At 36.5% G+C, this 72,089-nt stretch overlaps 2 protein-coding genes across 10 annotated transcripts; one reads left to right on the top strand and one right to left on the bottom strand.

The window, feature by feature from the left end:
- Window positions 1-18,853: 18,853 nt before the first annotated feature.
- On the top strand, window positions 18,854-61,590 carry LOC131152626 (protein SPA1-RELATED 3-like). Of its 5 annotated transcripts, none has more exons than XM_058104652.1 (8): window positions 18,854-19,256; window positions 19,415-20,467; window positions 20,648-20,805; window positions 24,063-25,038; window positions 25,122-25,314; window positions 25,620-25,711; window positions 28,179-28,238; window positions 60,988-61,590. In XM_058104652.1, exons 2-8 carry the CDS (start codon window positions 19,580-19,582, stop codon window positions 61,174-61,176), a joined length of 2,556 nt encoding a protein of 851 aa, XP_057960635.1. In that variant the 5' UTR covers window positions 18,854-19,256; window positions 19,415-19,579; the 3' UTR covers window positions 61,177-61,590. The 5 variants fall into 5 exon arrangements, with proteins under 5 accessions (XP_057960635.1, XP_057960563.1, XP_057960479.1 ...); XM_058104496.1 differs by having other exon boundaries at window positions 18,859-19,256; window positions 25,122-25,268; window positions 25,400-25,711; XM_058104580.1 differs by having other exon boundaries at window positions 18,854-20,467.
- A 5,885-nt stretch (window positions 61,591-67,475) lies between these two features.
- On the bottom strand, window positions 67,476-71,943 carry LOC131152308 (beta-glucuronosyltransferase GlcAT14B-like). 5 transcript variants are annotated; one of them, XR_009136060.1, is made up of 6 exons: window positions 71,641-71,910; window positions 69,954-70,704; window positions 69,777-69,852; window positions 69,551-69,666; window positions 67,871-68,602; window positions 67,476-67,691 (listed from the first exon to the last, which is right to left on the bottom strand). XR_009136060.1 is itself a non-coding variant. In XM_058104248.1 (5 exons), the coding sequence occupies exons 2-5, from the start codon at window positions 70,513-70,515 to the stop codon at window positions 68,103-68,105; spliced, it is 1,254 nt and encodes a 417-aa protein (XP_057960231.1). In that variant the 5' UTR covers window positions 70,516-70,704; window positions 71,761-71,943; the 3' UTR covers window positions 67,476-68,102. The 5 variants fall into 5 exon arrangements, 3 of the variants coding, with proteins under 3 accessions (XP_057960231.1, XP_057960153.1, XP_057960314.1); XR_009136034.1 differs by having other exon boundaries at window positions 71,761-71,901; XM_058104248.1 differs by having other exon boundaries at window positions 67,476-68,602; window positions 71,761-71,943.
- Between the last annotated feature and the right edge of the window lie 146 nt (window positions 71,944-72,089).

The raw sequence follows: 72,089 nt of genomic DNA, 5'->3' as shown, positions 1-72,089 counted from the left end.
AGCTGCTACCGGGGAATCTTATGGTATATGACATGTCGGGGTTTGATATCATTCTGGGGATGGATTGGTTGTTCTCTAGTTATGCTGTGATCGATTGTCGTAGAAAGGTGGTAGTTTTCAGACCTCCTGGGGAGCAGGAGTATGAGTTCTTGGGATCGTGTGTGCGTTCAGTGCCACAGATTCTGTCGGCACTACAGGCGAGGAGGCTACTCTTGGACGGATGTCAGGGGTACCAAGCTTGTTTGAAGGAACCGCCGCGGGATGAGTTAAGACTCGAGGACATTCGGGTAGTCAGCGAATTCCCGAATGAATTTTTAGATGATTTACCCGGTTTACCTCCAGATCGTGAGGTGGAGTTTGCGATAGAGTTGCTACCTGGTAAGGCGCTGATCTCTAAAGCCTTGCACTGGATGGCTCCAGCAGAACTTCGGGAGTTGAAGGAGCAGTTGCAGGAATTACTAGATAGGAGATTCATTCGACCTAGTGTTTCGCCCTGGGGAGCTCCAGTACTATTTGTGAAGAAGAAGGACGGGTCATTGTGGATGTGCATTGATTACCGTGAGATTAATAAGGTGACTGTGAAAAATCGCTATCCGTTACCTCGTATAGATGATCTTTTTGACCAGTTGCAGGGGACGCGGGTCTTTTCGAAGATCGACTTGTGGTCAGGATATCATCAGGTGAGGGTTAGAGTGGAGGATGTAGCGAAGACGGCTTTCCGAACTAGATATGGCCACTACAAGTTTTTAGTCATGCCTTTTGGGTTGACGAATGCTCCAGCGGTGTTCATGGATCTGATGAACAGGGTTTTCCATGAGTACCTAAATCGATTCGTAGTGGTATTCATTGATGATATTCTGGTGTACTCGAGGAGTACGGAAGAGCACGTGAAAGATTTGAGGTTAGTGCTACAGATTCTGTGGGAGAAGAAGTTGTATGCTAAGCTGAAGAAGTGTGGATTCTGGTTGAGTCAGATTGCATTTTTAGGCCATGTGGTTACTGGGGATGGTATATCAGCTGACCCTAGTAAGATTGAAGTTGTGGTTGACTGGGTAGGGCTGAAGAATGTGCAAGAGGTTCGGAGTTTTCTAGGACTGGCGAGTTATTATCATCGGTTCGTACAGGGTTTCTCTAAATTATCTGGACCTCTAACACGATTGACCAGGAAGGGAGAGCAATTTGAGTGGACCAGTGATTGCGAGCAGTGCTTTCAGGAGTTGAAGCATCGGCTGGTTACTGCTCCAGTATTGACCATTCCTTCAAGGGATGGTGGATTTGTGATTTATAGCGACGCGTCTCTAAAGGGCTTGGGATGTGTGCTTATACAGCAGGGTAAGGTTATGGCGTATGCTTCTCGGCAATTGAAAGAGTATGAGAAGAATTAACCTACGCATGATCTGGAGTTGGCTGCTGTTGTGTATGCACTGAAGATCTGGCGACACTATTTGTACGGGGTGCAGTGTGAGATCTTCACTGACCATAAGAGCCTCGGGTATTTCTTTATGCAGAAAGAGTTGAATATGAGGTAGAGGTGGTGGCTTGAATTGATTAAAGACTACGATTGCACGATTAGTTATCACCCGGGGAAGACTAATATGATAGCTAATGCGTTGAGTTGGAAGTTAGGGCCTACGGCTGTATCTACGGTTGTAACTCAGTGTCACATCAGATGGGATTTGGAGAGCTCAGGTATAGAGTTGGTGGTGGGTGATCATCAGACTTATCTTGCTGGTTTGGTGGTCCAACCGACTTTGTTTGAGTGTATAAAAGCCGCGTAGGCTAGTGATGCAGAGTTGGCATAGGTTTTGGAAAAGGTACAACAGGGACTAACTATAGAGTTTAACATCTTTAAGGGAGGTGTGCTGAGGTTTGAGACCAGACTGTGTGTTCAAAATGATGATGAGATCAGAAGAATGATTCTAGAGGAGGCGCATCGTTCTATGTTTACGGTACATCCTGGTAGTACGAAGATGTATCAGGACTTGCGCGAGACCTTCTGGTGGTCTGGTATGAAGAGGCAGATTGCTCAGTTCGTGGAGTAGTGTTTGACGTGTCAGTAGGTGAAAGCTGAACATCAGAGGCCGGCAAGGCCGTTGCAGCCTTTGTCTATTTCGGTGTGGAAATGGGAGCATATTTCCATGGATTTTGTGACCGGTTTGCCACCAGTGCTTCACGGGCAGAATGCTATTTGGGTGATCGTGGATAGATTGATGAAATCTGCTCATTTCATACCGATGAAAGTTAGTTATCCTTTGAGTAGGCTAGTAGATTTGTACGTGCATGAGATTGTGAGAATGCACGGGATACCGGTGTCCATAGTATCAAATTGGGACTTAAGGTTTACTTCCCGATTCTGGATGAGCTTGCAAGAGGCATTGGGGACGAAACTTACTTTCAATACAGCGTTCCACCCCCAGACTGATGGACAGTCGGAGAGGACGATACAGATATTGGAAGATATGTTGCGAGCTTGTGTGTTAGACTTCGGTGGTAGCTGGATACAGTTTATGCCACTTGTGGAGTTTGCTTATAACAACAACTTCCAATCTAGTATCGGGATGGCACCGTTCGAGGCTTTGTATGGTCGAAGGTGTCGATCTCCTTTGTGTTGGGATGAAGTTGGTGAACGTCAGCTATTAGGACCTGAACTTGTGCAGCAGGTGTCTAAGAAGGTGGGTTTGATCCGGGAGAGGATTAAATCGGCTCAGAGTCGGCAGAAGAGTTATACAGATGTTCGCCATCGTGAGTTAGAGTTTGAAGTGGGAGGTAAGGTATTTCTGCGTATTACTTCGATGAAAGGAGTGATGAGATTCGGCAGGAAGGGCAAGCTGAGCTAGAGGTATATTGGACCATTCGAGGTACTTGAACGAGTGGGTCCAGTAGCCTACAGAGTTGCATTACCTCCAGCACTTTCGAGAGTCCATGATATGTTTCACGTCTCCATGTTGAGGAGGTACATGTTGGATCCTTCACATGTGATTAGTTATGATGAGTTGGAAATTGGGGATACTTTAGCGTATGAGGAGATACCTGTTCAGGTTTTGGACCATAAAGTTCAGAAGCTTCATACCAGAGAGATACCATTAGTGAAGGTATTGTGGCGAAACCACGAGGTTTAGGAAGCTTCTTAGGAACTGGAAACGGAAATACGCCGAAAGTATCCACAGTTATTTTGAGCACTTTTACATGATCCTACTATGAGTTGGGATAGGTGGTTAGTCGTCAGGAGTGTGAGTATTGTGAACTCCTGAGACTGTTGTATATGTAACCATGGTATTCCTCCGCCATAAGTGAGGGTATGTATGTGTATGTGTATGATGGGAATGTGCTGTGATGATCGCCAGTTTGCTCTTGAGTTGTGTCTATGTGTATGTGTATGTGTATGATGGGACTGTGCTGTGATGATCGTCAGTTCACTCTTGAGTTGTGTCTATGTATTTGATTGTATGTATGAATCTGGGAATAAGAGATGGCAAATTTCGAAGACGAAATTTTTGTAAGGAGGGGAGATTGTAAGAACCCAAAATATAAAAATGGATTTAAATATTAAGAGAGGGGCAAAATTGGAAATTTTTGGGTTAAAGGGCTATAAAAGGAAATTTCCTTTGCTTCCTCATTAAGAAATCTTAAATATCTCTCTCTCTCTCTCTCTCTCTCTCTCTCTCTAAACCTCTCCCTACTCCTTCTCTCTAGAATTCTTCGCCGATCGTTGACGGAATTGGAAAACGGAAGCTACCACGAGGATCGCAGAAGGATTCTCTACAACTTCTATGGATTGGAATCTCGTTTCGGAGATTTTCGGGTTTCAGCGTAAAATTGAGGTAAGGCTCGATTTTCAATTCTGATCTGGTAGATTTGTAGGTAACTATCTTGTGAACATATTCTGTACTGTGATTTGTAGGTTTTGAAATTCGGTTCGCTGTTTAGGGATCTTGGAGTTCGGGATTTGCTTACGGGGTTAAGGTAAGGGGAAACTGTGTTATATTGATTATTTTTGAAATCGGACTCGGTGGAACTGTGGTCCACGGTCTTGTGTGTGTTTTGGCTACTCATTTGGGGGGATTTAACAGGGAAAACTATGAGTTTTTTATTATTACAATTTTTGGGAAAAAAGGGGCAACGGGCTGAATCCTGGGTTTTGTTGAACACCGAGTATATGTGTGATTTATATTGTGATATTGGGATGGTCGTGCCTTGGCTTTGTTTAAACTGTATTTTTTTGGAAAACCATGATTTAGATTATCAAATGAGTATGGTTTGTTTGGTTATATGAGCATGCATGTGTGTGTGATATGCGAAATTGCTGATAGGAACGCGGTTCCGGAATTGCTGATAGGATCGCGATTCCAAAATGATTCCAGGTACTGAAAGTGTCCGGCTCAATATCCGAGGGCGTGTGTTTATCGCCTGCCACGTAGGCAAGAGTGACCGGCTCTATATCTGAGGGCGTGAGCCTATTCCGGCAGATCAGGCCGAAGGGTGTGGATCCACCAGTTAGCGCCAATACGATGCCATGGGAGTCGAGGACTAGCCATGTGCCGGTGGCGCCATGCTTTGCGGGTTGGCTACTGGCCAACGCCAAAATGCCGGACCGGCTTTGGGCCGAGGGGTATAACAGCACTGGGTTACTGATCGTGTGTGTGTATTGTTACGGGGCTGTGTATAAATGGCAGCCCTGTGCCTGCGTGTGTGCACTGTGTAAATTAGTACTAGATTGCATTCAACTACTTGTATATTGTGTCATGATAACACTCAAATGTCACACACCGATATAACTTGTGTTCTTCCTTACTGAGAGGTGTCTCACCCATACTATACGTACATTTTTACAGGTCCTTCGAGTAACTGGAACTAGTGTCCTGGTGTAGGGAGCATAGTGGTCGGTGTACTGCGTTAGCGCTTAGGTAAGTGTTAGGACTGTAGTTTTGTTGGGTTGTCATTTTGAGTTGTATTTGGGTACCCAGTTTGTACATTTTTGTTAGAGCCATGTTCTGGTCTTGTATAGACTCTGGTATGGTACTGCATATGTTGATATAGAATGACTTTTTCCGCTGCGTATATGATTATGATTGGATGTGTTTAGGGTGCCTGGGAACCCCAAGGGGTCGAACCCTCATCCAGTGTGCTGTATCTGTGATGATTTGTATGATACATGGACAGGTTAGGTTACAATTTTCACCCCCGGGTCCCATTTTCGGGTTCGGGGCGTGACAAAGATAATGATTATGAATTTCACCATGTTGAAAACGTCGAATATGTTCTTTCATTATTGGATCAAATTCTGCTATCATTTCAATTGAACTTAAAAAAATCTCATTATTCTCTTGATAAATTTGTTCATTTTGCCCTCGAAATGCCAAATTATTTTTAGCAAGAGTTTTCACAACAAAAATAATTCTCAATAATACTTTTTTCCAATGTTCTTTTTCTTTGTTAATTTGTTCTTCCATATTTTTATCAATTGTTATATTTTTTAACAATTTTAACTCTAAATCAGCCCATTTACTTATATTGAAAATATGTTCTTCACTAATTTTGTGACTTTTAAGCTTAGTACTAAGATTTTTCCAATCTTTACACCATTTATTAGCTAGTTGTTGGTTATTTAATTTTTGGTTAAATAACTTACAACAAAAAAAAAAAATACTCTATCTAAATCTTTAGAATATATAAGCCAGTTTTTATCATGTTTCTCTCCATTTGATAATTTTTGAATATAATATATATTTGAAAAATGTCTTGAATTTTCATCTTTTGGAAAAATTAAATCATTACCCTAATAGGACCTTTTTCAACTAATAAATTTCGTAATTTGAAATCTATATTTTCCCAATATTTTGGATCATAAATATTATCATCATTATTTATTTTTTCTTCTTCTATATTTTTAAAATGTCTTTCAAAAGAAATATCACTAGTTAGCATTTCTTATATATCAATGTTATCTTTATCACTATTATTATTATTATCTATCATCATATTAGATTCTAATTCCATTTCTAGAATTGATTGCTCGTTTTTGGAGGATTTTCATCTTGTTCATTTATATTTTGTTTAGAACTAAAAATAAATTTATCAAGAACTCCATTTTGAGATGACACTAATTCTTCTATTTTCTTTTTCTTTCTTCGTTTTTCATATCCGGATTCATATTTTCTCGTTGACATAATCAAATTTCAAAATTAACACTAACTATAAATTGACAAATTATGTAAACAAATAAAAATAAATTTAATAAATCTTTAGAAATAATAGATTGAAACAATATAACCTGATTATTATTATTATTGCAAGTTAATCGGCGAGCAAGACTTTAGAGATATCAGATTCTTGCCGGATACAATGCTCTAGCCTCAAAGCTTCCAAAATCTAAGAAAAAATAGAAAAAAGAATTCAGAATGAAAATAATACACAAACACTGAAATCAAAATTAGGGTTGATGAAAATTACAGAGAATTAGAAGCCCGAAGATGATGAACACAAAATCCGGAGCAAAAATCATAGAGAGGCCGAGAGATGAGAGTGAGAGTGTGTGAGAGATGGAAAGTTTTTTTAGAGAGGCTGAGAAAAAGAGATAAGAGTAATAGAGTGTTAGAAACATAATAAAATTGTTAGTTGGGAAGTCAATAAAACTTGAAAAAAAAAGGAGTAAATTGTATTTATTTTACATTTTAAAATATAATTTCATTTACTTGTTAGTTGGGAAGTCAATGTATGGGAAGAGAGCATAATAAATAATGTTAACATTATTACATTAAAAAAAAAAAATTTGGGGCCCCAAAAATACATTATTACATTAAAAAAAAATTTTAGGGCCCTAAAATGTCAATGTATGGGAAGAGAGCATAATAAATAATGCTAACATTATTACATTAAAAAAAAAATTGGGGGCCCAAAAATACATTATTACATTAAAAAAAAATTTGGAGGCGAACACCTCAGCCGCCTTATGGCTAGGTCGGCCTTGCCTGTGTCTCTTTCTGTTGTGTCACTCTCTGGCATACCCTCTTCGTTGTTCTTCTTCCTATATTTTCCTTCACCATTTGTTTATCCCTCTTCTGTTCTTTGAATCTAACTCTAAAATCTTTGTGTATTTTCTCAATCTATGAGATTGTAGCCGAGATGGAGAAGTACATGAGGAAGGCGAAGGCTACAAGGGAAGTAGCGGTCATGGAGGTTTTGCAATCCTCCTTGGGTGTCCACACAAGAGCTAAAACCCTAGCCTTGCAGAGGCTCCAGAAGTATGGTTTGGCGGCTGCGGCGGTAACTACAGCTACGACTACAGCTTCGGCTTCGGTGGCCCTTACCCAAATATTGACTCGCCAAACCACCAAAATATCCTAGCAGATTCTAGAGACTCTCAAGCTCCGATTCGCCTGAGATACGACCACCCGATGGCAACCGCAGCTCAGGCGATCTTCAGCGAGTTGAGGGTGTAGAAACTAGAAACTCTCAGTAAGGGATATAAACTAATATCAGTGTGGCAACGAGATTATCATTGTCACATAAATATATATTGAACATGGTATATTATATCTGTTAAATAAGGAAAACTAGTACATAATTCAACTGCATTTGTTAAATTTGATAAAACTATTCTGTATAAATTTGTATAAATCATATTTCATATAACATCTGTATACATAAAAATCATTTGTTATATCTGCATAATACTGAAATCACACCCTAGATAGATAACTAACTGATGTCATGTGTTACCCCCACATGAATGGGTTGTGTAGCCCGTAAGTGGGACCTAGCAATGGCTAGCCTACCATGCTAAGTAAAACTGATAATTCTGTAAGTACGATTGGCTTACCCAACCTGGTCCGAACTGTCAGGGGGAAACTATTCCCACTCTGATGCACAATTGACTATCCAAACTCCCACACTTTATTTGAGATATGTGGTAGCACTACCTGAACTGATAACTACGGTATCGTGCTCTGATTTTAAACTAAGTCATCCAAGTTCTGATATCATATGATACATTTCTCATAATATAATTCTGTTCTTAAATAACATCTTCATATTTCTGAAATAAAATCTAGTTTTCACATATTTGTAAATAAAAGTTGTCATATCATAATTTTTGTATAAACTATCATATTAAACTGATCACGGCATCTGTGCCAGCTGAATATCTCGGCATCTATGCCAACTGAATAATACGGCATCTGTGCCGACTAAAAGTTACGGCATCTAGGCAAACTGAAAGTTACGGAATCTGCACCGACTGAAAGTTTCGGCATCTACATTGACTGAATTTCATAATATACGTGAAAATATAATTTCTGTACTGTTTATAACTTTTCTAAAAATTATCGTTAAAACGTGCTTGTACTATGTTTTTATGAAATATTCTAACATGCTATTAATTGCAGTAAAAATCTATACTCATGCCACATATAAAAAAGTACTATTCTATAACATATTATCTGGCTTGAAAACATATATTTTCTAACAAAATAATATTAAATATGTTTTTCAAAATTTCCTCAGTTTCAACTCAGTATTCCCAATGCTATACATAATTTCAGAATTAAATACAAAATATTGAATAATACATTTTTCTGAAAATACCTGACTTAATTTATCCCCTTACCTGTTTCTTGGGAAACCTACTAAAATCCTAAACTACATGTGCGGCATCTCAAAACTCCAAATCCTGAAATCAGATTAACTCCAGTTCAATCAACTCAAACCCTAATATAAATATATCTAATACATTTCCTGGGTCCAGAAATACCTAATAATCAGGTAAAACCTAAAAAAACTCACTTACCTTGATTTTGAAATGGTGCCCAAGAACTCCAAACCAACAATCTGCTCCAACTAAGTTGTAGAGAATATTTTCACGATCAATGTGGTAACTTCTGATCGTCGAAACGGGGAAAAACGGAGCTGAATCTGAAGAGAGAAGGAGATGGGGCCGAAGTAGAGAGAGAAAATGATAGAGAAATTGATTTCCTCGCTGAAAATTTGATCTGATCGTATTTATAGATGGCTTGTAAGAACCTGACCCGAGAAATGTAGATTAAATAAATAAGAAAGAAGAAGGGATTTCAAAAGGAAAAATCAGTAGGGCTTGTCGACGAGGCTTATTCTGTCGTCAACAAAGTCTCTTTAGTGGACCAGCGATGAAATTCAGAGCTCATTGACGAAGAGATACCAAGGAATTTTGGGAAATTCTCAAATCTTAGGCTCGTCGACGAGGCAACTCCGTCGTCGACGAGCACCCTTCTTTTGCTCATCGACGAAGGCGCCATCTCATCGATGAGGTTGGCTGGGTCAACCAAGTTATAAATATCCTATTCATTGCTTAGTTGCTAAGAAATCAAAGATTCTCTCTCTCTCTCTCTCTCTCTCTCTAGAATTCTGAGGAGGCTTTCTCTCTCTCTCTCTCTCTAAGGTTTTGGGTTGTTTGTTACTCGAATCAATGATCCGACGTTACCATGTGGATCAGGAGAAGAATCTCTACGTTTATAGCGGATCGAATCATCGTTTCAAGGATTTTCGAGTTTTGTTCCAAAATCGAGGTAAAGGTCTGATTTTATTTTCAATTTGGTAGATCTGTAGTGGTTGAGATTATATTGAAGTATTGTTCTTCAGTTTTTAGGTTTTGGGGATCTGTGTCATTGTTTTAAACCGATTAAGTTCGTGTTTTGGTTTTTGGGATAAGGCAAGGGGCTTCTATTTATATTAGCTATTTTGTGAAATATGAATTGGTAAAACTATGGTTTACGATTCTATGAATGTTTTGGTTACTTATTTGGAAAAATCTATTAGGTGAAATTACGAGATTTTCAGGCTATAGTTTTTTTGGGAAAAATTGGGTGTTTCGGGTATCGTCTCCATTTTTGTTGAAAAATCGTATATTTGGTTAAATGGTAATATAGAAATGACCATACCTTTGATTATGTTAAACTTTATTTTTGAATTATCTGTTATAAGATTATTTGTATACCCAAATAAGTGTGGAATGAGCTGATATATGGAATGATGTGTTTTGTGAAAAACGTGCAGGTTAACTACCGTAGGCTTTGAGTAATTGAAATGAGATACAGGAACGGGAGTTCCAAAATGTTCCAGGTTTTGTGAAAATGTCGAGTTAGGATAAAACCGAAGGCCTAGGACAATCGAAGCGTGCCAGGTAACTACCGAAGGCTAAAATATGAGGTGTGCCGGAATAATACCGTAGGCAGCCGAGTTGGTTAACTACCATAGGCTCAGATATCTGGCTTGAGGCCAAGGGTGTGAAATACCACCTATGATTCCGGTTGGTCACCGAAGGGTGTGAGATTGCACCATGTTTGCACTGGTTGAACGTTGTGGGGCTTATGCTACGCCAGGTTACTGAGGGCACCGTGTCGTGCGGCCGGCTTAGGCCGAAGAGTGTGATGACACTAGACCGAGGTGTTTTGGTTAAATGTATACTAGAACTGTATTGTGAAAACATTGGAATTGTGAAATGTTTATGTTTTACTATTGAAATAACACTCATGTATCCACACATTGATATAACCTATTTCTCCATTACTGAGAGGTGTCTCACCCCTATCATACAAATGTTATTCAGGTCCTTCGAGTAGCCGACACTAGCGTCCTAGCGTTTCAGGAGTGTGGTTGTTGGTTAGCTTTGTAGAAGTACTTTTGTAAGTACTGATCTTTGGCCGGGTTGTCATTTTGGGTAATATAGACACCCGAGGTATGTTATGTATTTTGGGAATTAGATCCTATTTTGTATAAACTCTGGTACGGTATTATGATGTAATAGGTTGAATTATTCCACTGTATATTGTGTATGTGATTGTGGATAGGGTATATGTGAACCCTACGGGGTCAGACCCTTATATCGTGTAGTATCATGGATGGTTGTATGATTCATCAGGGATAGGTTAGGTTACTAAATCACACCCTAGGGCCCATTTTTGGGTTTGGGGCGTAACACTATTGGCCATGTGGCTTCGTCGACGAGACATGTGTACTCGTCAACGAACCACAGAAGGGTGTTCGTTAACGAAGATGGAGGGTTCATCGACAAACCTTTACTAAACTGAACTACTTGCTCTCGGTATCTTTTCGTCGATGAACACGTGTCCTTCGTCAACGAGATCTAGAAAGACCTTCGTCATCGAAAACCCTGGGTTCGTCTACGAACTCCTACTGATGCTCCTTAATAAAATTCCTTTTCCTTCTTTTCTTTTCCTTTATTATTTTATTGCTATTATTTTTCCGAGTCTCTACACCAATGCAGCCACACTTCTTAGATAGAGTGTTGGTGGGATACAGTCGATTGTGCCATTGAAGTGTAGAGTTACCCCCTGGAGTCTAGACTTGTTGGGTAGGTAAATCGTACTCATAGTTACAGATACAGATATAGATACAGATACAGATACAATTGACCTAATCTAGTTAAGCCAACCATGGCTAGGTCCAACCTACAGGCTCCACAACCCGGATCATGCGGGGTTAATTCATGACGTTGTTGTTTATCCATCCAGGGCAGTTCTTCTATGCATATATGTGTATTTACTTATATAGAGTTTTGTCTCATACAAAGTATAATGAGAAAGGAAAGTATGCATTTTGAAATATATATGTATATACGTGTTTACAGTTTTATGTGATTTCTCAGTGAAAGAAAAGGTCAATAATGGTTGTATATTTGGAACACTAAAACTTATATTGCCACACACTGATAATAATATATTCCTTCTTACAAAAAGGTGTCTCACTTCTAGAATTTAAACATTTCAGGAAATACGATGAATCAAGGTTAGAGTGCTTCTATAACACCCCGACCCTGAGGGGCCTGAGATATTAACTTTTTACTACTCATTTACAGCGGAAGTAAAATAAACTCAATTTGATTTAAACTAGAGCGCTAATATTCCATATTACAATCATTTATTTCAAAAGAAGAAAAATTACACAAACATAAATATCTGAAACCATACTAATATTTCTAATCAATCTTTATTTTTCTAATCCCCACCCGCATGCTTGCTAAGCCTGATTTCTGACATGTCCTTCAGAGTTATCTGAAATAAAATATGATTGAGGTGAGACGACGCTCAGTAAGTAAATAAGATTATTATTAGTGTGTGGCTAAAATGAGCTTCTAAAGAATTTCGTAAAACAATATTTAATACTATAACTTCAAGACTGCTTTTAGAATAAATATAAATTTAAAAATTTCTGCATAAAACTTTTGTCATCAATTTCAACAGTAAATTTTTATAATCATATATTATAACTGCTAAATTAAACTTTTAACTTTAAAACTGTAAAAAATATTTAATGATAAACATACATATACTTTTCCTTATACGTTTTCCTTAAATCGTCATTTAAGCACCAGAATGATCCTTTTTACGTAAACTTATACTTTTCCTTCAAATCATCAGTAACTTGTACACGTAATTAAATATGTATAAACATATATTATAAAAACCACCCTTAGGCCTGTTTGCCGTAAGTCATGTTTACCCCCATGACTGGGTTGTGCGGTCCGAAGACTGGACTTAGCTGGTTGGCCGACCAAACTAAATCAACGTACATAAACTTTAAGTGAGATTTTCCTTATTAAGTCTTGATTCGGAACCAGGTGTGTACTCAGGAGAAATCCACTAACATAAATAACTACTCTGTAAACAGTGTGGGTGCACTCTGATCCGTATAAACTTTAAGCTGCGGTACCGAGCATCTGTAACTTTGAACTTTCGTTGCCATAAGGGGTTTTAAAATCATCTTATTATAATTTATGCAATTAAAAATAATATCATAAAAATCTCATATTTACTCATATTTTTATAAAAAAATGCAATGTAGAAATAAACTCATGCCACACAATTTTTGTGTTAAAAATATATATAATTTTATTTTTGAATAGAAAGAAATGCTGAAAATTTACCCGAGGGGATTAGAACATTTCTTAACCCAAAAATAGATGCAAGTATATTAAAGATAGAACTGGTGTAATTAAATATGCGTAAAAATAAACTTATGGAAATTTTGTGAAACTAATTAACATAATTGAAATTTACTTATAAAATAAACTCGGGTATGAATTTTAAATAAAAAAAAAACTAATATAATCAAAATTTACTTACCTTCTTCTTTTACCGTGTGCTGCGAACACAATAACTATCTTTAAGAAATGAGATCGGAAAGAGTGGGTGATTGAGAATTTACTCAAAAATTCTCTCTTCACCACAATTTCTTTCACTCACTAATCCTTCTCTTCCTTGAAAAATTGTTGTGAAAAATGAAGGTTGAGAGCTCCCTATTTATAGAAAAATTTTGGGGAAGAAATGAAATTTATAAAAGTGTGGGGAGATGGGTGAAATTATAATTTTTAAAAATTAAAGAATGGCCAAGGGATGGGCAAGGTATGGGTTGAGTATGAGATGGGGATGGAGGCCATGTGGGAGTGCTTGCCACCATTTCCATTAAATAAATTTTTAATTAATCACTTACCTAATTAATTAATCAATTAGTTAATTAATTATTTTACTATTTTATTATTTTTCTTAATCATTATTATTATTATCATTGTTATTAATTTTGAGCCATTTTTAGTATTTATTTATTTTTATTATTTATTTTTGAATAAGAATTAAATTTGAATTTTGAAAACTCATGTGGGCCCCACACGGTCTGGTGGGCCCCACACAACTTCGAGACCCGAATGGATCCTACGTAACTCGAATAACTCCTATACGATTTTATGCATCCTACATAGCTTTAAGACTTGTGTAAACCTCCATACGGCTTCGTGACTCATGTGGGCCCCACACAGTCTTGTGGGACCCGCATAGGATACCTATATTATTATTATTTTATCATATATTTTTACAAATTATATCAGTCAAAACATTATTTTATGTACTTATTTACGTATATAAACAGTGTTTTGTGGCTCCGGAACTCATGTGGACCACACATAGTCTTGTGGGCCCTACATATGATACCTATATTATTATCATCTTATTATGTATTTCTACAAATTATGTTTGTCAAAACACTATTTTGTGTATATATGCTTATTTACGTGTACAAACAGTGTCTATCCTGTTTATCCTATGAAATTCCATTTTGACCAGGCCGACCTCTAGGGAGCGACTGAACCGCAATGGTCTCTGAGCACTCGCTTAGACAAGGTCTTTCTTAGGCATCAAACATGAAATCAAGATCCTACAGAAAAACACTTCTGTATTGATATTAACTAAATGACCATTTTTATTATTTTATTATTATTGTACTTTAATCATATATATATTTTTGGGTTATCACAGCTTTGGGGTAGGTTTTAAATAATATTGTTGAAAGTAAGTGTCTGTGAGTTCTGATATTTATACAGTGATGTTTTGTACGCTATGGGTTGTAAATATGTGTATGGGAAGATACTTATATGTTGATGGATGGTTGTATAACTTTGGTATTACATATGAGTTTTTTTATGTATGTTTCCGCTATTTAGTTCATGGACTGGTTTATAATCAGGTTTACCCATTACCCCACTTCGGGATCGGGACAATATAGTTTGGTGTCAAAGCAGACTTATTTTATATGAAAAGAAAAATATATATATGTATATAGCAGAATTTTCGGGCCGTGATAATTATCCTTGTATTAAGGGAATTTAGATGATATTGGTTGCATTCTTCTTTCTTAGCAATATTATTTCAAATTTAGATCTAATTCCTAACCTAAACAGTTTCTTAATTAATCAAATCATGATGCAAATGATGCCCCAAGCATGTTCCTCAAGGATACAGGTTGGTCATTTTATAAAAAATATAGGCCAAGTCAAAGAGTCTAATTATCCTTTAATAGTTTTTTTCGACAAAGATATTCACATCCAAATTGTGTCAATAATACATAATCAACATAGGCAGTCCCAATTTTCTTGATAATTATATAAGTATAATATCTCAAATTTGACTTAGTACTATTTTAAATTATATATATTTCATATATCAAATATGAGCGATTATTAATTTGTATAGATATAAAACGAGCACCATGTCCGTACCGTGTACTAATTTACAAACTTGTCAAGGCTAATTAACATCACTAAATTAACAATATTGTTGTACAAGGGACTAATTTTAGTGACCAATATGGGTTTTTTTTTTTGAATATTTATCAATCATGTAATAGCATTATTCAATTAATCATTAATTAATTAATTATTTTTTTTAAAAATGTGGGCAGATAGACAAGACAGTCTTTCTTCTGTTCCAATAGTAGGCAACCATTAAATTTGACCTACACAATGTACATGCATGCATCCTGATCTTCTTTTATTTTGTACATTCCTATTTAACAAAATCAACCTTCAAAGAATCAAAAAGTTAGGGATCCAATGCCAATGTGGTAAATATATAAAATATAAGGTTAGGGTGACAATAAGCACATGGCTATGATATCATTACATATAAATTAATATAAATATAATAATATATTTTAATGTAAAAAATCATAGTCCTTATTATTAACATTTATTATTATGGAATAACATAATATTATTATAAAACATAAAAATAATAGAATAATTTCTAATAAAACACTAGATATAATCGTGATATGGTTATTGATTTATTATATTATCATTTAATCTTAGAAAAAATAAATAAAACTATTAAAATCATTGGCTATAAACATATAATATAAAATTTAATAATGATTTTATGTACAAAAGAATACTTAATACTATAACAAAAAATATAATAAAATATAGTATGCGAAAAATATAATCAAATAATCATATGCATGATGATCATGATATTGTTATAAAGAATAAATTATTATTATTCATTATTGATTAATTTTATGAGTTTGTTGCACTATATAGAAGCATAATCGATAAACTAGACTTATTTTGATTCTTATGACTATATATACCTAATACTATAGTGCAATATGATTTCAATTCTCTACCGAACTAAGTTTGAGAGGAAATCAGTCCGATCTGTTTTTGATTCATATGAATTTCAATTATGATTTCAATTTCGAATCCATTTTTAGCGGAACTAAGTTGGAAATATGGAGGTTCTAAAGATTAATTTATTGAGATTATCTTTGATTTGCTTCCCCAACATAATTACATACATTTGAGTTTTACCTCAATATTTCTCTCTCTTTATATTAAAGTGTGAAGAAAAGGATGAATGGCTATAAAAAAAATTAAATGCTTAACAAGTTAATAAAAAAAATTTTAACTTATTCCTGATTAACATTTGGTTTTCTGTTATTTCTTAATCGCATTAACAAAAAAATTTTTTTTTAATAATATTTGATATAGAGTAGCATAGAACAAAACATCAATTTCTTTGTTTTTTTTTTTTATTAAATAATTTTTTTAATCCAAATAGAACTTAGCCTTTTTTAAAACTAAAATTATTATTTTGGTGTAAATATAATTAAATTGATTTTCTTTGAATGTGACATAAATTTTTTTACTGTCTTTGATTATGTAATAATTTTTTTTTTATAAGGACCCCAGCCACCGTCGTGTCATTTTGGACACTATGGTGCGATTCCAAACTCAGGGCACAAGCAAGCCACCCATAATTGTTTCTTTTTATTATTAAATTTATTATTTTAAAACAAATTGAAAATTTGGGTATGGAAGCAATATTGGAGTGGGCGTCACCCTTCCCAAGGAATTGGACTAGGCACAGGGTGTCCTTGCAAAATAGGAGAAAGAGAAAGGGAACCTTTGAAAAGCAGGAATTGTAGAAGGAAAGAGCAAGGTGGGGGAGGTGATTGGACTCATATTAGAATTGGTAGGGAGAGAGAGAGAGAGAGAGAGAGAGAGAGATAATTTTTTTATCAACCATTACCATTGGATTAAAGGAATTTAGATGATCTCATTCTTCTTTTCTTACCACTTCAAATTCAAAACCTACTACATTTTTTTCTTAATAGTTGAATCTTGAAGATCTTCATATTATTCCAGTTTTAGATTTTATATGTGACAAATTGATTCTTTAATAAGTTTTATTTTTGTTTGCATCAATCATAAGATGAGTGAGACTTTTTGTCACATGTTTCATATTAAAACATTATCACATAAACAATATACAAAGAGGTGAGTACCCTATATAATTGAGGGGCAGAGGAGAGAAAAGAAGATAAGATGAGACGCAAACATGAAACTATGTATTGGTTATATTATGAATACATGTTGTGATGCCTTTATGATCATTTATAAATAATTTGGTCAATCATTACCTTTGTATTGGAAAACATATTCACATCCAAATCAAGTATTTTTTTAACCTTTTTTTTCGGTCATCCAAGTCTCAACGTAAGGATTCAAGCACGTGGAATAGACCGGGTAAGTTCACTTCCAAGATTAATGTTACTTTTATAGTCGATAGGTGGGTTTTGAATCCTTATAAATTTGTACATAGTCTACAATTGACAAAGAGTTATTCATGCTCAGTGGGGTTGAAATAATCCTCGATGTAATTGACCATTGAGGATCCATATAAGATAATCTTGAAGTACTATTATCTTATAAATACTACTTTAAAATAATCTTTAATTAACTTTGGAGTGTTAATTAAAAAAATAGATATAATGGAAAAAAATAAATAAATGCACTTAACATACACTGATTCATCTTTTATCGAGATTGCATGGTATTGACTTGTATCTAAGATATTAGAGCATAAAAGAATAATAACGTTTTTTCCAATTAAACTAACCCTATATTTGAAGAGACCTTTAATTTAAAATTATATATATTAAATTTGTATAAGATGCAATATAAACGTGTATTGAAATTTGTTTAAATCTATTGAAATCTCAATTCATAATTCAAAATTCATGCTTTCAAATACTTATAAGGTAGTATTGGATTTAAATAGGATATTATATAAAATTATATTTAAATTTATTCAAATTCACTCGATGGAAATCAAATGTCCAAAATTGTTCTTCCCTGCACCCACATAATATTATTTTTGCATTAACTGGTTTTAGGAAAAAGAAGAGTGTCTAAAAAAAACAAAATAAAATAAAAATAGGAATAGAGATGAAAATAAAATTGGGGAGAAAAAGGAAGAAGTAGAAAGAGACAGAGAAGGCCCCGGGGCACAGTGCTAACTGTCAGCATATCCTGCCGTAACTCAACTGTTTCTCTCCTTGTAAATCTCCAACTAACCATGCTCGAGTTCTCAATGTTCAAGTTTAATCTCTCATATGCTTGGTTTCACCGATCATCTTTACGAATATCCGATTTGTTAAACCCTAACTTCTACTTTCGTACTCTCCTCAACCTACTTCCAAGTTTCATACTATCACTTCTCTTCACGCGCACTATGTTGGGTCTGTTCGTTCATTCCCTAAAACTCCAAATTCATACAGAAACCAGAAGTTTTAATCGTTTTACTCGTCTATTGTTGTCGTCGTGTGGATTGCTCAGACTAGACTAATAGTCCGCGAAGGGATAATAGTTGCATTGTTGACGGATATCTCCTATTTATATATTGCTTACTAGATAACATTCTGATTGTGACCTAATCATGATACTTTTTTTCCAAAATGGGAAATGCCCAAACGCAACTGAATATTTTAAGTTATTTCTGGGTTTTTGGGTTGCAATCAAATCGTTGAAATTAATATTCTATTACGTTACTGGATTTTTCCATTCTGAAAAATCGCTATATCCTATATAATATTCGGTATTATCGGCAAAGATCGCTCTCGGCTTTAATTGGAAATTAATCGCCCGTTTTTGCCTTAATCCGGGATTCTCTCTCTTTGGGAAGCTGAGGAACAGTGCCATAGTTATTGATTTTCATAGATGGCCCACAAGAAATTGAATTTACTCTGGTGGGGGCTCTGGCACCGGTCGGAGCTAGAGGATATGGAGGCGCCACGTAGTTCACCTGGAATAAAGTGGGAGAGATAATGGGGAAGAGGAAAGGACTCCAAAGAAGCAAATAAAGTAATGGGTGAGAACCAACGAGGATTCAAAAGAAAAGAGCGTAGGAATTACAGGCAAATGGTTTTTGTATTTTTCACACGGTTGGTTTTTCGGTGGGGAGATTAGGAGATATTTGTTTGTATTTTTGTGGAGAAAAAAATGTTGGGAATTTATGAGGCTGTGGAGGCTTTGTCGTGGGAAGTGCAGTGTAATGAATGAAATATAGTTTTGATATGTAGTTTGTGGTCTGCGTCTCAAGTCTGGTCTGGTGCAGTGCAGTAACGAGACAGCGGCATCAGTTCCTCTAGTGGTGGTTCTGATACTCTCTTTCTGATAGATATATTTTTAATCATTATTTAGTGGGTTTCTTTCCAGAGAGAGTTGAACCTTAACTTGCATGCTCAAGAGTTGATTTATGTTTCTCGATTGGAAGAAAAGTTTGATATAAATCATCTTTGTGTTGGGCAGGGATTTGTTTTCGTGTTGAGGGGCCTGAGGTGTTTGGCTTAATCCAGTTGCTTATTTACGTCGCCTGCTTTTGGCCGCCGAAATGCATTTTTGATTCACAATGGTGATGGTAGGAGTGAGAGAATACTGTAGAAGTGAGAGAATTGCCCCTTTTCTTGGTTCTGTATGTGCTGGGCTTCATGCAGCACCCATAGGTGGATGACAATGGAGGGTTCGTCCGAGTCTGGTTGGCACAAGTCGGAAAGTTCTAGGGGCTTAAGTAGGTTGATTCGTGCCAACAGAATCAGCTTTTCAGGAGACGAATCACGTGAATCTGGGCTTATACCGGAGGGAGAGGAGAGCAATCGAATTGTTCTGGCTCACACTGATCACTTCAAAACCCAGGTTGACTTTTCTGGGGTTTGTGAGGATGAGGTCGCGGCCGACCCTTTTGTTCGAGCTATAGAATGGGGTGATGTGAGCTTGAGGCAGTGGCTGGATAAACCAGAAAGATCGGTTGATGCATTTGAATGCTTGCACATATTCAGGCAGATAGTGGAGATAGTTAACATGGCACACTCCCAAGGAATTGTTGTTCATAATGTGCGGCCGTCGTGCTTCGTCATGTCCTCTTTCAATCATGTTTCCTTCATTGAATCTGCGTCTTGTTCCGACTCGGGTTCTGATTCTCTCGAGGATGGGATGAACAACCAGACTCTGGAGGTGAAAGGGTCATCCTCGCTCTTGCCAAAAGACTCGCATCGGCAAGGAATCGCGTTAAGAAGTGAAGACACAAGACCCGAGGTAACTCCAGCAAATGCTTCCCAGATGGAATCTGAAACCAGTTGCGCTTTGCAGTCGAATCCAGTCTATGCAACGTGTGTATCATTTGTCGAGCGGAGAGAAATCAAAGATAGCAGGAGTGGAGAAGAAAATGAAGAAAAGAAGCAAGCATTTCCATTGAAACAGATATTGCTTATGGAGTGCAGTTGGTACACTAGTCCCGAAGAAGTTGCTGGCGCTCCAAGCTGCTGTGCTTCTGACATTTATAGATTGGGGGTCCTCCTTTTTGAGGTTTGTAACATAAATGATGCCACCTTATAAATATTTTGAGATGCATTGAGTTTTCACAACTGTTTTCTTGTGTTATTTTCTTCTAATTCCCAGTATTTTAGGCTTCATTTTGACGTTTGTAGCTGTTATTGTGCTAATCGTTTTTATCCATTAACTGATGTGAATATTATTTGTGATCAGTTATTCTGCGCAGTTACGTCAAGAGAAGAAAAGAGTAGAACAATGTCTAGTATGAGACATAGAGTTCTTCCTCCTCAGTTACTGCTGAAGTGGCCCAAAGAAGCTTCATTTTGCTTGTGGCTGCTGCATCCTGACCCAAATAGTCGACCAACAATGGGGTGATTCTCCTTAAATTATCTTTCTTAGTTTTTCACCATATATGTTTTGTACTTTAGTATATTCTTTTATCAATGATGCTTAGAAGGGTGGTAAATTAGCAATTCTTGTGTGCTGTGAGGACTGGATGTTTATATGATAGTTTATTACCATATTTTCCTTTTATAGTACATTTTAATATCTACTGAAATTGATCTTGTGTGACTTATATTGGCTTTGTTTCATGTACACTTTAGCCAGGTAATAAGGTATGCGGGATTTGTTCATGGTCATGATAACATGACAACATTTTATTGTTGTGTATAAGAATTCTATATTTATTAATGTGCAAAATCTGACTTTCTACATTGGTTTTTTGATTCCAATGCCTGTAGCCATGTGCATGCAGCATAGATGTCCTAAAAAGCGGGTGGGATAAATTAGGTTATTCTTCTGCTCTTATGTACAACTTAGTAGCCCTTGTAGTTGGTGCTCACAGGGTGTCTTCCTTTGTTTTGTTTTTTTTTTTTTTTTGGCGAAGGCTACAGCCTATTAGTATCCATCACAGTGAATGCATGACCATTTCACCTACTGGAACAAGTGAAAGCGCTTACTGGTATTAAGGGGGCTTTTGTGGGCCTGTGGAGGCACAAATTGCTTTGATTGTGTATATATATACTCAGTAAGAGGCTTATTTTTACCTCTTTAGGCTGTACTTTATGGGCCACAAAGGTGTGGATTGTGTCTTTGAAGCATTCTTGTTTATTTATGACTTTTCGTCATTGTATTGGGAGTATTAAGGGGAGAATAAAATCATTAAGATGGAATAACATCTTATTTGATATGCAAGTTGAGTCGAAGTCCACAAAGCAAGGTGGTTGTTATTTGTGCTGTCAAACTGATGCATGATTTTTTATCTGATACTTCTGGAATTTATATGAGGAATGCTTTAACTAAACCTGGTAGGACAACATTAATGCATTGAGACGTTTCTGGTTAGGAGTGCAACTGTGCATTCTATGTCAGATTCGCGAGTTTTTGCAAGATATGTTTTCCTAAACTACTAAATTTTTAGGCTTCCTTACACGTACTTTATGTGTTTGTCTTCTTGTTATATATATATTTCTTAATTTTTTTTAATCTGCGTGTTTGTCTGTGTGTGTGAACAATTAATGCTAGTGACTCTTTCAATGGGAAAATGTGCTGACTTACTGATTTTAAGAAGTGGTAACTCAAAGCCTGGCTTGTGAACCTTAGGTGGTAATTTTGTATCATTTTTGGTCCTGTCCTTTACATTGGATTTTTTCTTCTTCTTAAGAACTAGAAGCATGGTGCGATTAGGAAACTTACGATATTCAAGATTGATCATTGAGGGTTCTCATTGAAGTAGTCGTCACGGGTCTGTTTCTTCATACAGGGTCGTAGGAAACACAAAGACAGCTGTAATTTTAGGGGTTTGTTTCTCTGTCAAACTTGACCCAACCTCTTGGCCTGTCCTGGAGTCTACTGTATTTGATGCACCAGGTTTGATTTCATTTGGATTGTGCTTATTTGGTGCATCGGACATTGTTTGGTTGAGGCTGATTGCAAGGTCTTAAATTTTTTTATTTTGACTAAAATTTCATAACTTCAGAAATACAGAAATTTCCAATGGAAATCTTGAGTTCAATGGTGGTTTTGATTTCGATTTAAAAAAATGATGGAAATTAGTTGTAAGGCACAAAATTGTTTTATGAAACTTTAGAAACTATTAATAGACATAATGATGCATGATTTAGATCATAAATATTATAAATAAAGTACATCAAGGACAGGTATATGTGGTTTATAAGGTGCAATAATTGCAATATAATAATCAAATTAACATATTCTAATTCAATTAACATAAATGAAATTTATAAATCAGGTAAATATTATTTCTTATACAAATAGAGATAATTTTGACACAAATGGTCAAATAAATGTTGTTGCTAGTAAACAAGTTCATTTTTTCATATAATTTACAAAATCTGAAATCTATTTTTGTGCTTCTTGTAATAATCTTTAGTTTCAATAAAAAGAAGGATAAATTAATAGTGAAATTTCATTTTGGGTATGAATCTCAAATTTGAATTTCTAGGAAATCTAATTCTATAGCTAAAAGCTCAACAAATTTCACTGAAATTTTGAGATTTCGATAAATTTCAGGTGACTTGCTGAAATTTTGACAGAGACTGTAATAAAGAGGCTGAGTGCCAATTTGCTTTTGAGGGTGGTGGAAAGAAGAAATTTCAAAAATTTCATGGAAATTTAAGATTACGATTGATTGATTTATTTCTTTTTTCATAAGTCAAAAAAATTGTTGTTACCAATCATTATATTGAAGGTTTCTGTGGATTTATTATGGATCAAATAATGAATTTGGTTTAAATTCAGAAGAAGGATTGGAAGTAGAATGGGAACAAGTGAGCCTAGGAATAATCAATGAGAAGGAGATGGCAGACTACTTTGTAGACATTCCATTTAATGAAAGAAATACATGGGTAATGTTGAATTGCGAGTTTGTATTTAGGCTTTTGAGGCATTTATTGATCACTTTATCTCTCTCCACCTGCTGGATGTTAAGAAACTGTCAAATGGCCAATGTAAATTATCTTTTGATTTTCTGTATAGATAAAATAGTAATCTACTTGAAATTCCATCTTCATGCCACCTTCAATTATATTGTTGTTACAAGTTGTATTAACCTTGTCCTCTCTTTCCTAATATTTTTCAGCATTTGATTTATTTTGCGCTGATTTATGTCAGGGAATTCTTAAAGAGTAAGAGGTTTTATACTTTTATCTTTTCAAAGAAGATCTTTTCTGAGTTAGAGGTTTGTACTTAGTATTGAAGTGTGATGTTAGATTTCCACTTTACCTAAAAACTTAAGCTTTTAGGTTGTGGACCAACAATATATATTAAGCTTTAACACTCTCCCCCGTACGCACAGCCTGGTTGCAAGTGGAAAGATAAACAAATGATAAATAACACCCATTATAGGAGATAAGATAATTTTTAACCACCACCCAATAAGCATAGGCAACCAAACTAGAACACAGGATCTCGTGGTAGCCATAGTTTTGCTACCATGTTAGATTGCCACTTTACCTCAGAGCTTTAGCTGTTAGGTTGTGGGCTAGCAATGTGTATCAAATTATAAAATGTGATTAGAATTTTTTAGCCATTTGAAATTTTAATTCCTCCAGTTGATTTTTTTTTTTTGGGTTTAACACTCATGTTTTTATTCCTTGTATAACAGTGATTTGCTACAAAGTGAGTTTCTTAATGAACCAAGAGATAATCTGGAAGAGCGTGAAGCTGCAATAGAGCTTCAAGAGAAAATCGAGGAGCAAGAGTTATTGCTGGAATTCCTTTTGCTGATACAGCAAAGAAAGCAGGAAGCTGCTGACAAATTGCAGGATACCATTTCCCTTCTGTCTTCTGATATTGAAGAAGTTACAAAGCAGCAAACAGTTGTCAAGAAAAAGGGAGGTTCATTTTTGGAATCTGGCAATGACAATCATTCAGCAACAGATCTTTCTTCTATAAATATTGTCGAAAATGATGATTCTGCTACCTTGATGGGGTCCAGGAAGCGATTTAGGCCAGGAGTTCCAAGTCAGAATGCAGAGGAACTTGATTGTAATTTAGATGAGGGTAAGAAGTCAGATACTCACACTGAAAATCAAGAAAGTATTATTTCTAAAAGTTCACGATTGATGAAGAACTTTAAGAAGCTAGAGTCAGCTTATCTTTTGACAAGACGCAGGCCCATCAGGCCCTCTGCCAAACCAGTGGCTAGATATTCGCCAATAAGTAGTAGTGGCAAAGGGTCAGTTGTCATAACCGAAAGAAGTTCTGTGAATAATGCACCATCAAATGAGCCATTCTGTGAGGGTAGAGAAAGTGGGTGGATAAACCCATTCCTTGAGGGTTTGTGCAAATATCTATCTTTCAGTAAGTTGAAGGTTAAGGCAGACTTAAAGCAGGGGGATGTCTTAAATTCTTCCAATCTAGTGTGCTCTATCAGTTTTGATCGCGATGGAGAATTTTTTGCTACAGCTGGTGTAAATAAGAAGATTAAAGTGTTTGAATTTAATTCAATCCTAAACGAAGAACATGATATTCACTATCCCATGGTTGAAATGGCTAGTAAATCAAAGCTAAGCAGTATATGCTGGAATAGTTATATCAAGAGCCAGATTGCTTCAAGCAACTTTGAAGGTGTAGTGCAGGTAGGTCATGTCTTAGATCTCTTTCACCATTAAAGTTTTTGATTGTTTTATGGCCATTCAATAGTTTTATTAAAAATGTTCAGGTGTGGGATATTACAAGAAGTCAAGCACTTGCAGAAATGAGAGAGCATGAGAGCCGTGTATGGTCCATCGACTTCTCATTAGCTGATCCAACATTGTTGGCTAGCGGGAGTGATGATGGTTCTGTTAAGCTATGGAATATCAATCAGGCAATTCTATTTTTGCACTTGGTGGATGTCAGCTTTGAAACTAAACGTACAGTCATCTAGTTACAAGTACCGTGTATATTTAATTCTGGATGTATAATAAGTTGTTTCTCTTACCTGGGTTGCTACTGCAGGGAGTAAGTGTTGGTACCATCAAAACAAAGGCCAATGTCTGCTGTGTTCAGTTTCCCTTGGATTCTGGCCGTTCACTTGCATTTGGTTCTGCAGATCATAGAATTTATTACTATGATCTCCGCAACTCAAAAATACCTCTGTGCACACTAATTGGGCACAGCAAGACTGTGAGTTATGTCAAGTTTGTAGATTCAACAAACCTTGTTTCTGCATCCACAGATAACACCCTGAAGCTTTGGGATTTGTCAATGTGCACTTCTCGGGTTCTGGACAGCCCTCTTCAATCATTTACAGGTCACATGAATCTAAAGGTACACTCATCCAATATGTTATATATATATATATATATTGATAAATACAGAATACTATCTCAAGAAGTATTTTGCATATATTTTAACAAATTAACATTTATATATGTTGTGTGTGTGTCTATATATATATATATATATATATATATATATCACCTGTTTTATACATTTTAGAAAGATGCTGAGATCTATGTTCGATAATTTCATGGCCCTTATGGTAATTATAGTTTCATCTTTAAGTCAAAACCTTACATAGATCATGTGCATATGCACACAGATGCATGTTAGTTGACTTTTATAAATTAACAAGTACTGAGCTCATAATGGGAAAGTTGGTGATATGGCACATACGCATGTGCTACATTGGCAATTGACAAATAACTTATTTGTAACCTATGTCATACTTCAACGATAAGTAAAGGACATCATTTTCATAACATCTTTCCCAATTTTGTTTCCATTACACCCCAATCACAACAGAGGGCTTCTTATTCTAAAACTTAGATTTCTATTATACCCTGTTGTATAAGGCAACATGTGTTGATGAGATTGCTAGATTTCCTGTAGGGTGCCGTTTTACATGCTTGCCAATGACACTTAATGAATCAATCTCTATGGGAAGTATGCATAAAATTTTCTTAATTGATTTTTGTTTAGGAATAATTAACAAGCTATATAATTTTTTAAATTGCATGGGAATTTTACAAAGATAAGTGTGAGCCATCTCCATTATTTTCCTGCTGTAATAGTTCCAGTTATTATGAAATTTTACTATGAATTGATTTCCAAGTGAGGATAATCTTAAATTATACAGTATTGAGCTGATGAATTGGTTGTATTAGGTACTGCAACTACCTTTCTTGTCTACATAGGTTGTATCTGGATCTTGTATAACTTAACTAAGGGCATAATCTGACGGAATGTCTTCTATATGCTTCATGGCATATTGCACAAACATTCAACATACTTGCCTCAGCTGTATTGTTTCATTTTGTCAAATAAAAGCATTACCATCTTTATTGTCCCAAGCTCCTCACGCCCCCCCCCCCCACCACTCTGAAACAGCTTCTCCAATTGTGGGGTTAACACTGCATATGCCCTGCCAAGATACCCTGACATGGCATGGGAGCTTTGTGCACTGGTTGTTGTGTTCTGATTCAGTTTTTGGAGTTTTAATCTGATTGATTGGATTCAATTCTACCAAGAGCCCTTCTAGTTCAGAATTCAGAGATAATTGTTGCTTAAGTTTCTCATGTTTACAAACCAACTTTTGCTGTTTCGAAATAAAAAGCAAAACAAAAACTTAAATGAAATTGAAATTGAAATTTCCATAAAAATTTGGATATGTTGTTTTTCCTGTGAATTTCCTTCCAAATTGATATTTTGTACCTTGGTCATGGTTAAATTTATTAAGCACTTAAAGAGTTGCCAAAACATGCAAACAACACATTGAAAATACAATTATCATGGCAATACTAAAAATTTTGCCGTAGTTGGCAAAGGTTTCTATGTGTAATTAAAATTTGAGTAAACAGTATTCTTTTGATGATATTTCTAAAACCCTCTTGAAATATTATAGATTCTTTTCAGTTGTGCTGCTACAGTCAATTGGGCCTATATAGTGTTGTAATGAATTATAGATACCCATTTCGAAAAAAGGGAGCTACAAAAATTTAGGTAATTGTTATTCTTAACAATATTTAACTTTGAGACGCCATTACTTTTGACGTAAAATATCAGGGAAAGTTTTCAACTTAAATATTTTTAAATGAATTTAGTTGTTTTCCTATATTTTTTTTCTTGGTTGAAAATTTGAAAATTGTAGATGTTGGATAAAGGTAAACATTAAGGTTATAGCTATGATGTGGAGATAGTAGAGATGTTGAATGGTGTCGTAAGTGACAATGTTGTTGGCAACAGCATGAGAATGTTGTAGTGGCCAGGCTGTTGCAGTGGTGTGGTAGGGGTCCTTGTGGTCATGGTGGCTGTAGTGGGAACTGGTAAGGTGGTAGTGTTATGTTATGCGAACAACGAGGCCATTAATTGACTAGTGGTATTTTCATGTACGCTTTAGGATCAAAGTGGAGTTTAAAAATGAAAGTCCCTAATCTTGATGTATGCTTTAGGATCACAATGGACTTCTGAAATGTATAAGTCTCTGACTAGCTTCACATTGGATCATGATTTTTTCCTACAAAGTTAAAAATCAGAAACCTAAATAAAAGGAAATGGCTGCTTAAGAACCAGAAAAGGGAAGAAGGTTTCTGTTTATGATAATTCTCTTTTCTTACATTATTTGCATAATGCTAATAGTATACTAGTTCATGATATTTTCTTCAGTTTTTTGAGTATGTTTTTATATGAATGTGTGTATGTGTATTAGATGCATAATTTGCACTTGTTGACTCATAGAAAATCTGCCCTTGGTTGACATGTGTTATGATGCTGATCTATTTTCTCCTTATTCCAGAACTTTGTCGGTTTATCTGTATCTGAAGGTTACATTGCTACAGGCTCAGAAACGAATGAGGTACTACATATATCTGCCTAAATAGTTCTTAATTTGCAAAATAGTCACTGATATCTACTGTTTACTCATATCCTCTAGTGCTCAGATGCAGTTGATGTTGTCTATTTCTTTGACCAAAGTCAAAAAAGAAAACACGTTAACAAATGCCTGTAAGTTGTATTCACTTAGTACGCACCATATTACTTGGTACAAAATCTTAAGGCCTGTTTAATTGTGAAACAGTTTTCGTTTTTCATTTTAGTTTTCTAAAGAATTATGAAAAAAAAAAGAAGAAGCCAATTTTTCAGTTTAATAACATTTGTGTAAAGTAAAGAGCAATAATACAAATTTTGACACTATTTGCTTGTGAAGATAGTTTTATTTTCCATTTGTTATTTTCAAATAATTACAAAATGCCACCTTGGTTTCCAATTTTATAAATTTATATAGTAAAGTTGGAAAACATTTGTTTTGATATTTTCTAGATTTTTGAATTCTTACTTTGCATATGGATGCATAGAATTCGGATCTTAGACCTTGTGTAAATTATATATTGACTTTCTCCAAATCCACAAAAACCTAAATCCAAGCCCCAAAATTGTGATCCTAAATACTACCTTATATAATTTTTGGAAAGTTTAAAAATAAGTTTTTTGTAATTATTTTGAAATCTAGAAATAAAAAATGAAAAAAATGTTTTTTGCACAACTAAAATAACTCTTTATTTTCTACATTTTCAGCAAAAAAATTGAAAAAAAATAAAAATAAGTTGAATTTTTATGTATTTTTGGAAAATGGAAAATGTTTTTCACAAATAAACATGCACTTATGCTTGCACTTGGAACGAAGTTTTAGGAAGAATGGCTTCACATGGCTGGTAGAGTTCTATATTTAAGCTTGGGAAAAGGTAAGGGGGTCAAACCGAGAGGGTGCTAAATAATTAGTTTAGAAGTTGCACATCCACCAACCACAGGTTCACACTTTCACCTGCTCTTTGGGGAAGAAGATTTCTGAAAATGGGGGTATGTGTTTTTACAGTCGCTTTTTTCATGAGTAGTTCATGCAATTACCAATTATAAGTGCATTCAACTGTTAGTGCAGAAGCCTGGCTCTCAATTTGCATTTTCTCCTGTTATTTGTTGTTGTGGCGATTAACACTAGTAATTGCAAGAAGAGTCAGATATAAAAATGATGTTAATGGCTATCAGAAGCCTTCCTCATTCCTTTCGTACACACCTCAGTTAAATTATAGTTTAGTTTTCAATATCATTTAAGTGATGAAATTTGTCAAATTGTCCATCTTCTTCCCCTGCTTCCATTTCAAGTGGGTGCACACAGTCTTCTTCCTCCCTGCCCTGATTTCTTCCTGCAACTTGCGAATAGACAAGATCCGTTGAAATGCGGGTTAGCTTTTCTTTTTCTTTTTCTTTTTCTTTTCCTTTTTTCCATTTTTGAAGTTTCAGAAAAAAATATATATAAAAATAAAAATCTGGCTGTCAAGTGCTAGCAGGTTAGAGTGTTGAAAGCAGCCACGTGAGACAAAATAAGGTAGGACCTTATTCCCGTTGGAGTGATCAACATATGGGCCATTGGACTATAGGTGGTGAGTGTTAGGATATTTCTGTTCATAATAGGGTTACATCAAGGCTTTACTTTGAGTACTTATTTTTTTTTTATTTACTTATGGATTAACTTGCTTGGAGTATCTAAAATTAGGGTTCATGGTGTATGTTGTTTGCAGATATATTGTCTTGATTGATGAAGTTAGAAGTGAAGCAGAATCTAAGTTGGAATTACAAAGAGAAGATTTATAATCTAGAGGTTTTAAGATAAGTGAAAGCAAGACAGAATACCAAAAATATAATTTTAGTAATTTTTTAAGGAATATAGAGAAAATATTGCATTGATGGTCAATAAAATCTTAGCTCTAATAGATTTTGCTACCTTTGATCTATTATGCAAGCTAGGGAAATTGAGGAAGATTTAATAGATAGACTTAAAGTAGGTTGGGTAAAATGGAGAAGTGCTTTGGGCGTGTATGCTAATGTAGAAACCCATGGAAATTCAAATGAAAGTTCTGTCGATGGGCTATAAGACTAGCTAGGCTACATGGATCATAATTTTGGGCAACTAAGAAGCAATAATCCTTAAAGGAAGAAGTTGGAAAATGTGAATGCTTAAGATGGATGATTGGCATAACTAAAAAAGATAAACTAAGGAATGAACACATCCTTGATAAGTTACGTGGTGATTAGGATGACTTGGAATCTTGCAAAGATGGTCAAATAATGCATTGGTGAAAATTGGGTGTTAATTGTTATTAGTGGTATTAGGAGGGGGAGGGATAGATCTATAATGAATTGGATCGAGATAGTAAGCATGCTTTTGACAGCATTCCTACTTTTGGAAGATATTGCCCTAGACCAGTGTGTATAAGATCCTTGCCAAAAGTGTTTTTTAAGAGATTGCTTAGTGTCTTGTTGGATATTGCTTCCCATTGTCAGAGTACACTCATTGGTGATTGACAGATGCTAGATGCATCTTTGGTAGCTAGTGAGCTTGTTGAAGATGTTGTTAGAAGAAATAAAAGGGGCTTGGTTTGAAATTTGGATTCTGAAAATAGTTGGGATTTATTGGATAGAATGCTGGACAGAAAAAAGTTTTTAGAGCGAAATGGAGGATATGGATTGGCTGGCGCCTTTCATCTGTGGTAATCTCTTTTCTAGTGAATGGGGAGGCTAAACCTAGGTTTAGTGCCTCTAGGGGTCTAAAGCTGGGTGATCCTCTTTCCCCTTTCATTTTCACTATTGTGATTGATGCTGTGAGTAGAACGATCAAAAGGGGGTTGATAGAGGCTTGGTGGAAGGATTAAGGTGGGCCAAGAGAGCTTACCTATATTGCATTTTCAATTTGCTGATGACACGATATTTTTTCTTTTAGGGGATATGAGTAACTTTTCCAATATTTTTCTATTTTTCAGGTGTTTGTAAAAATGTCAAATTCTTAGGATTAAGCTCTCTAAGAGTGATATTGTCAGTATTGGCATCAACCTTAGTCCTAGGTTACTGGCTGTAGTGTTTTGAGTTGGATGACTTGTTTAGGTGTCCCCTCAAGTGGTAACCGTACTGCTGATTCTTTTTGGTACCTAGTTTTTGAGAGAGTTGCTAGGACGTTGGATGGGTGGAAAGGATGCTTGTTCACTCGTGGGAGCCACATTACTTTAATTTGTGTCCATCTTTCTTATATCCCCTTGTGCTTCCCATCCCTTTTCAAAATTCCTATGGGAGTGGCTCATAGATTAGAGAAGTTGATGAGAGATTTCTTGTGGTTGGGAGTCGGTAAGCATGGCATAGATTATCATGTTTGTTGGTGACTGTGAGTAGATCCAAAGGGGAAGGAGGTTTGGGTCTCTAGGGAATTTGGTGTCCAAATTTACCTTGGTGGGGAAGTGGTTGTGGCACTTCCCTTTAGATACTTACTCTCTTTGGCATAGGGTAATTCGCAGTAAATTTGGACTTCTTCAAAGTGGGTGGGATACTAAAGTTGGGGTTAATATTACCTATTTGAATCCTTGGAAAGTTATGTCTTAGATTTATCACTCATTTTCCCCTTGTGTTCAGTATAGTGTTGGTAATGGGGAGAGAATCCGTTTATGGGAGGATCATTAGTTAGGGGAGGCTCCTTTGCATAGTAGTTAAGGTGCGTCTAGGCGCGAGGCGTAGAGAGGCAAGGAGGCTAGCGCTTCATACCATGCGAGGTGAGGCGACCTGCAAGAGGCGCAGTGAGGCGAGATGAGGCGTAGAGGGGCGACAGGCACAGTGAGGTACGCCTTGAAAAATTTGAGTCTGTTAAATGAAAGAAATAGCCATAGCCAGAGCCAGAGTCGTAGCCCTTATTCGACTCAAACAAACAGGAGCCCTAGCCCTCTTTGACCCTTTGAAGCCCCACAACCCTTTGCGACTTCGTCTTGCACATTCAAACCAGCAGGAGCCTTTGCAAGCCTTTGAACCAGCAACATGAGTTCGTCTGCAAGCCTTCGAACCAACCAGAAGCCTTTGTGAGCTCGTCTTCGAGCCTTTGAACCAGCACCGTGAGTTTGTCTTTGACATTTCGAACTAGCAGAAGTCACACGACCCTTCGCGACTTCGTCTTTGACATTTCGAACCAGCAGCGAGCTCTTCTTCTTCTTCTTCTTTCTTCTTTCTGCTGCCTGCGTACTGTTGCCTGTTTGCATTTTGCTTATGTCATGTGAGGGTGATGGTGGATTTCGGACACATAACCCCCCAAATCAACGGATCACAATGGATTTCAAGCTTCTACCGTCTTCTTAAGATTGGATTTCAAACTCAACGGATCACAATGGATTTCAAGCTTCTACCGTCTTCTTAAGATTGGATTTCGAATACAACTTGCTCTGAAGAATGACCCCAAAAAAAAAAAAAGAGATTTTCAAAAGGTTAATGTTTAAATAATTCTTATATGATCAAAATTTATGTACCACTCATAAAATAATATATATTCACTCTCCCCATAGTATTTTCAAGAAAGTTTTGATATATGAAATGTGACAATTTAAACTTAATTTTGATATTAAATTTTATGAGTATTATTTTAAATCATTAGAATCACTTTAATACAAATTCAAGTCATGATTATTGTATTGTCAAATCTTCAATTATAATTATTGCTGCTAAAATTTATCTAAGAGAATTTGGATCAATTATAATATTGATCGCATGCGAAAATTAAAAGAGAAATGAGCTAAGGGACGCAAGTTGTACTTTGGAGAATCGCTTCAATGCTTAAATCTAGGAAATTTTTTAAATCAGTATCTCTCCCATGCAAACTATATTTTATTGTACTCTTTTCTTTTATACTTTGAAATCTTTTATTGTACCCTTTTCTTTTGATGTTGAACTATGTTGAAGCGTCTTGGCAACTTTATTAAATTTTCAATTTTGTTATTGAATATTTTGGCATTTTAAATTCTAATATTACTAGATATTCATATGTTCATATATCAATTACCCCACATAGGTATTTTACACTATTTTAAGGTGAGGCGCGTGCCTTCGCCTCGTGCCTCGTGCCTCAGCTTCAAATACCCTTTGTGCCTCGACTCGCCTCGCACCTTTGACTACTATGCTCCTTTGGCTATTTACCCTCGTCTCCATTGTTTATCTTCTTTTCATGATTCCACTATCTCAGCTTTCTTTTACTTGCAAAAGATGGACCTCCTAGGATTTTCACTTTGTGAGGAACCTTAATGAGAGTGAGATAGTGAGGTTGTCCCTTTGCTAAATGTGCTTCATTCTTTCTAGCTCCAACAGGGGAGTGGCAAAAGAGTTTGGTGCTAGGATTCTTCTGGGGGATTTTCTTGTAAATCCTTCTTTTCTCATTTGACTTGTGCACCTAATGCTACTCTTTTTGCCCTTATACTTTCATTCTCTGTGTTCATAAATGGCTGCCTTATGGAGTTTTTCAGATATTTGCATGGTTTGAGATAGTGGGAGCCCCTCTCCCCCCTTTTTCCCATTTATCTAGGTTATGGAAGTTTTGAGCCATGTGATAATGAAAGCCAATGAAGGTGGCATGCTTAAGGGGCTTAGCATTGGAAGGAACAATGAAAATTTGGTAGTCTCCCATTTTATTTTTGCAGATGATACTATCATTTTCTGCAATGACAAACCTAAGAAAATTCTTAATCTTTGATACATCCTTCTTGGATTTGAAGCAATCATTGGTTTAAAGTTGAATCTAGGCAAAAGTGATATCATTCCTTGTGTTGTGGATCCTTATTAGCAAGCATTTTAGGCTGCAAGCTTGGAGCCTTTCCTATTTCTTAGCTTGGTCTCCTTTTGGGAGCCAAGTTCAAAGACAAGGGTGTTTGGGACCCTTTTGTTGGTAGACATGAAAGGAAAATGGCTAGTCGAAAAAAGAACTCTCTCTCCAAGGATGGCAAACTCACACTCATTAAAAGCACCTTCGCCTACCTCCCTATTTATTTTATGTCTTCATTTCCCATCCCTCGGCATTTGTTTAAAGATTGGAAGGTATTTAAAGAAGATTCCTTTGGGGGAACAGGGGAGAGGATTTCAAATATAATCTTGTTAGATGGGGGGTTGTTAAACAATCCATGCAAAAGGAGGTCTTGGCTTCCAAGAAAACTTTTTCTTGGGGAAAGTTATTATTGCTAAATATGGTCTTCATCACAACAGTTGGGCCTTTAAAGTCTAGAGAGGTGACTGAAGGCTATGGTATAAGTGTTTGGGGATTCATTAGGTGAGGGTTGGAAAATTTCTTCTCTCATTCATTTCTGTGTGGGGAATGGCCAAGATGTATTTGTTTAGCATGACATTTGGTGTGGCGAATCCCAACTTAGCTCTTTATACCCATGTATCTATAGGCTTGCCTGTGATTAAGATGCCCTCATTTGCCAGCACTTGGAACTCACTAATCACGGGACCTTCTGGAACGTTCCCTTGACAAGAAATTTTTTTTTATTGGGAGATTGTTACTTTGACTAATTTTTATAGTCAGTGCCTGGCCACCTCCAATGAGCCCAAGTGGTCCTTAATCAAGAAAGGAATTTTCATGGTCAAGTCTTATTATAAACACCTTAGCTATCTGGTGGTATTCAACAAGACTTTTCCTTGTAAGCTCATGGAAAACAACAACCCTTCGAAGGTTCCTTTTTTCACATGGGAAGATCCTCATTTATGATAATCTTCAGAAAAAGGGCTTGCCTCTCATGAATAGGTGTTTTCTGTGCCTTAAGGAAGAAGAGTTGGTGGAACACATTTGTCTGCACTGTACTTGGACTAGGAACCTTTGGAGCTTGGCCTTTTCCATGGTCAAACAGAAGTGGGTCACTACACCATTGATAGAAGTTGAGATTTGCGATTGGAAAGGGATATGCTCTAATAAGGTCAAAAGGAGGACTCTTTCCCACATCCCCCTTGTTATTTTTTGGGCACTGTGGAAAGTAAGGAACAGTAGGGCCTTTGATGGAATAGTTTATTCTTTGTTGGCTGTCATGGACAATTGGTTATTTATGATCCCTAATTGGTATAGTGGGTGCCTAGGAGGGACATTTGTGTAATCCCTGATTTTGTTGATGTATTGCAATGACAGTTGTATTGTTGTTTGTTGTTGTTGAGATTTTGATTAAATGAATGACCTAACTTGAAGAAAGGTCTCTCCTTTTATTTATAATACAAATAAAATATATTCTAATGACCATAATACTCTTACTAACTCTCACTAATTAACATACTAACAGACTTAATAATAATACATTAATACTAAAAGACTAAAATAACCTTAACCACTCCCCCTCAAGCTAGATCATAAATATCATAAGCATCTACTTGTTACAAATAAATTTAACATGAACACCCCTTAAAGCTTTGGTAAACAAATCAGCAAGTTGTATATTGGACACATATGTGGTAGTAATGAGCTTTTGCACAAGTTTCTCCCAAACAAAATGACAATCAACTTCAATGTGTTCCGTTCGCTTAGGAAGACCGGGTTTGAGGCAATATAAAGAGCAACTTGATTATTACATGTCAACCACATCAGTTGAGAGTGTGGAAAACCCATTTCTGCCAACATTTTCTTCAACCAAATAGGTTTACAAGTATTGTGAGCCATAGATCTATACTCTGATTCAAAACTTGAGATGACTATCACAATTTGTGTTTATTACTCTTCCAAAAAACCAAATTACCACCAACCAAGATATAGTACCTAGTAGAGGAACTTTGCTCGGAAGGCAACCCAGCCCAATATGCATTTGTATATCCTTGAATATAAGTTTGAACTTAATCTCGATATAAAAGACCTCTCTTAAGTGCACCGATGAGGTATCTCTAGATGCGAATTACTGTGTCCCAGTGGCTTGTCCTTGGAGAATCCAGAAATTGACTCACAAAAGTTGTTGCAAAAGTTATGTTTGACCAATTGACTATGAGATAATTCAAATTTCCAATAAATATTTGATATCGTTTAGTATTAGGCAACAAATCACCCATATCGAGCACTAACTTGCCCATAGGATCCATGGGTGTATCAACGGGTTTGGATCCCAATAATCTAGTTTCATCCAATAGATCAAGAACATACTTCCTCTTTGACAAAATAGTTCCTATACGAGATCTAGATACTTCAATGCCCAAAAAGTATTTCAATGTTCCCAAGTCTTCAGTTTGAAACTTATTCTGCAAAAAAATTTTGAGACATTGAATACCTTTATCATCATCACCTGTAATAACAATATCATCCACATACACAACAAAGAGGATCCTACCCAATGAAGTATGACAATAAAACATAGAGTGATCCACTGCACATTGTCAAAAACCAAACTTAAGAACTACAACATTGAATTGACAAAACCATGCTCTGGGAGACTGTTTTAAATCATATAATGCCTTCTTGAGCCGACACACTAAGCTTGACTCCCCCTCAGCAACAACCCAAGTGGTTGCTCCGTTAGAACTCCTCCTCAAGATCACCGTGCAAGAAGGCATTCTTTACATCTAACTGATGCAAAGTCTAGCGACAAGTAGTAGCCAAGGAGATAAACAAACGCACTGATGTAAGTTCGGCAACTGGAGAAAAAGTGTAAGAATAATCCAAATCATACAATTAAGCATACCCCTTAGCAACATGGCGTGCCTTCAAATGAGCCATATAACCATAAGGGTTTTACCATTGTCCTGTACAACATTCATCTCTTCAACCATGGCACTCCTCCATGTAGAGTGGGCTAAGGCTTCTAAAATAGATTTAGGAAGGGCAACAAAGTATAGAGCAATAACAAAACAATAATAGGAGGGTGATAAGAAGTCATAGCTAACATAGTTGGAATGGGATGTTGGGTACATGTGCATTTACCTTTCTAGATAGAAATGGGAAGATCAACATCATGGGAAATATGATCATCAAATGAGGAAACCAAAGGCGTGTTAGAAGAACCTAGAGGGGAATCTCTTCCTTGGAGCCATCGTCGTGAATACAAATGCAAATTAGAACGATCGATATGATGACGAGGACTAGAACTAAATGGAGACTCAGATGGTTGATTAGACAAGGATAACAAACTAGAATTTGGAAGATTAGGCATAGGAAGAGACCTATTGAGATTAGAACCACTTGGGGATTGGGTGTAGTGACGTGTAGACCATGGTTTTAAATAAAGGCCGTGACCGTTACGTAACGGTTTTTTGGGTTATTGATACCGTTACACACTGCGAAATCGGTGGGAAGAAAAATCATGGTCGTAGTAACCATTACGAACCGCGACCGTTACGTAAAGGTCGCTACGGCCGTTATGTAACTACTACAGGACTGTTACACCAAAAAATTATTTTATTTTTTACCTTTTCTTCTCACTTTTTCCCTCTCTTTCATATATCATTCTCAATATACCAAGTGGCAAGTGGGGGAAAAGATTATACAGAGGATGACAATGATACAAAATTAACTATTTCTTTAAATACTCACAATAGATGCATTAATTAACAATTTGAAAATACTAACTTGTTAGGAAAATATTTTATTTTGATAATATTAGTAATGTGATATAAATGTTCTATATTTTTCAACTTCGACCTTCTTTCTTTGCTATCTATTTTATATTTGTTTTATTCATATGTCTTATGTGTCTAATAAATTAATGAAATGTATAATGTATTTGTTTTATTAATTAATTTAGCACACATAAGAATTTATCACAGATAAGAACAATGAGAAGTATACATATGCTTACACACATAATTTTTCTATCAATGGTGGTTTAAAACAAATGTAAACTTGTTGCCCTTACCAAATAACTTAGTTACTCGAACTAAAGGATCCAAAATACACTAAAACTCTTTCTAAGAAGGGTTAAAAGCTTAAAACATGCAAGTACACTAATATGCACAAGGTTGTGCGCTTCAAATAAATTCACGGCCGTTACACCTGCTTTCCGTTATGTAACATCCGCTACTCCCGCTTTTCGTTACACCCACTAGTGTTACGTTACGCTACCCGCTAACGTGATTTAAAACCATGGTGTAGACGCAAAGAAGGTAACATTTGCAAAAACAAAGAAGCGATGTAGCACAAAACTATAACACTATCCCTTTTGAGTACATGAGTAGCCTTGAAAGACACATTTTATAGCACGAGGATCCAACTTATCCACTATAGGAGTTAGTTAATGAACAAAGACACACCCAAATATATGAGGAGGTAGGAAAATAAAGGTGAATTTGGAAAGAGAATGGAGGAGGGAATTTTACCACTAAGAATAGAGGATGGTATCATGTTGATCAGATAGGAAGCAGTATGTATAACATCACCCCTAAACACTTAGGTACATGCATTTGATAAAGTAAGGTGCGAGTGATTTCAAGGATATGTCTATTTTTCCTCTCTAAAACTCCATTTTGTTGATGAGTGTGAACACATGATGATTGGTGAACAATATCAAACTGAGTCATATAAGTAGTGAATTTGTACTGAAATACTCTTTAGCATTATCACTCTGAGGTATTCAAACCAAAATGAGTCTTTATTTCAGAACAAAAGTCACAAAATACATGAAATAACTCAGAACGATATTTCATTAAATATAGCCAAGTCATCCTTGAATATTCATTGACAAAGGTTACAATGTATCGGAAACCCAACTTGGACACAAATCTACCGGGAGTCGAAACATCAAAAAAGACTAGCATGAAAGGGCTTGTAGCCTGCTTATTAATTCAAGAAGCAAAAGTGACACGATGATGCTTTCCCAACTGACAAGACTTGCAATCAAGACTAGGTACATAACTCAAATCAAAACTTGACGTTTCAACTTTTCCAATTAAGGATGACCAAGGCAACAACGCAGTAATAGTGCAGGCTATATAAGGAGATAGCAGCTCAAAGTCATAAAGTACACTAGTTTTACGTCCTCCACCAATCCTCTTCCTCGTCTTCAAATCCTGAATAACCACAAAATCAAGGAAGAATATTACTGAACAATTCATGGATTTAGTAATCTTGCTAACAGACATAAGATTGAAAGGAAACTTGGGAATAAGGACTTAAATTTTGATTTCGATGGAAATTTCGATGGTCTCAATTTATGAAAAATTAGATGGAAATTTTGATTTTGATTTCAATTTAAAGAAATTACGGAAATTTATAGTAAATGATGGAAATTTACAATAAAACTTTAGGAAATATTAGAATAGATGATTATGCTTAATATGATATCAAAATACATTAAAAAAAATGTATATATGACAAGTTTTTAGTGTGTAGGATATTAAACTGCATATCGCGAAACAAACTATGAAGTGAAGAACATTCATGTGATTATAAAGTTTTGAAGTTATTCGTTTAACGATTTAAGGCAACAAATTATCATTTAAACAACTACATTTTCAATAAATATCATACACTTAATGATCTAATACCACATGGAATTTCTAGGTGGTTCAAAGTCATCTCTTCTATCCTTATCATTACAATTTTGAGATGACATATATTGTTTACAATAATCACTATATGTCATATAACTGCCAAAATATTGAGTATAGGTGTACATGTGTTGTTCATACTCCTCCATAGTCATTTGGTTCATGGCAGTTTCTACTCGATCAGAAGATTTTCGTGTACTAGGATGTCTTCTTGCAAGTTCTACTTGTTGTGTATGTCCATAGGATTGTTTTGCTTTTGCATACTGGTCATACCCATATTCTTGGCTTGTTTGTCCATACCCATAGGCATGTGGTTGCTGATTTCCATATTTTTGTGCCTGCTCATTCGCATATGAAAACGGTTGGCCATATGTAGATTATGAGGAGCTGTTTTGTGTAGATTCATAACCACTATAACTATTAGAGTCATGCTCTGTTCCTATACTCATAGATTCCATACTAAGGGAAAAGGTATCCTCTTCTATTTGATGCATCTTCCCTTTTCCCTTTCTACAACTGTACTGCCTATCAACTGGATGTGTTTCTCTTTGTGGACCCTTATATTCTAGTTGGGGAGGACGTGTATATTCCACTTCTGGTCTATAATCTTGCCATCCTTCATTTCCTCCATAGTCCCCACCATCACCCCCTTGCCCACTGCTATCGCCGGCGTTAGATCCATCACCACCAGCATCATCTTCGTCATTATCATCATCACCACCAGAGGGCATAGTGAATGAAGTTCCATGTCTAGACCCAAGATTCATTTGTGAATCATCACTACTAGATATTACTTCTTCTACCATCACCTAATTAACATCAATGTCAAAGTTATCTCGTGCATGCTTGGCCATTTGTGGATGGGGACTTCTGTCTCATTCATCAATATGGGATGGTCTAATCCACTAAAAAAGTGGAAACTCATCCTCATCACCCAATTCAACTGATATGTCAAGAAGGTCCAGGGGATCTTGTCCAGCCACTTTGTCCATTTCGGCCTCCATATCTCTTATTTGAAGTTTCATGTTGTAATAACAATAAACAAGCTGCTGAAGTCTGGTGTAGGCTAGTCTATTTCTTTGCTTTGTGTGAATGAGCGCAAATGTGCTCCAATTTCATTCACAAGCTGATGAAGATGCCTTTTGTGACCAAATGTGCAATGCTAGCTTCCTTAGTATTGGAGCACTTAATCCATACATCATCCACCAATCAGCTGTGCAAGATATTTTAAAAACACAAGTTAGTACTTACTACTTAGTAGATTGTACTTGAAATTTATAACATTGTATTGTACATTTATATATAAATACTTACTAGGTGCCATGGTTGCCCTGGCTGCTTTAGCAACTGCTTCTCCAAAGCTTATTTTAGCATCTCTAAATAGAATAATCTAAAAAAAAAATTATTATTGAATAATTAAACATGGATGAAGACTTATTTTATTTAAATTTTATTTTAAAAATATACCTCATTTCCAATTTGATCCAGGCTTGAGGAATGTGGCTCAAGGGTGTTAAAAATTTTGTGAACTACATCAAGAAAATAAGGATCTTCCCCAAGACCTTCTTTGTATTGACATTTTGGATTTAAAAAATAAGCTGTTAATTAAATAAAGTAAAATATAAATACGTAATAAGTATTTTGATATATGAATTTCTTGAAATTTATAAATATTTTATACCTGCTGCATGAGGAGGATGTTCAAGGGTTTTTTCCCACCAATCATTGATTACTTTGAGAACCCATCTTGCACTTCTTGCACCTACTTCAATGGCCTCTTTCATCACCCTTATTGCTTCAAACACAACTCCTAATGTTGGTCACACTTCACTATTGACTATACGCAATACTTGATATATAGGCTCATAAATGTTACAAACTTTTGCCACTCTATCCCAAAATTGATGGTTAAGAACTGTGCTTTCAATTTCTCTACCCATTTTTGTTCGACTAAAAGCATGCTCAGCCCATTCATCAGATGTGAATAGAGATTTTAAACCTACTCTGTTTTTTTTTTTTTTTTTTTTAAGGCTATCAAGGGCAATGTAGTTTGTAGCAAATCGTGTGGCCCCTAGGTGCACAATATCTCCTTAACAGTGCTCCCTCATTTTAGCAAGCAACCATCCATGATTATATATAAAATTAGTGATCTGTCTCCCCTGCAAGATCAATTTTTTCATTAATTTTAGACCCGCTTTCTTGTAGGCACTACCATTATCAGTCACCACTTGGACAACATGTTGCTTTCCTACCTCTTGCACAACATATTTTAATAGGGAATATATGTAAGCATGGTCTTTTATTTTGTCAGAAGCATCTACTGACTTTTGAAAAATTGTGTGTCCTTTCGAGTAAACCATGAAATTTATGATGGATAATTTTGTAAGGCCTGTCCATCCATCACACATTATAGTGCAACCATATGTGGCCCACCTTTTCTTCACTTCTTCTACGTGGCCTTCCATTTCTTTTACTACCTCTAAATCAAGGTATTTTGTTTTAATTTCATAGGGTGTCGGTGGATCGACTCCCGTTCCAGCGGATTGGCAATCCCATGCCATGTTTGTAAAATGAGGTGATTTTGCCTTCTCAGGTGAAACATTATCATATATAAAAAACTTTGAAATCAACCTATTCATTCTTCTTTTATTTTACCTCCTTTGAATAAATTTTTCAAGCTTTTTTGTTTTGCTGCGTTTGACTTGTAATATTGAGAAGACTTTGAAATATATGACTTTGTTTCTGGCTCTCTCACACTTTGAGATCGCCTCATCAGAGGTCGCCCTCCACTACTACCAACCCCTGAACTGCCTCCTTGTTGGCTACCTGCAAACCTACGGGATTGGCCTTTTTCCCATTCCGTCTGCTTTGAAGCATATAATGTTTGACAATATGCAGACCTTTCATAGGGAGAAATGTCAGGTGGGTATGCAATATCATCAACATCAGCCTCGTCATCAATTTGTTATGATTGCATCAAGTTCCCACGCAATTCATTTTTTATTTGATCCATTCTTTCTATTTTTTTTTTTTTGGCCTTAGCTGCTGTTTTTCTTTCTAAAACAACTCTCATTGCCTGCTTAACTTCTAGAGGTACTTTGTCGCAGAATTTGATATTATGTTGCGGGTCATAATTTGCTAAGTGTATTTTTAATCTTGTTGCACCACCGCTCTTCATTTGTATTCCGCAATTTTTGCAAATAAATCCCTTCTTTACATTGGGCATCGAGTACCCATGTTTCCAAGCTTGATCTTATTTTCTTCCTTCAGACATTTTTGTAGATAATTTTACTTTCCTACAAGGTAATAATGAATCAAAAATTAGGTGTTAAATTAGTCAACAAATTTAAAAGAAAATTATTTGAGATGTTTTATTATCAATATAAAATTAATAAGTAAGACAAACATTAAAATATTAAATTAAATTTACAAAATTTAATGATAATGTACAAAATTACTAATAAATTATGGAAATTAAATTAGTCAAATAAATGATATAATTTAAACTATATTAAACTAATAAGTACTTTAATTTATTTAATTACTAGGCTATAATGATTAGGTGTTAAATTACTCTAAATTTGTAAAAATAAAATAAAATAATTATTTGGATGTTACTCTACAATTTTAAAATAAAAATATTTAGATGCTAAATAAAGATAAATTAATAACTAAGAGAAATATTAAATTATTAAATTAAAATTACAAAATTATGATAATTTTTACAAAATTATTATTAAGTAATAAAATTTTAAAATTAAAATATTCAAATAAATGAAATAATTTATTAATTAGTACTATAATAAGATAATAATAGTAAATTATTTTAATTTTATTTAGTTACTAAATTTTCTCATTATTTACTATACTAGTAGCAATGTAGGATTAACTTATTAAGGGGTAAATGAGAGAGGAGGGCATTGTCGTAAATATATTGGGGGGAAGGGAGATTTTGAGTAAATAAAAAAATAGGTAAGTTAAAACTTAAAAAATGGTATTTAAAACATAAACCACAAATTGCCTTTAGTTCTGCCCTTTTATTTTGTGGAGCTGGCTGCTGCTCGTGGAAAAAAAGGGGGGGGGGGGGTCGCTGACAGTTTTCTCTCGTCTCTCGGTTTCTTGCTTACAGCTCTGTGAGAGCCTTAGTCGATAGGAAGATTGCAGGCTTGCAGCAATGGGAGTTCTTGTTGCTGGCTGCAACTGCGAGTGTGCAACAATGATGGAGGTGGAGGGTGAAGCGGTGAAACCGAAGGCTAGAGGCAGAGGCTCAAAGGGTCAAAGCAGGAGGGGATTCGGAGGCTACGGCTTTTTGGAGTTCAAACTTCAAAGTTGGAGGCAAGAAGCAGCTGGAAATTTGAAATCTAGGGTTTTTTTTTTTAAGTTTGAAGATGGAAGAAGAAGAAGACTTTGAGGTATGTATCCGATTGCTACATGAAGTTAATTTATAGAAATAAATTGTGTAATGGTAGGTTGGTAGCTTGAAGGCCTTTGATGAATTGGTGGAATTATTTGGTTGAATCTGCAGAGCATCTTTGGAAGATATTTTTGCTTTTCATTGTAGACACTCACGGGTTACACAACTTGCGCCCAACTTGCACAATCATGTGGAAAAACTGGAAATGCAAAATAAAGTCTAAGAATACTCAGAAGTCAGAACAGCATTGAAATTCCTTCCTCCAATTTTTTTTTTTTTTAAATTTATTTTCCCCCATGATTTTTAGAAAATTTGGGAAGAACAGCCGAAATTTTTGAAATTTACCGAAAGCTCGAAATTTCGGTTGAATTTTTTCAAAATCAAATTTGTCTCTCAAATTCCTTTCGAGACCCCTCGAAATTCAAAATTTCGGTGGAAATTTTGACATTTCGACCTAGATTTAAGTCCTTGCTTGGGAATATACAAAATCGAAGAAAGAGAAATAGAAGAAGTGTGATTTACAGTCTCAATTCCCTTTACAGCAGTGATGGATCCATTACGAAGAGTAACACAAGGTAAATTTGCAGGATACTGAATAGTAAAGAAGAAAGTAGGTATACCTGTGATATGATTAAATCGAAGTTGAGTCTATAACCCAAGGACTAGGACGAGAAGTACTAGATGACAAGTATGTTGTGGGATTACCTGTTTAGGCAAGCGATGCAATGGGAAGAGAAGCTTGTTGTGACGCTTGATACTGCTGGAACTTGGAATACTCTTCCTCTGACATGGATACAGTACATTGTGGCCCACTTGGGCCCAAAGGTGTGGAGTCGGTCGTCGTTGCATTGGCTACCCCCAAAGGTGTGGAGTCGGTGGTCGCTGCATTGGCAACATGTGAAGGTCTACCACGGATATTCCAACACTGCTCAATAACATGTTTACCTCATCCACAATGAGTGCACTTGTGAGGAGTGCTTCACCTCGTCCATCTTTACCACCACGACCGCTTGGATGACGTCGATAACTTTTGCTGTTATTTGGTAGAGAACTAGAATCATCCTATGTAGGAAAGGCTTCTTAGAGCCAAACACAAGAGCAAGAGAATGTGTGCCAAAGGAAGCACGAAGGATATGAGAATAAACATAAGAAAATGATGGCAACTCTGCACTACTAAGTATCTGGGACCAAACTACCTCAAACTTGGGTATCAAGCAAGCTATAACCTGAAGAACTGTCTTTTTCTCCCTTTACTTCAGCATTTCACGAACGTCTACAATTATAGGTTGCACGATGGTTAGCTCCTCATGGATACGTTCCATCTCTCCAAAATAACCTGCAATACTCTTGCCTCCCTATTGTAACTTAAAGTACTCTTGGGATAACTCATACAAACATATAATGTTACTAGAGTATAGAAGCTTGGCATAATCCCAAATCTCCCTCCACGTTCTTGATGCATGGACATCTGTGCAATGGGGCTCCATCGAATTTCACAAAATGGAAATAGTCAAGACATCTTCCTAAATTCACACTTCTTTTCTCTTCTCATCAGAAGGATCAAATTAGAGCAAGTGGTCATATTTTCCTTATCTTGCTAAATAAACCCAACAGCCTTAGACCATTGAACATAATTTTTTCCATCCAACTTTTGAGTTATCTATGGCAACAATGAAGAAAACATGTTTTTGGGATTCATAGCTCCATCCCAACACTCACAAACTAGCAGCCACACCATAAGAGAATAATCAAAATTGATCAGGACAACCACAAACGATGTGAAGCACTGAAACAACCACTGATGAGGTGAATCTCTTACCAACTGATATACACTGCCACAGCCTCACAACTCAACTTACAAACACTCTCACTGCTCCAAGAACTCACAAAAGAGCCTTTACCAACATTGAATAACAATTGCCATGAGAGCATGGTAAAAAAAGGTTGGATCTTTGAGCAAAAAATATGCCCAACAGCTTGATAGTATGGTCTAAGGAAGGAACTATGTCATGGTGGAGTAAAAAAAAAAAAATAGAAAAGGTGGCTGGAGTCTCTCTTCCATGCTAGTGTGTAGGGTCGGAATTGCCTGCTCTCTGCTGGCACATAGGGGCTCATGAGGCACTTTTTGGCGATGAGGTTTTGTAGGGTAAGGCTTCTGAGGGTTCTATTTTTGGCTACATGGTTGGTTTTGTGAAATAATGAAGGGTGAAGGTGGATCTAAGAAGGGCAAGGATGGGAAAGTGTTTTCCAGATAGTGAGATTTTTATTAAAATGAATGACCTAACTTAAAGATAAGTCTCTCCCTCTATTTATAATACAAATCAAATACATTCTAATGAAAATATTACTCTTACTAACTCTCACTAATTAACATACTAACACAATAATAATAATACTAAAAGACATAAATAACCTCTAACACTCCCCTACAAGCTGGAGCATAAATGTCATATGCTCCTACCATGATAAATTTAACACGAGCACCCCCCCCCCCCCCACCCCTCAAAAGCTTTGGTAAACAAATAAGCAAGCTGCATATTAGACTTCACTTAAGTGGTAGTAATGAGGTTCTGCACAAGTTTCTCTCGAACAAAGTGGCAATTAATTTCAATGTGTTTCATTTGCCCATGAAAGACTGGTGTGGAGACAATATGAAGAGAAGTTTGATTATCACACATAAACTTCATAGTTGAGAATATGAAAAACTTAATTTTTCCAACATGTTCTTCAACCAGACAAGTTCACAAGTAGTGTGAGCCATTGCTTTATATTCTGATTCAACACTTGACCTAGCCACCACAATTTGTTTCTTATTCTTCCAAGAAATCAAATTACCACTAACCAAGACATAGTACCCAATTGTGGATCCATAGTAGTCGAAGGCCCAAGGTGTAGCAAGGTGCAAAGGATACTTGGAGCCAAGGCTTGAGCCACGAGGTGCCACGGGCTGACTATTTCACACCTTTGTGAAAGGACTATATGGCGCTAGCCAAAGCACTGTTGCTTAACTAGCCAGCCTGTCTTTTACCACAATTCATCCACGAAATACTTTCATTATCATTAAATCAAATATCAGTGGAAGTAGTAAGCAATTATGAAAGTAGTGGCAAGCAAGCAGTAAACTTTGAAGCAACGTAATTCATTAACACCTCCGTTAACATTGTGTGTTTAGCGAGTGAGGCAAGTAGGCTAACATGTTGACAATAGCCAGTGAGTTTTACAAGATTGATGAATACTCACCCTCCCCTAAAGAGCTTTATATGCAATTCTCACCCTGGTACTATGAAACATCAAAGTGACTGAGGAGTCATACTGCCTTATTTGGCATAGAGAGAAACTAATACTAGAAAATAAACCTACACTAGTATTTACATGATGAAAACCCATCCCAAACGCACGAGACAAGCGGTCACAGGCAAGCATAATGCCCTGAACAAGCTCGGGCTCGTGACGCTCTCCAACTTACGCGGTCGACGTCCTCACTGACTCTGACACTAGGTACACTTCTACTTTATTCACGAACGGTTGCATATCTCCATAGAAATCCAGCTGATTTCTTCATCACCAAGGCCTTTCCACCGCTTCTTCCTTATGAATATGAACTCTCTGTATGCAAGGATATCTTCAACTTCATGTCTGTCAGGTTGCACTGTCTTCAACTCTGCTCGGTTTGACTGACATCTGCTCAGATCGTCAGTGTCGGCGTTGAATGGCTTGAGGCAGCTGACATGAAACACAAGATGCACTTTCATCCATGTCGGAGGGACGATTCTGTAAGAGGCCTTAATGACTTTGGCCAAGATGGGGACTGGTCCTTCATATTTGCGAAGTAGTCTCCTATCTCGTCTTTGTAGTGACCCAATCTGTTCAGGAATGAGCTTAACAAGCACCAAGTCACCTACGTTGAAGTGTTGCAGTCTTCTCCCTTGATCCGCCCATTTCTTCATCCGCTTAGAAGCTTTCTCCAGGTAGGCTCGGGCAATCTCTACATTTTGTTTCCATTCTCTGGTGAAGATGTACGTCCTGGGACTCTTTCCTCTGTACGGCTCATCTACTATGTGAGGTAATAGCGGCTGCTGGCCTGTAACTAGCTCAAAAGGGCTCTTGTTGGTTGTTGAGCTCTTTTGGGTATTGAAACAAAACTAAGCCACATCAAGTAATTGCACCCCATTCTTTTGGTTCGCGTTGACGAAATGGCGCAATTTCTCTTCTAGTAGCCCATTGAATCTGTCTGTCTGTCTGTGGATGGTAACTCGAAGAGATTTCAAGTTGTGAATCGAAAATTTTGAAAAAATCTGTCCAGAAGTTGCCGGTGAATCTTGAGTCTCGGTCACTAACAATGTCTTGGGGAACACCCTAATATTTCACAATATTCTTAAAGAATAATTGTGTCGTCTCCTCTACCGAATAGTACTTTGGTGCGGCTATGAATGTACCATACTTCGAAAACTTGTCTATGACCACAAGTATAGGCCTTGCATCTCCCATTCTGGGTAGGTTGGTGATGAAGTCCAGTGAGACATTTCCCACAGTATGGATGGTACTGGTAGGGGCTCCAGCAACCCTGCAATGTTCCTCTGCTCCACCTTGTCTTGTTGGCAAGTAAGACAAGTTCGGGTATAATCAACCATATCATCACGCATGTGCAGCCAAATAATACCTCTGCTTCAGTAGTTCTGTCATCGGAGTTGTTCTCCAGGAATACTCCTCTACGAACTTCCTGTGATAGTTGGCAAGGCCAACAAAGGAACGCGACTCCTTCATTGTCGTTGGGATCTTCTATTCTTGAATTGTTTTTACCTTCTCCACATCCATCTGGATATGACCTTGCTTAATCACATGACCAAGGAATTTGATGCTCCTCTGAGCGAAAGAGCACTTTTCTTTCTTCACATACAAACTAATCCCCCTTAGCCCGTCGAACACCTTCCGTAGATGCTATTCATGTTTCTTATGAAACAACAGCGGTGCTCCGAACGATGCTTTGGAAGGGCGAACATATCCTGCTTCCAACAACTCATCAAGTTGTTTCCTCAGCTCTGCTAGCTATGGAGGTGCCATCTGATATGGCCCCTTAGAAGGTGGTATAACTCCTGGCAACAACTCGATCTCATGCTCCACACCCCGTCGTGGAGGCAAGTTATAAGGCAACTTATCCAGCATCACCTCCTTGTACTCGTCCAATACTGCTTGGATGGTTGTAAGCACCAGCTCTTGGCCTAGTCCTTCATGTACCACCACAATGGCTAGATATGTTTGCTCACCCTTTCTTGAGTTGCAAGGCTAAAAGGACCTTCCCATCGTCTCCTTTCATCGCTACAGCTTGCACCATGCAATGGTTATCTCCCATCAGACATAGGGAACTAGCAGAAGGTATCAGCACTACCTTTGTCCCCTGTAGGAACTCCATTCCCAAAATGACTGGAAAGTCATCCAATGGCACCACTCTGAAATTCGCATGACCTTCCCACTGTCCAAGCTTCATAGTCACTTGTTTGGCTACTCCCAGAGTAGGCTGAGCTGCAGAATTCACTGCTTTCATGCGTCCTGTATCCTTCTCCAAGGATAAGTTGAGTCTCCATGCTTCCGGCTGTGAACAAAATTATGAGTAACTGTGGTATCCATGATAGCGCGGGTACTCTTCTCGTTGATCCTCAAGTCCATAAACATCAGTCCTTTTGCTTCTGTAACTTTCGATGCTTTCGCCTGCTTCTCCAATGTGTTCACCTGCCGCATTGCACCCATCTTTGGGGTATCCTCTTCTTCCTCATCACTTTCCACTACTTGCTCCGTAGTGGACGCTTGTAAGGCATTAAGTGTTGCTTTGTGGGGGCACTTAAAAACTCTATGAGGGCCTCAACACAAGTAACACGAAATTTTACTCTTTCCATTGAGTGTGTTGAACCCTCGAGACGATGAAGCTTCTTTTGAAGTTGATGCTTTATAGTCGGCTCCCCCACTTTTGGGTTTGCCTTTCTTGAAAGACTTCCCGCTGTTTCCCCCTACACTAGACTCTTAGGATGAAGCAGTAGTATCACCAGCGTAGTAAGTCAAGCGCTTCGCGACAGCTTGTGTGGTAGACAAGTCTTGAACTCTTAGCCTGCGAAGTTTTGTTCTTGCCCACGGTTTCAACCCCTCAAGAAAATAGAATAGCTTATCCTTTTCCGACATGTCTCTGATATCCAACATCAAAGCAGAAAATTGTTTCACGTATTCCCTAACAGACACCGTATGTTTGAGGTATCTCAGCTTTTTCCTAACATTGTACTCAACATTCTCAGGAAAGAATTGGGCCTTAAGCTCTCTCTTCAAGCCTGCCCAACAATCCACAACACAACGTCCATTTTCAATTTCATTGTACTTGGTATGCTACCATTATTTGGCGTCACCAACCAAGTACATGGTCGCAGTATCCACTTTCACATGTTATGAGGCCGTCCTTATAGCGTGAAAGTACTGCTCCATATCAAATGTGAAAGTCCTCTGACATTTCACCTATCAAACTTGCTTGATACTTTTGTGATTTCATCACTTCGTCAACAAGTCCCCTCTGTTGGGCCATCTTTGTCGACACATTGTTGGCTGTCGTCTCAGCCTGTGCTTCGAGCACACTGATTCTCTCAACATTGGTTGGTGCCATGGTCATTAACCCAAGCTTTCCCAATCCACAAGGAAGGCAACTGAATTCACATACCAACTAACCAAGCTCTAATACCAGGTGTCATGGGCCGACTATTTCACACCATTGTGAAAGGACCATGTGGCGTTAGCTAAAGCACTCTTGCTTAACTAGCCAGCCTGTTGTTTACCACAATTCTTCCTTGAAACACTTTCATTATCATTTAATCAAATATTAGCGGAAGCAATAAGCAATTATGAAAGCAGTGGCAAGCAAGCAGTAAACATGGAAGCAACGTAATTCATTAACAACACCTCCGTTAACATTGTGTGTTTAGTGAGGGAAGCAAGTAGGCTAAATACGTTGACAATAGCTAGTGAGTTTTACAAGATTGATGAACACTCACCCTCCCCTAAAGAGCTTTGTATGCAATTCTCACCCTGGCACTAGGAAACATCAAAGTGACCGAGAAGTCATACTGCCTTATTTGGCATAGGGAGAAACTACTACTAGAAAATAAACCTACACTAGTATTTACATGATGGAAACCCATCCCAAATGTACACGACAAGCGGTCACAGGCGAGCATAATGCCCTGAACAAGATTAGCTCATGACGGCAAAGGCGCGCACCTCACAATGGTGAGGCGCACAATTATTAAAATTGTGTGCAATGCCTATTTGGTAGGTAATTGATATATGAACATATCATAGCACACGGTGTCCAATATAAATGTGGCCTCTTTGCTTCCAACAATCTCTCTATTCAAAAATCAAGGAGTGAAGCCATTAAAATATTATAAACAATATATACACAATAGATGTAGTTCTGGAAACATGTTCTTACCCGTTGCAACATAATTTGAAGCATTATCATTTACTACTTGAATCACATTTGATTCTCCATTTTCCTCCACCATCTCAAGTAATTTTTACATTCTGTCTGCATTCTTGACAATATTAGAAGCATCAATAAACTTGATGAAAATTGATCCCCTTGGAGAGTTCACTAAGAAGTTTATTATGTCCTTATTAGCAACCGAATCTATCCAACCAACGGACATAATCGAGCATCCATATTTTTCCCATTCCTCCTTATGGACCCTCATTAAATCTTTCATTCGACTAACTTCCTTCTTTAGGAAAGGAACTCTCACTTCATGATAGCTAAGCGACTTTATTCCAGGACCATATTGCCCAATGGATTCAAGTGCCATTGCAAAGTTGTCCAAATATAGAACATTAAATGGTCTTCCAAAATCATACATTCACCTAGCAAAATCTTTCATTCCCTTTTGTCTTAATTCTTTCTTGCACGCCCCATTTATTGATGTTTGCTTCATCTTCCCTTCTTTCCTAGCTTGAACAGCTTTCTTTGGATCAGGAGTAAAAACAAGTCTGTAGGCCTCCTTTGTTTTGGTTTCTTCAAGGTGGATTGGTTTGAACTTCGACTTCTACTTCCACCACTAAGCACTCTCTTGCCACGAGGGTCAAGTTCCTGAGCTTCATCCTCTTCATCTTCTCCATAATGATCTATGTCTTTGAAGTTGGGAAATAATTCATTTTCCTCCTCTATATCTTTCTTCAATATATACTCCCTAATCTCCTCATGAACATGAGCAGGGCACTTAGAGCATTCTTTTACATTGAAATCCTCTAACAATATGTTGTTTTGCCCGAAATATTCCTCCCTTTGTGACTTGCCACAAAAATTGTAAGTCAAATTATTTTTGTTTTTTTTTTTTTTTATCATCCAAATGTGCATACTTCCATGCAGCATCTTTCTTTGCAGAGCCAAAGTTTCCACTTCCAGAATCCTAAATGCAAAAGCAATGTATAATAGATTTCAGAAAAATGTATAGTTTGTATCATGGTTTTAAATAACGGCCGCGACTGTTATGTAACGCCGTTACGTAACAGTTTTTTGGGTTACTAATAGCATTACACACCGCAAAATAGGTGGGAAGAAAAATCACGGTCGTTACAGACCGCGACAGTTACGTAAAGGATGCTACGGCCGTTACGTAACCGCTCTAGGACTGTTACACCAAAAAATTATTTTATTTTCTACTTTTTCTTCTCATTTTTTCCCTCTCTTTCATATATCATTCTCAATATACCAAGTGCCAAGAGGGGGGAAAAGATTATAATGATGATGACAATGATACAGAATTTACTATTTCCTTAAATACTCACAATAGATGCATTAATTAACAATTTGAAAATACTAACTTGTTAGGAAAATATTTTATGTTGATAATATTAGTAATGTGATATTTATATTCTATTTTTTTCAACTTTAACCTTCTTTCCTTTCTAGCTATTTTATATTTGTATTATTTGTATGTCTTATGCATCTAATAGATTAATGGAGTGTACAATGTATTTTTTTTTTTAATTAATTTAGCACACATAATAATTTATCACAAATAAGAACAATGAGAAGTATAAATATGCGCACACACATAATTTTTCTATCAATGGTGGTTTAAAAAAATGTAAACTTGTTGCCCTTACCAAATAACTTAGTTACTCGAACTAAAGGATCCAAAATACACTAAAACTCTTTATAAGAAGGCTAAAAGCTTAAAACATGCAAGTATGCTAATATGCACAAGGTTGTGTGTGCTTCAAAAAAATTCAAGGCCGTTACACGCGCTTCCTGTTATGTAACATCAGCTACTCCCGCTACCCGTTACACCCATTACCGTTACATTATGCTACCCTCTACCGTGATTTAAAACCATGGTTTGTATACTGTATTTCCAAACAAAACAGCAGCTAAATTTAGTAAAAAAAAATGTTATAAACTTGCATTAAACTACATAATTAATTACATATTAAATAATATTAACTTAGTGGCTTAATGCAAGCTAATCTATAACCTGCCAAGAGTAGGGTAGCCTGCTAGCCACCAGCAGGCAGCCACAGCAAAATACTGAGCCTTGAGAAAACATGAAGAAGAGGAAGAAGAAGACTTACTAGTTGAAGCAGCCTAATGACTCACGAAGACTAGCGATGACGACTCACTGGCTCGAAGCCTCTCACTTGTTCGAAGGCTCTCTTGTTGGCGGAAGGCTCAAAGACTTGAATATGAAGGTCTTGTTGGTTTGAAGGCTCGAACCTTGAAGACGAAGGGCTCTTGTGAAGGTTCTCTTGCTGGTGAAGGCTCGAAGACTTGAAGACATGGAGATGAAGGTTTTTTGAGCTGGTTCGAAGGCTCGAGGACGAACATTGTGTTGGTTCAAAGGCTCAAACCTCACAGATGAAGGGCTCTTGGTGGTTTCGTGTTGGCTCGAAGGCTTGAAGACGAAGGGCTCCTGCTGGTTCGAGTTGAAGTCTTTGTCTAGGGCTAGGGTTGGTTCAAAAGCTCTGACTCTGGATTTGGCTATGTTCTATTTCTTAAAAGGTTAAACAAAAAAAATGAAGTTGTCAGAAATCTCAAGGTCCTACTCACTATGCTTGGAACCTTAGTGCGCTTCACTGCGCCTAGTTGCACCTCTTGAAGATTGCCTCGCCTCAGCCTTGAAAAGGCACTAGCCTCGTTGCCCACTACGCCTCGTGCCTGAGGTGCAATTTTGACTACCATATGTGGATCTTCGGTTGGAAGCTGATCTAGCCCAATTTACATTTGCATATCTATGAATATAAGTGTGACCCTAATCATGATATAAAGAACCTCTCTCAAGGGCACCTTTAAGATATCTCAAGATGCAAATGACTGCATTCCTACGACTTGTCCTCGGAGAATCTAGAAATTGACTCGCAACACTTTTTGCAAAAGATATATCCAACCGAGTGATTTTTGCGATAATTTAACTTTTCAGCAAGTCTTTGATATTATCCAGGATTACCCAGCAAATCACCTATATACGACATTTACTTGCTGTTAGGACCCGTAGGTGTATCAACCGATTTGAATCCCAACAATCCAATTTCATACAACAAATCAAGAACATACTTCCTCTGTGACAAAATAGTTCCCATACAAGATTTACATACTTCTATACCCTGATATATTTCAACAGTCCCAAATCTTTAGTTTGAAACTTAGTCTGTAGAAAAAGTTTGAAATTCCGAATACCTTTATCATCATTACCTGTAATAACAATATCATCCACATAAACAACAAGAAGGTTCCTACCTGATGAAGTATGACGATAAAACACAGAATGATCCACTACACACTATCAATGACCAAACTCAAATACTATAGCACTGAAACGACCTATCCATGCTCCGAGGGACTATTTTAAACCATATGGTGCCTTCTTGAGTAGATACACTAAGCCTGTCTTCCCCCTGAGCAACAAACCTAAGTGGTTGTTCCATATAGACCTCCTCCTCAAGATCACCATGCAAGAAGGCATTCTTCACATCCAATTGATGCAGAGGCCAAGGACTAGTAGCCAAGGAGATGAATTGATGTACTGATGTAAGTTTGGCAACTGGAGAAAAGGTGTCAAAATAATCCAAACCATACACCTGAGTGTACCCCTTAGCAATAGGACGGGTCTTTAGACGAGCCACAGAACCATCTGGATTGACTTTACCAGAGAAAGGTGTCAAAATAATCCAGACCATACACCTGAGTGTACCCTTAGCAGTAGACGAGCCATAGAACCATCTGGGTTGACTTTCATAGTGTATACCCAGCGACAACCGACCATAGACTTGTTGGGAGGAAGAGATACCAAGTCCCAACTGACATTTTCTGTAAAGCATTAATCTCCTCAATCATAGCATTCCTCCACCTAGAGTGGGCTAAGACTTCAAAATCAAATTTAGGAAGGGCAATAGATGATATAGCAATTACAAAACAATAATAAGAGGATGATAAGTCAACACATATAATTGGAAATGGGATGTTGGTACATGTGCGTTTACCTTTTCGAACAGCAATGGGAGGATCAACATCATGGGAAATATGATCATTAGATTAGGAAACCAAAGGCATGGTAGTGAAGCTAAAGGGTACTCTCTTCCTTGGAGTTGTCGTCATGAATACACTTGCAAATTAGGATGATCGAGACAATGATAAGGACTCAAACTACATGAAGACTTAGATGGTTGGTTGGGCAAGGACAACAAAGTAGAATTTGAAAGATTAAGCAAAGGAAGAGACTCATTGAGCTCAGAAGCACTCAAGGACTAGGTGTAGTAAGGTGTATACTCAAAGAAGGTAACATCTACAAAAACAGAGAAATGATGTAGCACAGGACTATAACAGTGATATCCCTTTTGAGTATATGAGTAGTCCAGAAAGACACATTTTATAGCACAAGGATCCAACTTATCCACCCCAAGAGTTAGTTGATGAACAAAGGACACACACCAGAATATATGAGGAGGGAGAGAGAATAAAGGAGAACTAGGAAAGAGAATGGAGTACGGAATTTTATCACTAAGAATAGAGGATGACATCCTGTTGATCAGATAGCAAGCAGTAGGTACAACATCACCCCAAAACAGTTTAGGTACATGCATTTGATAAAGTAAGGTGCGAGTGATTTCAAGGATGTCTATTTTTCCTCTTTGCAACCCTATTTTGTTGAGGAGTGTGGGCATAGGTTGATTGATGGACAATACCAAACTGAGTTATATAAATAGTTACTTGTGAACTAAAATACTCTTTAGCATTATCACTTCGAAGTATTTGAATTGGCAAACCAAATTGAGAATTTATTTCAGAACAAAAGGCAGAAATATATGAAATAACTTGGAATGATCTTTTATTAAATATAGCCAAGTCATACTTGAATAATCATCCACAAAGGTTTCAAAGTACCGGCAACCCAACTTGGGCGCAAGTCTATTAGGACCCCAGACATAAGAATGGACTAACATGAAAGGGCTTGTAGCTTGTTTATTGACTCAGGAAGCGAAAGAGACATGATGGTGTTTTCCTAATTGACAAGACTTACAATCAGGACTAGACGCAAAAATCAAATAAGGAACAAGATGTTTCAACTTGTCTAGTGAAGGATGAGGAAGAAAACAATGAATTTTGGGAGGTGTGGCAGCAATAGTGCAAGCGGTAGAAGGAGATGGAGACTCAAAGTGATAAATTCCACCAGCTTCACGCCCTCCACCAATTGGCTTCCTCGCCTTCGAATCCTGAATAACCACAAAATCTTGGAAGAATGTTACTGAACAATTTTTGGATTAGTAATCTTCCTAATGGACATAAGGTTGAAAGGAAACTTGGGAATATACAAAACTGAATGAAGAGAAATATAAGAAGTGGGATTTACAGACCCAATTCCTTTGACTGCAATGGTGGATCCATTAGCAAGAGTGACACAAGGTCAATTTGTAGGATATTGAAGAGTAGAGTAAAGATTAGGTATACGTGCGATATTATTAGTGGCAGCTGAGTTTATGACCCAAGGACTAGCACGAGAAGTACTAGATGGCAGACATACTATGGGATTACCTGTTTAGGCAAGAGATTCAATGGGAAGGGAAGCTTATTGTCGCTTGATACTGCCGGAACTTGGAATACTCTTCCTCTGACATGGATACAGTACGTTTCCCCCACTCGGCCCCAAAGGTGTGGAGTTGGTGGTGGCTGCATTGGCAACACGTGAAGGTCTACCATGGAGATCCCAACACTTCTCAATAGTATGATTACTTCGTCCACCATGAGTGCACTTGAGAGGAGTGCCTTTACCTCATCCATCTCTGCCACCACGAGCACTCAAACCACCTCGATAACTTCTGTGGTTGTTGGATAGATAACTAGAATCACCTTGTGTAGCAAAGGCTGTTCCTCATAGCCAAATGCAAGAGTAGGAGAACGTATGCTAAAGGAAGCACAAAGGACACGAGAACAAACATCGGAAAATGATGGCAACTCGCACTACCAAGTATTTGGGACCAAATTGCCTCAAACTCGGTTCTCAAGCCGACTAGAATCCGAAGGACTATCATTTGCTCCCTCTACACTGGCATCTCTCGAACATCGTTAGTTTTAGGTTGCACGATGTTAAGCTCCTCATGAATATGTTTCATCTATCCAAAATAATTTGTAATGCTCCTACCTCCTTGTTGTAACTGAAAGTACTCTTGGGATAAATCATACATACGTGTAATGTTACTAGACTATAGAAGCTTGGCATAATCCCAAATTTCCTTGCACGTATCTAGATGCATACACATTCGTGCAATTTGTGCCTCCATCAAATTCCACAAGAGGGAAACAGTCGAGGCATCTTCTTAAATCCATGCTTCTTTTCTCTTCTCATCAGAAGGATCGGATTGAAGCAAGTGGTTAGATTTTCCTAATCCTACTAAATAAACCCGAACAGCTTTAGGCCATTGAACATAATTCTTTCCATCCCACTTTTGAGTCGTTATCTGTGGCAGCGATGTAGGAAACATATTTTTGGGATTCATAGACTTCATCCTTACACTCACAAACTTGCAGCCACACCAATGTTAAACAAGAAGAGCAATCACAAGTAATTGGGACAATCAAAACTATGTGAAGCACTGACACAACCACAGACGAGGTGAACGACTCACCTACTGATATAGCACGCCTCAAAACTTAACTTATGAACACTGCCACTGCTCCAAGAAACTCACAAAGAAGCCTTTATAAACACTAAACAGAAATTAGCAGGTTACCGTGAGTGCTTGGTTGAAAAAAGTTGGATTTTTTAGCAGAAAAACATACCCTACAGCTTTATAATATTGTCTAGAGAAGGAATCAGAACATGGCAGAGGAAAAACAAAGTGGCCGGAAACTCTCTCACGTGCAGATACGTGAGGTCGGCACTGCCAGCAGTTGGCTGGCACATGGCGGTGCGTGGAGCTGTTTCTGGCAATAGAGTTTTGTGGGGGGTAGGCTACATACAGTTCTGTTTTTGGCTATATGGTTGTTTTTGTGAAATAATGAAGGGTGGATCTGAGAAGGGCAGCGACGGGAATGTGTTTTTCGGCCATGGCTGGGTATGATGGGGTTTAGATTGGATCACCCTGATACCATGTTAGGTTTTGATTAAAATGAATGACCTAACTTGAAGATAGGTCTCTCCCTCTTTTTATAATACAAATCAAATACATTCTAATGATAATAATACTCTTTCGAACTCTCACTAATTAACATACTAATACAATAATAATAATAATAATAATAATACTAAAAGACATAAATAACCTCTCGGTTGAGTGTGATAGGGTTTAGGTTGGATCATTGCTCTGATAGCATGTTGAGATTTTTTATTAAATGAATGACCTAACTGGAAGATAGGTCTCTCCCTCTGTTTATAATACAAATCAAATACATTCTAATGACCATAATACCTTTACTAACTCTCTGTAATTGACAGAGTAACACACTTAATAATAATACTACAAGACTAAAATAACCTTTAACAGTTGTTTTCACTGTGTTTGACCGGCATCCTCTTGATGCCCTATCTTAATAATATTTCATCTCTTTGCTGATAAAAAAACACTTTCATTTGGAAACCAAAGTCCCTTCCTTTTTGTGGGCAGAAACCTTGGGAAAGTTAATACGTATGACATGCTTCAGAAACAGAGAACTAAAAAGTATTTATTGCCCGATGTGTGTGTTCTCTGTTTATGAGCAGAGGGACCTGTTCACATTGTTCTTAGACTGACATTTCTACTGAACCCTTCTGAGTAAATTGTTTGGCATTTTTGGAGAGGACTGGGTGTGCTCCTCCTTGGGAGAGAGGCTTTACGGCAGTGGCGCAGTGCTCAATTATGACTATCTTCTAGTGTATTTTGTAGGAGAAAATTGCCAGAATCTTTGGAATGGAGTGGTTTCTCACGTCACCATGGGTTTTGGAAATGTTTTCTTTCTCAGATCTACAGCAATACTGGGTCAATTTCCTTGAGTAGAGCTGTTTTGTAATCTTTGTTTCTCTGGTTTTCTAGTTTGTTCCTTTTTCTGTTGTTTTGGGAGGATGTCTTAGCCTCCCTGTTTTCCTCCCCTTTCTTGTTGTACCCTTCTTCTAACTCTCTAATAGAATTCTGTTTATCTTTATTATAAAAATAAAAAAAAAAAGGCCCTAGATCATACATAATGGCAGAAGAGGGTTCATGTAGCTGCCACCACCTAGCGGGACTAACATTTGGTTGTCGTAATACCCTTAATTTAGACAATAAAACACATTCTATAGCTATGCATTTTATGTGCTTGTGTGAAATATAAACATTCAATATTTCTTTTTCTTTTATTTTTTGCTTTTAGATTGCACTTGTAATCAATAAGGTGGTGAAACGTGGCAAATAGTCCTATTCTCCTCCTCACCAGGAAAGACTAAAGAAGCCAAAATAGCATCCAATGCTTGAGTATATATGTAGATTGATTAAATTTCCTAAAAATTATTTCAAACATTTGACATTTGTATGTATGATTATGGGATCAAAATATGCGAATCAATATGTTCTTAACAAGTTCGGTAATGCAAAAAATGAATTCCCAGATGCATTATCACTTACCTGTGACATAATGTCTATGATGGTCATGACTGTTGCCCTTATACCAATTAGCACATTTTTCTAACCAAGGTGAAAGTAAAGAAACTGTAAAATTTAGTAACATAACTTGGGCAGGCAGTTAGCTCTATGCGTCTCTGACAACGAAGCTTCACTCATGTTGAAGAATGCTGCTACACATCACAACTGTCACTGGATTGTGTCGTCCCATAATCTGATCTGGTCTGGGATGAACATCATGCTTCAGGATATTTTTGGCCTAGTCATATGCTCATTACCAACTGAAGGATACCACCCGAACATATGCTTGCCTGATTTACTGTAGCGCTCATTTCAACCAAGCACTTGGTGATTGATGAAATGACGAATAGCCTGATAACTGGAATTGTTGATTGCCTGCTAGAATTTGGAGAGCAATAGCTGGTTATTGGATGACTACCTTTTGTTTGCTCTCGTTGTTAATATGACTACATTTTTCAGTGCCTTCTTAGATCTGTTCTCTGCAGCGAAGGGGTTCATTGCTTGTTACTGCAGTGCTATTGTTAGCTCTTCCCACTAGTAGACTAGAAGGCTTTGGTATGACTAGAGATTAAGAAGGTTTTTCAAACATTTAGAATTTTGAGCTATTATCAAGAACATGCAGCTCATACAGACAATAATCGTTACTCCTCCACCCTCTCCTCCTGTGGTGACTGAGGGATTCCTGCTGTTCCCTTTCATTAATTATTATGGATAAATTTTATCTTTGTGATTTAGTGCTCTGTCTTCAGTTTATGATTATATTCGAAATCTTTTGGAGCAGGTTTTCATCTACCACAAAGGTTTTGCCATGCCAATGTTATCATTCAAGTTCAACAGCACAGACCTATTTTTCGGCCAAGAAATGGATGATGCTGCACAATTCATCTCATCTGTGTGTTGGCGCGGTCAATCCTCCACTTTAGTAGCAGCAAATTCCAAAGGGAATATCAAGATTTTGGAAATGGTTTAATTTGGTCAGTACCATCCAAAAATATTCATGATTCCATCAAAAGGTAAATCACGTCACATGCAGCACTGCTTGGAGGTTTGAATAAAGCAAAGGAAAATCTTGCAGCAGAGGAGCTTGTGTAGCTCATATTTGCTCCAAAGAACAGTATAGCAATTTGCTGATGGTGATCTAACAAATTTTGGCATTTAGATTCATTGCGGATGATGCTAATGTGCAGAGTGAGAATGATTTTGCTCAACTGCGCTGTAAATAAAGATTGAAAAATAGAAAAAAGGAAGGTGAAAATTGGGTTTATGTATATGTTGTGATGCTTACCACCCATTCATCATTTTACATAATTGTAAGTTATCTTTATTTCACCTTTTATTTTAATGGTTTGCTTTGGGTGGGCTGATGGATCATCTTCGCCTAAAAGAAGTGCCGTTTACGTTCTCAAATTATAGTGTTATCCACCAGGGGAAGAAACAAACAAAGCATATGGGAGCCAATTGGGCTTTAAATGGATTATAGACAGGGATAGTGAACACTTTTAGATGGCTTGAGACTAGCAAACCAGTCTTACTTGATAGTCCTCCTAATTGACTCCGAATTACCTCATATTGAACCGTACATTGATCTTTCCATTATCGATTCAAAAAGAACTTCAATACTGTAAGAACCCGATTCACAAATTCAAAATTGCATTCAGTATTCAGCCCTAAAAGGCAATACGCCCAATAAATTCACAGTGGTCCAATGATTTTAAAATTGGCATTCAGTGGTGGTAAGATGGCTTGGGAATTTTTTGGTCAGAAAATTGGGCTGATTGAATTTTGGTAGTTGGGGACTTTAAAGTGTATTATGGTCAGAACATAATAGTAATAGTTTTCCTTCATGGGGTCAAAAGGCAGAATGTATGTCGCCTAGAAAATCTGCATTTTCACATTTTCCAAATCCTAAGCCGCGCAATGGACGGCACAAGCCACGGTCAAGATTCAAGAACCAAAAATAGCATTCCCATTGCATGCCTGAATTTTTTCTTTTAAGAATATAAAATGGTTCTTCCCATCATTGGGGGCTCTCACATTATATGACAAAATTAGTTAAATAGATAAAAATTAATTATTTAATTATATACTTCACGATATTCTGCGCTTTAATACTTTTAAATTAAAAAATAGTCTTATTTGCTATAAAAATAAATTACGAAGACTCTATAATGGACCGCTTGTTATAAGTTCGGCAGAATGATTTAAATGCCCGTATTTGGTATGGAAACGATTGCAAAGACTACGAAATGCGTCGCATTTTTTATAATAATTAAGATCAGAAAATTTTAATTAAAAATTTCATATCGATTGTGGACTTATATATAAACTATGTGCGATTTATATCTAGTGTGCTGATTTGTTATTCTTTTTTAAATATATTTTGTATGATTAATTTTAAATAATTGAAATAGGAGCTTTGAAAACAAAATTTGAAGAACAATTGAATTCTTTACTATGGCTCCCACCACAATTCAATGGAACAACTTTAAATGATGTCATTCTTTTTGTTTGACAGAAATCAAACAACTCATTTGCAATCAATTGGATATGGAATATTTTCTTTTAGCTCAATGAGAACCTGATTAGGACTTTTCAGCTCAGTGGGAGATAGAGAAGCATCATGTGATTTTTGTTATGAAAATTGTGCATGTGCTTCAATTTTTTCATCCCAATAAATGCATTGGTATCCATATTACCCTATAAAAGGGCACCATACCCCTCACATTTAGAAGACATATCTTTGCATGCTTGTATACTCACTGGCATGCTTAAAGTAGAATATATAGAAACAAGAAGAGAGATATCTTGTGAAAGGTTGGCTCCGATAGTTTGTACAAGGCTAGTTCCAAATCATTTTGTAATTCCGCCCGCGATAGTGAAGTTTTTTATCTTATCCGCCTGTGGAGTAGGCATAGCCGAATCACGTAAATTTCTATCTCATCTTATTTAATTTTCTATTTATTTTCCTCCATATTTTATAACACGTTATCAGCACGAGACTCTAACCAACTGAGTTATTTTTTTAATTCTTATTTAATTTATTTATTTCTTGTAAGTTTTACCCCACAAGAATATAATATTCTCCACAAGAGATGGTAAAATAGTCCTCCTGAAGAGGCTATATATTTAAATCTTATAGATATCCCGAAGAGAGTCCTCCTGAAGAGACAATATTTTTAAATTTCTTGTCTACACATTTAATCTCCCGAAGAGATAGACCTCCTGAAGAGGTTATGTATAATTTTCAGAAGAGATGATAAATATTTACCTCCTAAAGAGGGTATACTTTTTAACCTTCCGAAGAGATGTTAAAATTCGACCTCCTAAAGAGGTGAAACGTTTATCCTCCAGATGAGGTAATATATTTAACTTTCGGAAGATGTGGTAAATTATTAACCAATTTAATATTGTAAATTGGAATCATACTCCTGAAAAGTACAAATTGAGGAAAATAAAATAATGTTCCTAAAGAAACATATTTGAGTACCACAGAAAGGTGAAGATAATATTATATTATTATCTCAGTTTTATTTTAGTTTTTACATTTGTTTTCTAAATTGCCTAATTATTGTTAATTTATTCAGATGTCTAACCTAAACAAAGTTGAATTTGTTTCCTTTGATATCAAATGCAACAATTATTTATCATAGATTGTTGATGTTGATATCTCATCTAAATGCAATGAACTTGGAAAATATTATTTTAAATGGAAATACCGCATCTCCGCAGGATCGCACAAAAGTTACGATATGCCTTCGTCATCATTTAAATAAAAAATTAAAGACTGAATACCTCACTGTTAAAAACCCACTTATCCTATGAAAAAATTTAAAGGATAGATTTGACCACAAAAAAACTGTGATTTTACCAAAAACTCGATATGAATGGCTGCACCTGAGATTACAAGATTTTAAAACAATCAGTGAATATAACTCAATTCTACATAAGAATAGCTCGAAGTTAAAATTATGTGGTGAAAAAATTACTGATGTAGACATGCTAGAAAAAAACTTCTACTACTTTCCATCTCACTAATGTGCTCCTGTAGCAGCAGTATAGGGAGAGGAAATTTACTAAATTTTCTAAACTTATATCGCGTCTTCTTGTTGTTGAGCAAAATAACTAACTTTTGATGAAAAATCATCAAACTCGTCCAACTGGTTCAACCCAATTCCCTAAAGTGAATATGAATATATCTCATGTTCGAGGACGAGGCCGCGAGCATGGTCGTGGGCATGGTCGTTGCTATGGTCAAAATAATCACTAGCATCAACGTAAGGTTACAATCCCCCAGAAGATGGATGACCCCGAGAAGCGGGTTAATGATAAAAATCAGCAACCCAAACAGCATGAAACTGAATGTTATAGATGTGGAGGAAAAAGTCATTGGTTGCATGCCTGTCACACTCCCAGACACTTGGTAGATCTATACCAAACATCTATAAAAAAAATAAATAAGAAAAAAACGAAAAGAGTAAAGAGGTTGAAACAAATTTTGCTAATAATGTTGTTCCAGTAGATCTTAATGTTGGACCATCCAACTTTTTTTATCTTAATGTTACTAATTTCCTTATTAATCAAGATGAAAATAATGATGTAATATTTTAAGATATATAGTAAGTAATATTGTATTTTGATAAATAAATTATCGTATTTATTATTGTTATAATCAATTATAATAATGGGTTTTTAAAATATGTGTTGTAGTGTGAATTGTCTTAAAGCCTTGATCAATTCTAAGATGTCTTTGGAAAAAAAAATTGTTTAGCTAATAGTGCTACAACACACACAATTCTTCGAGATAGGAAATATTTCCATTACTTGAATATATCTTCAACAAATGTTAATACAATATCTGGTTCTACAAATTTGATTGAAGGTTTCGGAAGAACTAACATAAAGTTACCCAGTGGTACTTTTTTACAAATTGATGAAACTTTATATTCGAATAGATCAAAGAGAAATATGATAAGCTTTAAAAAATTAAAACTCAATGCATATCACATTGAAACTATAAATGAAGCCAGTAAAGAATTCCTTTATATTACTTCTATTGTTTCTGAGAAGAAACAAATTTAGAAAAATTAGATAAACTGTTAATTTTATCTTCTAGATTGTATTATACAAAGATTAAAGCAGTTGAATCATATAATGTCTTGCACCAGAAGTGCAATGACCCAAAGTTATTTACACTTTCAATTGATTGTTTTGGACATCCTAGAGATGTAATGATGTGTATAATCATTAAGAATTCACATGGTCATCCACTAAAGAACTAGAAGATTTTTTTATCAAATGATTTCATGTGTACTGCTTGCTCTCAAGGGAAATTAATTGTCAAACCATATGTTTCAAAAGTAAGTCTTGAATCATCCAATTTCTTATAGAGAATTCAGGTGATATATGTAAACCAATACATCCACCATTTGAACCATTTAGATATTTTATGATTTTAATTGATGCACCTACTAAATGGTCACATTTTTCTCTACTTTCTACTCATAATATTGCATTTTCTATACTTCTTTCTCAACTAATTAAATTACGAGTTCATTTTTCTGATTATCCAATTAAATCAATTCGTTTGGATAATACTAGTGAATTTACATCCCAAACTTTTGACAACTATTGTTTGTCACTTGTAATAGATGTTGAACATCTCGTTGCTCATACTCTTACACAAAATGGTTTAGCAAAATCTTTTATTAAGAGACTTCAACTCATTGCTAGACCTATGATTATGAGAACCAAATTGTCTTTATCTCTTTGGGGACATGCTATTCTTCATGCTGCATGTTTAGTTCGTATAAGGCCAATTGCTTATAATAATATTTTACCCATACAATTAGTTTATGGGCAACAACCTGATATTTATTGTTTGAGAACTTTTGGTTATGCAGTTTATGTTTCTATTGCCCCTCCTCAAAGATCTAAAATGAGTCTTAAACATAAGCTCGGTATCTATTTTAGTTTTGATTCCCCTTCTATTATTAGATATCTTGAACCTTTAACAGGTGATTTATTTAAAGTACAGCTTCAAGATTGTCATTTTAATGAAACAGTATTCCTTAAATTAGGGGGAGCTTTATGCCAAACCTCAATATAAGTCTATTTTTGTTTTTGCTCTAATAACTAAAGTTTGTCAAAAAGACACAAACCTCCCTTTATATATATATTTTTTAAAAACAAATCTTTTAAGTAAAGATTTGTGCCTTTTTAACAAACCTTAGGAGATATGTGACATTTTTAAAACCTCAAAAGAGGTCTAGGACTTTGGAAATCTCAAGAGATCCCTATTTTTTTAAAGGTACTTTGGTAATTGTGTTAAAACAACATTGGAATATCCATGCCACACTATAATCCTATCCTTCTAAGAATCCAGCGAACTAACCAAATAATAATATCATCATAAGATAATAATCCTATTCATAGGCTCACAAGAAAATAGTTTCAAAATAATATATTGAAAAATTTGAGCCAAACAAACCTATTCTAGTGATGTTACAAGATCGGACTCAAAATAAGGCCTATGGTAGGTACCAAGGAAAAATATTATACGATGCAAAAAATTTATAACATAATTCTTTGATGTCATTTGGATTGACCTAAAAACAAAACCAACTTTAAACTCCAAGGATGGAATCAAGTTAACCAGACATCAAGTCTATATGGAGTCTCTTAATGAAATCATAATGAAAGGTTCGAAGCAAATCAGAGACTCCATCAATTGGGAGGCTATGATAATGCATATAAGATGACCTAAATTCCAACATCGACTGAAACTCAGTCAGATTATAGCTTATAAGGTCGACACACGCCTCACTCACCCCTTCAAAGAGGCAAAACTAAGAGACCCATTCGTGCACCAGAAAACCCATAGAAATTACTCACAAGACTGGTGTTCTTTGACTCATTGTTACTCTAGATGAATTTCCCACAAATTTAAAACATAAAGATGATATCCATCGACCAGGTTGTGGTTCAACACTTCAACTCGACCAAAGATGATCCATGGCATGAGATTTCATCAACCATGCATCCTTCAAACTATTTTCATCTCATGGCAGAACTTGTCCTCCAGCAGGTTTTTCATTTTTATTTTTTTTTTCACCAGTAAAAGAAAAGGAATGAAGAGAAGCAGGGTCGCATCCCTCACCCCCGCCATGAAAGAGAGAAAAATGGCAACCAGTCTCCCATGCGCAACAAACACCCCAACATCTCCACTGACCACTCATTCAAGAACAAATAGTAACACTTAAACCTAGAGTATGTCATCTTATCTCAAACCGTTGCATTAAAGAAAAATAAAGAACATTTGTCAGGTTGGGCAGAAATCCAGTTCACAATTCCATCTAGGAAACTCAGAAGTTAAGGAAAAAATATTGACATGGAACAATTTCTCAGAAAGTCATCATCTGTAACACAAGAGACAACTCATGAATAGCTTATCCAAATTTTGTGGTGGCGGCAATGTCCGTCCTGAGGCTTCAGAATTAACCATGACCAGAAAGAGAATTACACAGAAAGTTAGAAATCCAAAACATTTCAAGGCCAAAAAAATTTTAAAAACTTAAAAAAAAAAAAAAAATGAAGGCAAAAACTAAGAATCTAAAGATGCATCACGATCTATATAGGTGCAACAATTTTACCGCAACATAACCTACCAAAAAAGACACGTGATCGGGCTTTGTTTCAATCCCACCTGCAGACGCTTATGAATTGCCCTGCTTGTAATGGCTCTAGAATACCTATCTAACAATGGTGAGGCCGTAGCTGCATCGAGCATCAATGCTCCTCCCTTGGCTACAATTATCCAATAAATTATTGGAGAACGGGCACTTTGAACTTTCTATTTCATTTTATTTCCAATCGCAAGCAATAGTGCCTCAATGAAATCTATTTACACTGATTTTCATGAAAATTAGGCGAATCAACTATCCCAGATATGAGTCGTCTGATTCTTTTAGCCCCCGGTCCGGGTTTGAGTCTCGTAAGGTCACCAACCTTGGAACAAAGTGGTTTTCCTGCACACCAACCACCAGGAGTGAAGCTCCCGTTTTTTCGGCCAAGTAATTTCTTGTCAATCTTATCCAAGACAGGGTCATCTCTTTTGAATTTCCGGGCAAAAGGAGCACCACTTGCAATCATCTTATCTGTGTCATTAATGGAGAGGGTATGTGGGTGTTGTCTTGGAGGATTGTCCCAAGAAATGTAGTGCATGTCATGATTGACAACAGTTTGAACAAACTCAGGCACATTGCATACGACAGTCTGAAAGTAGCCTTCAGGGGAGGATACAAAGTTTGTGTAGTACATGAGAAGGGTTCTTGGCAGATTGTCCCAACCCCATACAAAATATTCAACAAAAGAACGTGTGAGGATCATCCATGCTGAACCTGCAAGAAAACTGGATGTTACTTGATGGTACACCACCTATTTCAGAAGATGTCCTAGACATTGAGACTTTTTAGTTGGAAGGGAAGGCGCAGAGGAAGTTAGTTGAAAACTTTTTACATTGTGTGCAGTGCAGTTTTTTTTCCCCTTTTCCCTCTTGTTAGTTTCATAGTCTTTTGATGCATATAATGATGCATTTCAACCCAAGAGGCAGGGCACGTAATTGTTTTTACATTCTGGGACAAAGTCCAGCCTCCATGGATTAAAAAGCAAAAATTAGTATTTGTTCTAACTACCAAAATCAATTTAGACTAAATTGCTTATGTAATACACAGAGGGCCAGTCTTTCCCAAGAACAAAATTTAGATATGTTTAGCGATGGGACTATGATTGCAACAAAATTAAACATCTTTTATCAAAGCCAAAAATATCAACATGTTTGTTTTGTTCAGGAAACCAGACTCTGATCAACTTTAAAAATACAACATCCTGAAAAGGGAAGAGCTGAGAAAATCAAACAATTTAATCGATTGGAAGAAATCTTCAAAAAACATTAAATTTAGCAAAAAACCTGCCTCAGTAATCCTTTAGCAACCATAACACAGTAATTCTTGTGAAAATATGTTGAAAGGGGGCTAGGGGAGTCATTCAGTTTGTTAACTTACACTTTGACTGCCACAATCCCTTTCTAAGAAACAAACAACTAAAAACAGGCAACTAACAAGTATTCTACTACCTAATAGAACATATATTTCCATTATCTAGACACGCTAAGGTGATTAGATAACAAACCATATGCCTCAAACTTGACAAATAAAATAGAGAACTTCAAGGGAAACTCCATTTATTACCACAAAATGTATTTGCATAATTGCATTTGTAGAGAATTGGGAACAATTCAATTATTTAACTCAAGGTTGAAAGGAAGTAGATGAGATAAGAAGTCTAACCAGTGAATAATTTAAATGCTGTAGGCAGAGTTCTCCGTGGTGTAACCCAGAAAATATCTGACTTTGTTGACATGTAAAGCCCAGGGTCTACCATCAAAGGCATTGCCCTTTGATTTCTGCACCAGGGCAGAAATATTTGTTTGTTAGCTACACAAATATACGAGTTTGCATGCATACACACATACAAGCACACAGATAAATATTATGATGGACATATAGTACTCACTCCTTCCAACCCAACCGGCTTGTGTGCTCAATGAAGTTCAGGTTCCGATCTAAACTCGAAAATGTGTAAAGAAGATCTGCATAATACAAGCTAGCTTTTCAAACAGTCATCTAAAGCCAAATTTCATCATTCTGCAATTTAAAAAGTGAAACAGAAAAGACAAATTAAGAGACTAACCATCCTGAGTCACAAGAGGATAATCTGAAGCACTGAGATTAATAAACCAATCCCATTCCTTACTCCTCTTGAGAAGAATGGCACAGGCATGAAGTGTATTAGCAACCATGGTGGGCCCTCTATATGTAACCATATTAGCTTTCTTAATCATGAAGACATTCTGAATTTTTGCAAAAATTGGATCCTTTTCTATTCGGGAAGCAAGCTCCAATCTTTCTTCAGCTGGTGATTCAAGGTCTAAATGAACAACATATTGGTTCCGCGGATGATATAATACTTGAAGAGTTCTCCAAAGCTTGTCTAAATCACCTCTTGATCCTGAAATCAGATAAGCAAAACGAGGAATGGCAGGCCCAGCGGGAGGAGGAGGTTTTACAACCTTCGATTCAACAAAGACAGGGTTTGTTTGGTTGCGAGTTGGGAAAAATGAGAAGATTGAGTTGATTGTGTGTAATGAAGAGACAAGACCCATGTTGAAAGAAGTAGCAAGAAGGAAAATGCAGATGAGTGAACTTATGACAAGAGGAAATACCCATTTCTTCTCCATGTTTAGTGACCCCATCACTAAACCTTATCATGGGTTCAACATAACAATTTTCACATTCCAATTTTCCTTGATTGCTTCTCAGACTATTGCTCTTGATTTTATAAAAAGGATATCAGGATTGAATGGCAAAAAATATTCACACAACGTTCCGAATCAGATTACGCCGTCTTCATAGATATTCAATAATTTGAACTTTCAGCATAGCTGTTCAATCACACAAACAATATAAAAATTAAGTCCCAGCTAATAAATTGGTACTAGCTCTAGAAAACTGCTACCATGGTGTTCTTTTGTTTTTTCTTTTTTTTTAGTCACTGATATATCAGAAAAGACATAGTATTGCATCAGGAAAATAGACGACAGCAAAAGGGAAATGTTAGATTACCACTTTACGTAAAATCTTAACAATATAAATCAAGCTTTTAACACTCCCCGCACGTGCAGCCCGATAACACGTGGAGAGACAAACAAATGACAAATAATGTCATAGAATAAAGGCGGGCAACAAGATTAGAACCCAAGACCTCCTGGTAACCAAAGCTCTGATACCATGTTAGATTATCACTTCACAAAAAAGCTTAAGCTTTTAGGCTTTTAGGTTGTGGGTCAACAATATATCAAGCTTTTAACAAGAAAAAAAAATGGATCAATTAAAATAAACATCTGGTTAAATTGTTGTCGTTGATGAGCTAATAAAAATCTAATATTCTGAAGAAAACACTTGAAACCGACACGATTAACATCAAAATAAAGCCATCGGGCTAATTCGAACAAAAAACTCGTAATGATTTCAACAAAACGTTAATTAACAAATTACATCTCTAAAACACATTTACAGAAGAAACCCAGACCCAGATGTATTAACGAAGGCCGAATCGGCACGCCAAAATAGCCCCCGAAAAAAAAAAAAAAAAAAAACACACACACACACACACACACACAAAACAAACAGAACCCAAATCGGAAAAGGTAAAGTTCGAATTCATTCATTTAGGGAAGTGGCCGTCAAAATGGAAATAACAATTTTTAACCCAAAAATAACAACAATAATGATGAACATACACCGTTTGAAACAGCATAATTCAATCCAAAGCTAAAAAACGAAACGCACAGATTAACACCACGTAAATGCAAATATACCCGAACCACAAAAACTCGCGGAAAATCGGCATCTGTATTTCCATTATATCGATACATGAAATTAATGGAGGGGAAAAAAAAAATCAGCCCATGATTGCGAAGAGGAAGAAGAAGAAGAACCTGGGTCTGATGCAGAAGGCCGTCTATCTAGAACAACATCACCACGAAGAGAGAGAGAGATAATATAAAAATTATGAGCGTGTGGGGGAGGGGAGAGAGAGTGTTGCGAATAAAGGGGCTCTTCCCAAGAAGACGTGAGAGAAATGGTTTGATCATTTTTTTTATGTTTTTGTTTTTTTTATCGCCAAAAACACTTCCTAATTTTCTATTAAGCGTTTCTGTTAATTTTGTTTTTTTTTTTTATTCGTCTCCAACTACATCGGTTTCTTTCTTTAATTAATTTAATTATTTATTAAACATCCGGTGGATTAAATAATAAACAAAATACA

Source organism: Malania oleifera, chromosome 1, assembly GCF_029873635.1.
Source record: "Malania oleifera isolate guangnan ecotype guangnan chromosome 1, ASM2987363v1, whole genome shotgun sequence".
Lineage (NCBI taxonomy): Eukaryota > Viridiplantae > Streptophyta > Magnoliopsida > Santalales > Ximeniaceae > Malania > Malania oleifera.
The sequence above is the reverse complement of the archived record's forward strand: the minus strand, read 5'-3'. Positions and strand labels throughout refer to the sequence as shown.

What these genes read in the sequence shown, in the direction of transcription:
- LOC131152626 (XM_058104496.1), top strand. Translation starts at nt 19,580, where the DNA reads ATGTGCTGGGCTTCATGCAGCACCCATAGGTGGATGACAATGGAGGGT. An exon ending in AATAGTCGACCAACAATGGG is followed by an intron (nt 20,806 to 24,062) that starts GTGATTCTCCTT and finishes CTTGTATAACAG; the next exon opens with TGATTTGCTACAAAGTGAGT. An exon ending in CAGGTCACATGAATCTAAAG is followed by an intron (nt 25,712 to 28,178) that starts GTACACTCATCC and finishes TCCTTATTCCAG; the next exon opens with AACTTTGTCGGTTTATCTGT.
- LOC131152308 (XM_058104248.1), bottom strand. Translation starts at nt 70,515, where the DNA reads ATGGGGTCACTAAACATGGAGAAGAAATGGGTATTTCCTCTTGTCATA. An exon ending in TCCTCTTGTGACTCAGGATG is followed by an intron (nt 69,853 to 69,953) that starts GTTAGTCTCTTA and finishes TGTATTATGCAG; the next exon opens with ATCTTCTTTACACATTTTCG. An exon ending in AGCCGGTTGGGTTGGAAGGA is followed by an intron (nt 69,667 to 69,776) that starts GTGAGTACTATA and finishes GCCCTGGTGCAG; the next exon opens with AAATCAAAGGGCAATGCCTT.